The 72,089-nt window shown below is 34.2% G+C and overlaps 1 protein-coding gene and 1 long non-coding RNA gene across 2 annotated transcripts; both read left to right on the top strand.

Annotated features, from left to right (window-relative positions):
* The first annotated feature begins 38,781 nt into the window (after window positions 1–38,781).
* On the top strand, window positions 38,782–40,585 carry LOC105770904 (uncharacterized). The gene is made up of 2 exons (XR_001126340.2): window positions 38,782–39,072; window positions 39,513–40,585. It is a non-coding gene; the product is annotated as an uncharacterized LOC105770904 (long non-coding RNA).
* A 740-nt stretch (window positions 40,586–41,325) lies between these two features.
* On the top strand, window positions 41,326–42,675 carry LOC105770897 (uncharacterized). The gene is made up of 2 exons (XM_012592261.2): window positions 41,326–42,016; window positions 42,297–42,675. Exons 1-2 carry the CDS (start codon window positions 41,803–41,805, stop codon window positions 42,434–42,436), a joined length of 354 nt encoding a protein of 117 aa, XP_012447715.1. The 5' UTR covers window positions 41,326–41,802; the 3' UTR covers window positions 42,437–42,675.
* Window positions 42,676–72,089: the final 29,414 nt, after the last annotated feature.

Below are 72,089 nucleotides of genomic sequence, written 5' to 3' on the forward strand. Positions count from 1 at the left end.
TCCTTTGACTGCACAAGAATGTTCCTTTTTTCTGGACTGATGTGCAATAATCAAGCTTCAAGAAGCTCAAGTTTTTTCTGACTCAGGCTCCTGTTCTGATACAGCCTGAATCTGGTAAGGAGTTTGTAATGTATAGTGACACATCGCATGTCGGGTTGGGATGTGTACTGGTGCAAGATGGTAAGGTTGTGGCTTATGCGCCCCGACAGCTTTAGTCACATGAGAGGATATATCTGATACATAACCTCAAGTTAGCTACCGTGGTGTTTGCGTTAAAGATCTGGATGCACTATCTGTATGGTGAGAGGTGTATTATCTATACTGATCACAAAAGCCTTAAGTACCTTTTTACTCTAAACGAGTTGAATCTTAGGCAGCGTAGATAGATTGAGCTGCTTAAGGACTATAATTGTATGATAGAGTATCGTCTCGGTAAGTCCAATGTGATGGCCGATGCTTTCAGTCGTTGAGCGATGCCTGATTTGAAAGCGATGTTTGCTCGTATCAGTTTGCTCGATGATAGAAGTCTTTTAGCCAAGTTGTAAGTTAAGCCGACTTGGGTTGAGCATATTAGAGAAAAGTAGTTGGGGGATGATTCTCTGGTTCTGCGATCTCGTCAGGTTGAGAGCGGCAGTCCATCTGATTTTATGCTTAATAAATATTGGGTTCTGAGTTTTCGAGGACGGGTTTGTGTACCAAAAGACTCCGATTTGAGATAGTCAATTCTGAGGGAAATGCATAGTAGTCCTTATGATATGCACCATGGTGGGAATAAGATGTGTCGGGATCTCCGTGAACTGTACTTGTGGCTGGGTTTGAAATGTGAGGTAACATATTTTGTTGCTCATTGTTTAACATGCCAGCAAGTTAAGGCTGATCCCTAATTATCCTTAGGTTTGCATCAACTCGTTAAGATTCCCTTATGGAAATAGAAACGTGTAACGATGGACTTCGTTAGTTGGTTACCTTTAACACTTACTAAGAAGGATTCTGTTTGGCTTATCGTGGATCGATTAACCAAGTCCGCCCATTTCATCCCAGTTTGGACTGATTATTAACTGCAGAAGTTAGTGAAACTCTTCATTTCTAAGATTGTAAGACTTCACGTGGTTTCGATTTCGATAATCTCTGATACGTATCCTCGCTTCACCTCTCGATTTTGAAAGAAACTCCATGAAGCACTGGATTCGAGTTTGGACTTCAGTATTATGTTTCATACTTAGACCGATGGTCTATTTGAGAGAGTGATTCAGATACTCGAGGATATGCTTCGAAGTTGTATGATTGATTTTCGAGGTAGTTGGGAAGACTTTCTACCGTTAGCTAAGTTTCCCTACAATAACATTTTTTAGTCTAGCATATAGATGGCACCTTACGAGGCTCTGTATGGTCATAAGTGTCGTACTCCACTGTGTTGGACTGAGTTGGGTGAAAAACGGGTTTTGGGTCCTGAGTTGGTTTTTGAGATTGAAGATAAAGTCAGATTGATACGGGATCGTCTTAAGACAACTTTTGATAGACAGAAGCCCTATGCAGATCTAAAAAAGAGGGATATCGAGTACTCTATGGGTGACTTTGTATTTTTTAAGGTATCTCCGTGGAAGAAAGTTCTGCAGTTCGGTCGTAAGGGCAAGTTGAGCCCTAAGTTCATTGGGCCGTATCAGATTCTAAAGCGTGTGGGACTGGTCGCTTATCACTTAGATTAACCTATGAAGTTAGACCATATCCATGATGTGTTTCAAGTCTCGATGTTGAGGCAGTATCAGTCTGATCCATCTCACGTTGTTTCTGTTGAGGAGGTTGAGGTTGGATCGAATTTGACGTTTGAGGAGGAGTCGGTTCAGATTTTAGACCGAGATGTAAAGGTTCTGAGAAGGAAATCCATTATGTTAGTGAAGGTTCTGTGGCAAAATCATAGCACTGAGGAAGCCACGTGGGAACCTGAGGACTCGATGCGTCAGTAGTATCCTCATCTGTTCGGATCAGGTAAATATCGAGGCAAAAATTTTTGTTAGGGGGTAGAGTTGTAACGCCCCCATTAATTTAATCCTATTTTTGTGAAATCTGTCACAACTGAGTATCTGCTTCAGTGGCTAAGTGTTCTGGGTGTGTTTGAGGTCTTGGGTTCAAATCCAACTTTTGGAAAATTCTATTATTTTGATCTTAGCCTTATCTCTGTTGGGTAGACTTATGTTAGATTTTTGGTAAGCTCATATCAGAATGAGTCTGCTGGGTCAAGTAGTAAGGTGTTAGCTTGTCTAAGGTCATGTTTTTGATTTCTTGTGTGAGCGTGGATGATATTTTTACTTCGGTTATTAGAGAGAGTTTGGGTGGAGTTAGAAGTTTGAGGTAGTTGGATGTGGTAGTGGGGTGGATTTTAGGGGATAAGGTGGTTAGTGGATAGAGTGGGGGAGATTTTTTTAAAATTTTAATTTATTTTTATCTTTTTTTTGTTTACCAAAAATTTCCTCTCCACATTTGACAATTTTTTTTCCAAATTCTTTTTGCAAACGTTTTTTCTTTTTGCCTTGACTGACTCTGCAAGCTTTTGTGGTTTCTTTTTCCTTTAATTTTTGTTCGCTACACCTTTGTTCAATCACTGCTTTTTGGTTTTGTAATCTCTGCTCGGAAGGTGGTAGGAAAGTGTTCTTGAAGTTTTGTACAGGTGTAGGTCGTTTTTGGATGTGTTAATGTTATGAATTCTTGTTGTAGGTGTTAATCAAAGGGATCAAATTTCATCGTCTATCGTGTAGTGTGTTAGGCTGGTTGTAACTGTTTTGGTAAGTGATCAAGCTTTTCATTTGAGTAATACTTTCAAGTATCTCAATTGGGGTTTTGATAAATTGGTGTTTTGATATTTTAGATTGATCATTGAAATGGTGTTTTTAGGTTTCGAAGGTCTCAAGATTACGATAGCGTCAAAGACAAACCAGGTGTGTAACGGAAACATGAGAAATCGAAGTTCGATGAAAGCCAAAAAAGGGGTCTGTCGACGCCACACGAGCGTTTCCCCGGCTGTAACACCTTAAAAATCCATTATATTTATTTTCGTGATTTTGTGACACAAATATATGTCTACTTTAGTAGTTATGTGTTCTGGGAGTGTCTAAAAAGTCTTTGGTTCAAGCCTTGTCTTGGGCTAAATTTTTTATTTTAATTTCATAAAGCCTTGCTTTTTTCGAGTAGGCTTATAGTTAAAAGTTGGTAAAAATATATTAGAATGGGTATGTTGGTCTGGTGGTTAAGTGTAGGGCAAGTGAGCAAGAGGTCTAGAGTTCGAGCACTTGCGCAAACATGAGATTTATTTTTACTGCTTGTGTCGTGTGGGTATTGTGGTTTGACCGAGATTCTAAAGAGTTTGAGTGGGGTTTGAATTTGATGGTTGAGGGGATTTGTGTTGGAGTGATTTGGGGAGAAAAATAAGGGTGGAAGAGGTTGGATAGAACCGAAATTGGTGGTGGCAAATTCGGCCGGCCTTCTTTATTCTCTCAATTTTCTGACCATTCTCTCTTCTTTACTTTTGGGTTCTCTCTGCCGATTTTATGTTTTTCCCCGTTTATTGCTGCCGAATTCCATTGGTTCTTGCTAAAGTTTTGAATGTTCTTCTTATTCTCTCTTCCCTAGCCGAATCGTATTTGATCTTCATCCCAAATTTTGGTTTTTCTTTTTCCCTGCTAGGACACCCCTTCCTGAAGAGGTTTTGTGTTGTTTTAGTGGGTGCCGAGTTGTTCCTTTTGTGTTCTTTATCCTTTCCCCTTTCGAAATTATCTCTCAATCCAACTGCAATTGTGGTTCTTGCCTCTATCTTTGGCGGTTTTGTGCGTGTGGGTTCGATAAGTGAGTTCCTGGTTTTTGGCTAATGGTTTCCGTTAGGGTTTTATTTTTTTATTTTATTTCTTTATCTTCTTGGGAAGTAGCGAATTTTAGAGAAAGAGACAAGACGCGAGGGGAACTTTAGTCGATCATTCGAGAGTCGTGGGTAAGTTTGGATGTTGCATATTATAATGAGTTATTCGTTCCTATTCAGTTTGAATGCGTTTCAGAGAATTAATCTAGTGTTTATCGAACAATGGTTAGGTAGTAGAGTGTTTCGGTATACAAACACATCGAAATCGGTTCAGGTGTGTAAAAACTGTGAAAATGAGAATTGATGAAAAGCCAAAAATGTGATTGTCGAGGTCACACTGGTGTGCGGTCACCCGTGTGGTAGTCCATGTGACTGAACATGGACGTGTGATCGATGAGGCTGGCCATGTGCGATACATGGGCTGGGCCGAATTGGACTGTGTGGGCCACACGAGTGCGTGGGCCTTGCACGAGTGGACCAAACAGGCATGTGAGAATATTGGGCCAAGCCGTGTGATCCACACGGCCAAGGCCATTTTGGGCCGTATGGGCCACACTAGCGTGTGGGCCCACATAGGCATACAACATGGGCCTCTGGACCCATTTTCACTGTTTGACTACTAAGATTGCACGGGTTGCCCGAGTCGACTGTTGACCTACTGTAAGGTCAATAAGTTTACCTGGACCCCTTATTGATTGAAATGACTGAAACACTATTATATGCCTATATGAGATAGATATGTATGTCTGTATGTTGAGCATGTTATTCGCACTGTACTGATTATACATGATAACATGACATGATTGTATGATGCATTGCATTGGGTTGGGGATTGATATTGATTGGAGAAAGCGTACTGAAAGGCCTCGAGCCTAACTTACTGCCAGCTCAGCTGCAGCTACTGCCTAGTGACGCATTAGGTACTTTTTGGAGTGTAGGGATGGATGGGTTGATTATATCCCCACATAGAGTGTAGGGTTGGACGGAGATGGGGTGTAGAGGTTGGTTGGGTTGTGCTGAAATGGGCTAAAGCCCAAACTGATATTGTCTCTGATATTGAAAAGGGCCTAGGCCCAGACCGTGATTGCTTTTTGTCTGTTTGCTTTATATGGGATTACACACTGAGTTTTCGTAAAATCACCCTTGTGATTTGGCTGTACAGGTAATCGCTAGACATAGGCAAATCGGTGCGACGGAGGACTCAACGGTGGTCACACGACCTATTTAACTTGATTTAGTACTTAATTATAATTTTTGTTTTATTTTGGGGGTATTTTACTGTAATAATGGCCTCTCTGGATTTTTATGTTTAATTTGGGGTTTCTATTGTTTTAACTTACAACTGCTAGTAGTAGAGATAATCGAGTTTTCTAAATGACACAAATGTTTTAACAAAATATGCACAAATTGGCAAACTGTTTTAAAAAGCTTCCGCGATAAATAACGTTTTGAAAATTTATAACGTTTTGAAATAGAATAACTTATGAATATGAATCACGTTTGAAATTGATCGACACGTCTTGGTATTAAACAAAAGAGCGTGTAAAGAAGTGATAAAGAAAGAAGGTTTTTAACGACAACTCACTTTAAGAAAAATACTTCCATGTGACACCGCCAGATTCGACCATAATGTTTAGGATGGGTTTGGAGTGTTATATTTAGTGGTATTAGAACGAAGTTATAAAACTTGATTGTGGATTTTGGTTTAAAACTTGGTTTTTAAAGCACTGGTTTCTTAATAATTTGAAACATTTTTACTGAATGTATGACACATCGAGTCTCCGGCGCCGATCCTATAAGTCCTTTGATTTGATATCTGTTTAAAAACTAAAAATGCTATAGATAGTATATATTGAGACTACTATAGATAGATTATACTGAAAACACTCAAGTTAGTGTATACTGAAACTATAGTAAAACCGATAAACACTGGTAGACACTGCGTCGTACAAAAACAAACGTTACACTTTTGATACTGTTTTCATAAAATATTTGTTAATAAACACTGAAACTATAACCTGATGCATATAACTGTTAATACAGATTAATGTAAATAGACAATTAGCATAAGAGGTATTTGCAGACGGGGTACAAGAGGCCATGGTAGAGGCCGTAGAGGTGCTCGAGCTGGGTTTTCGTTATTTGGTAATCTGCCTAATTTGGAAACTAGTGAGACACCGAATTCACCTGTGACTGAAACTGGGTCTCATGATCGAGCGGCTAGGGGCGACGCACTGTCCCAAGCCATGTTAAGGATTCTAAAGAGGGTCGATGGGCCCAATAAGGGAGCTAGAGGCCGTGGGTCGATTACAGAATGACTTCGGTCTAACGGAGCTGAACTTTTCAGGGGTATTGTTGAAGTTGCCCTTAATGTGGCAGAATACTGGATTGAGGCCATAGAGAGGATTATGGACGACCTGGACTGCACTCCTGAGCAGAAGTTAAAGGGTGTTTTATCGCTGCTATGAGATGAGGCTTATCAGTGGTGACTCACTGTTAAGGAGGGCACTTAACCCGATCGACTAACCTGGGAGTTGTTTAAGTCTGCTTTCTAGGGAAAGTATATGGGTGCTAGCTATGTGGATGCCCGTAGGAGGGAGTTCTTGGATTTGGTTCAGGGAGTTAGATCAGTGGCCGAGTACGAGGCCAAGTTTTTATGACTGAGCTGCTATGCGTGTAGTATGGTGGCGATTGAGTATGAGCGATGTGTTCGCTTCGAGGATAGCCTCAAGGATAATCTGAGGGTTCTAATAGCTCTACAGAGGGAGTGAGACTTTGCTGCACTGGTTGATAAGGCGAAGATCACCGAGGAGGTAAAGCGCACTGAGTGCCAGAACCGTGATAGAGAGATGTAGGAATAAGAGGGATTCAGAACCCTCGAGTTCCGTTCAAAGGCCTAAGAAAAAGGCCAGAGTTGATGGACCGATCAGAGTTGGGGCTACCATTACTGCTGCTGGACAGCCATTATGTACTGACTGTGGTAGGCGCCATTAGGGCGAGTGTTGGAAAGGAACTGGGGCATGTTTGAGGTGCGGTTCTCTAGAGTATCGTATTAAAGAGTGTCCACGGAGGTCTGATCAGATGCAAGTTCCGGGTAATAACACTACGCAGCCACCAGGAGTAGTTCATCAGCAACCGTAAGGCCGGGGTTAGAGAGTACCAGGCAGAGGTATTGGACATACTGAGGTGAGGCAGTCGACTCTAGTTTATACTACTCGTTACCGAGAGGATGGAGATACTCTGGACTTCGTTACGGGTTCATTCTTTATTTATAATGAACCATATACTGCGCTGATAGATATAGGATCCACTCACTCCTATATAGCTTGTACTGTATCTGAGAACTTGGGTATACTGGTTGACAACACTACGAGTGAGGTCACTGTACTGAGTCATTTGGGGCAGCCAATAAGGGTTAACAAGCTGTTTAGAGATGTTCCTCTAGAGGTTCAAGGTGCTATCTTTTTAGCTGATCTGATGGAATTACCTTTTGGGGAATTTGATCTGATACTGGGAATGGACTGTTTGGTTACACACTGAGCAAGCTTAGATTGTGCCACGAAAAGGATTGTACTGAGAATTGTGGAAGACAGTGAGGTAATCGTAATTAAGGAGCGTCAGAACTGTTTATCGAATGTGATTTCTGTATTAAGGCTGAAAAGTTGGTTCACAAGGGATGTGAGGCGTATCTGGCTTACATCAGTGTTTTAGATTTTTGGAATTCTTCGGTTAAGAATATCAGGATGGTTAAGGAGTCTCCAGATGTCTTTCTTGAAGAGCTACTTGGGTTACCTCTGAATCGTGAAGTAGAGTTTGGGATTGAGCTCCTTCCTGGTACAGCTCCGGTGCCCATCACTCCTTATACAATGGCACCAAAAGAGTTTTTAGAGCTTAAAGCTCAGATTCAAGAGCTACTGGATCGTGGGCTCATCCGCCTTAGTGTGTCTTCGTGGGAAGCACCGATTCTGTTTGTAAAAAAGAAAGATGGATCCACGCATATGTGTATTGATTACCGGTAATTGAACAAGTTGACCATAAAGAATAAGTATCATCTATCGAGGATAGACGATCTGTTTGATCAGTTTCGAGGTGTTTCAGTTTTCTTTAAGATTAATCTACGGTCAGGGTATCACTAGTTGAGAGTTAAAGAGGCTGACGTGCATAAGACGACATTTAGGACTCGATATGGTCACTGCGAGTTCCTAGTGATGTCATTTGGATTGACAAATGCGCCGGTAGCTTTTATGAATATGATGAACCGAGTGTTCCAGCCCTATCTGGATCGGTTCGTAGTGGTATTTATTGATGATATACTAGTGTATTCAAAAACTGAGAATGAATACGATGAACACCTCATAGTGGTTTTACAGAATTTGCGAGAGAAACAGCTGTACGCCAAGTTCAGTAAATATCAGTTCTGGTTATATGAAGTAACATTTTTGGGCCTTGTGGTTTCTGCTGAGGGGATTAGGGTTGATCCTCGAAAGATTGTGGCGGTGTTGGATTGGAAACAACCTAAGAATATATCTGAGATTCGCAGTTTTCTAGGACTGGCAGGGTATTATCGACGATTTGTAGAGGGTTTTTCACTAATTGCAGCACCCTTGACTAAGCTGCTACGTAAGGGTGTGCCGTTTAACTGGACTGATGTGCAGTAAGAGAGCTTTGAGAAGCTCAAAACTGTATTGATTGAGGCCCCTATTTTGATACAGCTAGAGTCTGGAAAAGAGTTTACTGTCTACAGCGATGCATCACATGTCGGTTTGGGATGTGTGTTGATGCAAGAAGGTAAGGTGGCAGCGTATGCGTCTCATCAGCTTAAGACTCATGAGGTGAACTATCCGACGCATGACTTGGAGTTGGCCGCAGTGGTATTCGCACTAAAAATCTGGAGGCATTACTTGTATGGTGAGAAGTGTATCATTTACACTGATCACAAGAGCCTCAAGTACCTCCTCACTCAGAAAGAGTTAAATTTTAGGCAGCGTAGATGGATTGAGTTGCTTAAAGACTATAATTATGCTATTGAATACAATCCTTGTAAGGCCAATGTAGTGGCCGATGCTCTGATCCGTAGAGTTGTGACTGACCTTAGGGCGACGGTTGCTCTCCTCAATTTATTTGATGATGGTAGTCTGTTGGCCGAGCTTCAAGTTAAACTGACATGGATAGAGTAGATTAAGAGTAAACAGATAGAAGATGAGTCATTGGGTCTTCGCTTTTGACAGGTTGAGAGTGGAAATACTGAGGATTTTGGATTGAATAGTGAATGGGTGCTCTGTTTTCGTAGGAGAATATGTGTACCAAAAGATACTGAATTAAGACAGTTTATACTGAGAGAGGCACATAGTATCCCTTATGCTATGCATCCTGGCGAAAATAAGATGTACCGAGACCTTTGTGAGTTATATTGGTGGCCAGGTCGTAAGCGTGAGGTTACAAATTTTGTGGGTAAGTGTCTGACTTGCCAGCAGCTTAAGGCTAAGCATCAGTTACCTTCAAGTTTGTTGTAGCCAGTCAAGAATTCACTTTGGAAGTGGGAGAAGTGACTGTGGACTTCTTTAGTGGGTTACCCCTCACTCCCACTAAGAAGGATTCTATATGGGTCATTATGGATCGATTGACCAAGTCTGCCTACTTCATACCGGTTTGGACCTACTACTCTTTGCAGAAGCTAGCTAAATTATATGTGTCTGAGATAGTGAGATTGCATAGGGTACCGGTTTCAATAATATCTGCTAGAGATCCTCACTTCATGTCTCGATTCTAGAAGAAGCTACATGATGCTCTGGGTACAAGATTAGACTTCAGTACTGCGTTCCATCCTCAAACTGACGATCAGTCAGAGAGGGTGATTCAAATACTAGAGGATATGTTGAGAAGTTGTGTGATTGACTTCCTAGGCAGTTGGGAGGATTACTTACCACTAGCAGAGTTTGGTTATAACAACAACTATCAATCTAGCATTCAGGTGGCACCTTACAAGGCTTTATATGGTCATATGTGTCGCACACCTTCATGTTGGACTGAGTTGGTCGAGCGGCGTGTTCTGGGTCCCGAGCTAGTTTCTGATACTGAGGATAAAGTTAGGTTGATTCGAGACCGACTGAAAGCGGCATCTGATAGAAATAAGTCCTACGCTAACCTGAAGCGTCGAGAGATTGAGTTTTCAATGGGGGACTTCGTTTTCCTCAAGGTCTCGCCGTGGAAGAAGGTATTGAGATTTGGTCACAATGGCAAGTTGAGCCCTAGATTTATTGGACCTTACCAGTCGCATACCAGTTAGAATTACCTCTGAAATTGAATTGGATTCATGACGTGCTCCACGTCTCTATTTTAAGGCGCTATTGCTCTGATCCACGCATATTGTTCCTATTAAGGAGATCGAGGTAAGGCTAGACCTGACCTTAGAGGAGGAGCCAGTTCAGATATTGGAGCGAGATGCAAAGGTTCTAAGAAGAAAATCCATCCCACTGGTTAAGGTCATTTGGCGTAATCATAGCTCTGAGGAGGCCACATGGGAGCCTGAGGATGCGATGCGACATCAGTATCCTCATATGTTCTGATCAGGTAAAATTTCGAGGCTGAAATTTTCTTTTAGGGGGTAGAGTTGTAATGCCCCAAAAATCTCTTATATTTATTTCTGTGATTTCGTGACACAAATATATGTCTACTTCAGTGGTTATGTGTTCTAGGAGTGTCTGAGAAGTCTTGGGTTCAAGCCTTGTCTTGGGCTAATTTTTTATTTTAATTTAATAAAGCCTTGCTTTTGTCTAGTAGGCTTATAGTTAAAAGTTGGTAAAAATATGTCAGAATGGGCTTGCTAGTCTGGTGGTTAAGTTGAGGGCAAGTGATAAAGAGGTTTGGAGTTCGACTACTTGCGCAAATATGAGATTTATTTTTACTGCTTGTGTCATGTGGGTATTATGGTTTGATCGAAATTCTACAGAGTCTGAGTGGGGTTTGAATTCGGTGGTTGAGGGGATTTGTGTTGGAGTGATTTGGGGAGAAAACTAAGGGTGAAGGAGGTTGGATAGAACCGAAATTGGTGGTGGCAAATTCGGTTGGCCTTCCTCATTCTCTCAGTTTTTTGCCCGTTCTCTCTTATTTAGTTTTGGGTTCTCTCCGCCGATTTTATTTTTTCCCCTTTTGTTGCCGCCGAATTCCATTAGTTCTTGCTAAAGTTTTGAATGTTCTTCTTACTCTCTTTTCCCTAGCCAAATCGTATTTGATCTTCTTCCCAAATTTTGGTTTTTCTTTTTCTCTACTAGGACACCCATTCTTGAAGAGGTTTTGTGTTGTTTTAGTGGGTGCCGAATTGTTCCTTTTTTTCTGTTTATCCTTTCCCCTTTCGAAATTATCTCTTTATCCCACGACAATTGTGGTTCTTGCCTCTATCTTTGGCAGTTCTGTGCGTGTGGGTTCAGTAAGTGAGTTCCTGGTTTTTGGCTAATGGTTGTCGTTAGGGTTGTAATTTTTTATTTTATTTCTTTATCTTCTTAGCCAGTAGCAAATTTTGGATAAAGAGACCCAACGTGATGGGAACTTTAGTCGATCATTCGAGAGTTGTAGGTAAGTTTGGAGGTTGCATATTATAATGAGTTATCCATTCCTATTCAGTTTAAATGCGTTTTAGAGAATTAATCTGGTGTTTATCGATCAATGGTTAGGTAGTAGAGTGCTCCGTTATACAAACGCATTGAAAATGGTTCAGGTGTGTAAAAATAAATTTGAAAATGGGAATCAACGAAAAGCTGAAAATGTGATTGTCGAGGTCACACTGGTGTGTGGTCGCCAGTGTGGTAGGTCGTGTGATCGACAAGGCCGTCTATGTGCGATACATAGGCCGGGCTAAATTAGACCGTGTGGGCCACAAGAGCGCGTGGGCCCAACACGGGTGGACCGAACAAGCATGTGGGAATATTGGGCCGGCCATGTGGTCCACACAGCCAAGGCCATTTTTGAGGAAGAAACCAGACGCGAGGGGAACTTTAGTCGATCATTCAAGAGTCGTGGGTAAGTTTGGAGGTTGCATATTATAATGAGTTATTCTTTCTTACTCAGTTTGAATGCGTTTCAGAGAATTAATCTGGTGTTTATCGATCAATGGTTAGGTAGTAGAGTGCTTCATTATACAAACGCATCAAAAACGGTTCAGGTGTGTAAAAACAAATTTGAAAACAGGAATCAACGAAAAGCCGAAAATGTGATTGTCGACGTCACACCGGTGTGCGGTCGCCCGTGTGGTAGGCCGTGTGACTGAACATGGGCGTGTGATCGATAAGGTCGGCTATGTGCGATACATTTGCCGGGTCGAATTAGACTGTGTGGGCCACACGAGCACGTGAGCCCAACACGAGTGGACCACATAAGTACGTGGGAATATTGGGCCAGGCCGTGTGATCCACACGGCCAAGGCCATTTTGGGCCGTGTAGGCCACACTAGCGTGTGGGCCCACATGGGCATACAACATGGGCCTGTGGGCTCATTTTCACTGTTTGACTGCTAAGGTTGTACGAGTCGCCTGAGTCGACTATGAGCCTACTGTAGGGTCGATAAGTTTACCTGGACCCTTTATTGATTGAAATGACTGAAAGACTGTTATATGCCTATATGAGATAGATATGGATGTCTGTATGTTGAGCATGTTATTCGCACTGTACTGATTAGACATGATACCATGACATGACTGTATGATGCGTTGCATTGTGTTGGGGATTGATATTGATTGGACGAAGTGTACTGAAAGGCCTCGAGCCTAACTTACTGGCAGCTCAGCTGCAACTACTGCCTAGTGACACATTAGGTACTTTTTTGAGTGTAGGGATGGATGGGTTGATTATATCCCCACATAGAGTGTAGGATTGGACGGAGATGGAGTGTAGAGGTGCGTTGGGTAGGACCTGTATACTGTATAATTTGTTACTGTACTGATTATTGTTACTGTAATGGGCCAAGGCCTAAACACATGATTACTTTTATGCTGAAATGGGCTAAAGCCCAAACTGATATTGTCTCTGACACTGAAAAGGGCCTAGGCCCAGACCGTGATTACTTTCTGTCTGTTTGGTTTATATGGGATTACACACTAAGTTTTTGTAAACTCACCCTTCTTATTTGACTGTACAGGTAATCCCTAGACATAGGCGGATCGGTGTGACGGAGGACTTAGCGGTGGCCACACGACTTATTTAATTCGATTTATTACTCAATTATAATTTCGGTTTTATTTTGGGGGTATTTTACTGTAATAATGGCTTCTCTGTAATTTTTATGTTTAATTTGGGGTTTCTATTGTTTTGACTTACATCTACTAGTAGTAGGGGTAGTTGAGTTTTCAAAACAAAACAAACGTTTTAACAAAATACGCACAAATTGGCGAACTGTTTTAAAAAGCTTCCGCGATAAATAACGTTTTGAAAATTTATAACGTTTTGAAAGAGAATAACTTATGAATATGAATCACGTTTGAAATTGATCAACATGTCTTGGTATTAAGTAAAAGAGAGTGTAAAGAAGGGATAAAGAAATGAGGTTTTTAATGACAACTCACTTTACGAAAAACACTTTTATGTGACAATGTCTGGGCCGAGTTTGGGGTGTTACACCAACGTGTGCGACACATGGCCGTGTGACAGTTAAAGGTGTAGCCGTGTGGGCCTCATGGGCAAGGCCAAATCAGGCGTATAGGCTACACGAGCATGTGGGCTATACGGGCATACTGCACAGGCGTGTGATATTTAGGCCAGGCCGTGTGGGCCACACGAGCATGCCACACTGTCATGTGGGCCCAAAATTCTAAAAATTTTCCTAGAGTTGCATGAGTCATTCCAACCGACTGTGGGCTTTCAGCTGGGTCAGTAAGGGCTAACCAAACCTTAATACTTGTGACCTGTTATTCTGATAGACTAATCTGAGTTGGAAAAACTGATATGAATGTTTGATTATTCTGTATAAGCATGTATGATATCTGCACACGAGCATACGAGACATGTTATTCATGTATATCAGTTATTAGATATATGTATCTGTATATGGGGTGAGATTTTTATATGTGGAGGAAGTGTTCTGTACAGCGACCTTTAACCTATTTTCTGGCAACTTGGCTTCATACTATTCGGTTATGTGTCGTATAGACACTATATGGTGTGTAGGGATGGGTGGGTGTTTTATACCCCACATGGTGTGATGAGATTGTCGGAGATGGTGTGCAGAGGATGGGGGTAGGATTCGGTATATCTGTTCTAATTATCTGATTTTGACATCTATTTCTGTTAAGGAAACAAGTCCATATCTGTATCTGTTCTGCATATGAGAATTCTGTGTATATTTGCATGACTATCTCTGTTAGGTTACACACTGAGTTTACAAAAACTCACATTCATTTGTCTGTTCTGTTCAAGTAATCCTCAAACATAGGCGGGTCGGTACGACGGAGGCTCAGCGGTGACCACTAGTTCGCAAACGATTTCAATTAATGGTTTTATTTAGTTTCTTGAGTTTTTTGGGAGAGTTTTGTAAATCTTGGACTCTTGGGATTATTGATTTTAATTTTGGTTTTGATTGCGCTTTGACTTTTAATTTGTGACGTTTGACAAATACAACGGTTTTATGCCAACAAATGGTTTTTGAAAACACAAGTTTGGGTTTTGACAAAAACGATTTTCATACTTTCGCTGCAAATTTTACAAATACTTTAAAGGATAACTTATAATCGTTTTAAATAAGATCATAAAAACAAGTTTTTAAAAAAATGTGGACTCTGTTTGGTAACAAATAATACAATACGTTTTACATAAAAGAGGAGATTTAGAAACCCTTCATCGTGACACTTCCAGATTCGGCCATAGCGTCTAGGCCAGGTTTGGGGTGTTATAATTCAAGTATTATAACATATTACCTGTCATAATAATATCACATTCCACAATTCAACACATACATACTTACCAAAATTCTGCTCGCTTTTGCTGCATATTTGCATTATTAACATATCATTATCACTATCATTTGGCATGTATATCATGCCCACAACACAACACAATTCACAATAGTCATCATGCATGTCTCACATAACAATATTGTATCATAATAATCAATCCATAATTATTCACATAATCACATAATTTCCGAAACAAAGCAAGAGAAATAGAAAACTTACACTCAAAACTTAGGATAGGGGTTTAGGCTATTTCTAAGCTTCCAATTAACACTATGAATCGTGTCTACAAGTAGCGATTCCAAACACTCACCAATCACGCTTTTGCCTAATTGCCGAAAGCTTAAACTAGTTTTTCCTTACCTTTCGCCTTGCTTATAGAAGGATCCAGTGGTTTCGATGCTACACGCATAATAACCATAGAATATACACAATCAACAATCAACCAAAGACTCACTTCAAACAATAAAAACACAAGCTTAAGCTAAATTCTCTTGTAATCGAAACCTTCGACATGGCAAACTTGAATGTCAATTATCTCGGTCTATACTTAATATTTTTTCCTAAAAACTAATTCTGTTTATCTAATTATTCACCTACGACTGATTCTCAACCTTTAAACTACTCAAAACTACCCAATTAATAATATCAAAATTTTCAACATGTTTATGGTAATTTTCACGAAAATTCATTAAAATATTGAAAATCTTCAACGAAACTTTAAAGTAAGTTTAGAAATATTCTAATCATGTAAAAATAATTGAAAAACACTTTGAAACCACATTTTTATTCAAAACCCTAAAATCCACCATTCACCTAATTTTCGGCTTTTATTTGAAACATACGATTTAATGGTTAAAAATTTAGTTTAAAGGATCAAATAACATAAAAAAACCAATAAGGAATCAAATCGTTATCTTAATTGACAAAAAATTGAACTTTTGATTGAAAACCCGAAAACCCAAAAAATCAACAATGGAGAAATCTATGGTGTGCTTGAATGTTTTTCTTTAAATACTATGGAATTAAGTTTGGGAATCAAAATTGAATTAGAGGAGCTTTTGAAAACCAAGGGATGACAACAAAAAACAAAGAAGAAGAAGTTAACGTGACTTTAATATAGATGGAAGAGGGAAAATAGGGTATTTTAAAACTTTGGTATAATTGCTTTATAACTACTCCTAATTTGAATCCTTTTACAAAACAGTTTTTATTTTAAAATTGAAAGTCTTTTCAACCTTATTTTCAAAAATTGACTTGATTTTCAAAAAGTTGTAGTAGAAAACATTTCTAGTTACCATGCTTACAAAATTCCCGAGCACACTAAAGCTAAAATTCCTAAATTACCCTCAAAATTTCTAGGCCCAATTTTAGGGTATTACATTATTTCCTTGAATTTTATCTTTTATACAATTTAGTCTCTAAAACTGGAACTTACACATTTTTCGATTAAGCCCAAAACATTTTAATCGAATTCTCTTTTACTCCATTACCACCCACGATTTATGAAATTTTACAAGAATTTCATGCTAAATTCATTATACTATCATTTTAGTCCCTAAACTTTAAACTATCTAAATTCACTTTACAAATTAGACCGATTACAACACCAATCTTATTAATCTATCATTAAACTTTAAAAACATCTAAAAACCATTAATAACAAGTTTTAAAACCTTCAACAATTTTAAGAAATAGTCCCTAATCTAGCTAGATTAAGCTACAACGATCTCAAAAATATAAAAATTGCTAAAAACGAGCTAAAAACACCTACCATTTAAGAAGAATGAAGCTTGGTCGATTCTTTCTACCCACAAGAATAGTGTTGTCGATTTGTAAGGCTAAAAGAAGATGATGATAGCCTTGGCTTATTTTGTTTATGTTTTAATTATTTAATTACTAATTTACCCTTAAAAATAATTTAAAATTTCTATACAATACATGCATGAACTGTCCATGTTCTTTAAAATATGGATATTTTCCATATAAAACCATCCAATTATATTAATATACTCAAATAGTATATATAAACTAATAACGATTAACTTTTGTAGCTTTTACGATTTAATTCTTTTTCCTTAATTAATTATTCAAACGTCAAAATTATCAGACCAAACTTTACTACGACACTCTAATAACCTTGTAAATATTAAATAAATAATATTTATTGACTCATTAGTTAGAATTTTGGTCCTGAAACCGCTGTCTCTGACATCATTGAAAATGGGATGTTAAAAGGAATTCTTGTAATTGTATGCATGTTTAAGGGAATGTATGCGAATGAATGTATGATATTATTTTATTATGTATAGTAAAGTAATTTTATCAAAGTTTTGATTCCTAGAAAATTAAATGTAATTTATTATGTAGCATCTCGAATTTTTAATTATTGATTTGTAGAATTGTTTCAAGAATGAGCTGGTGGCTCAATGGTTAGAGAAAATAAGTAGAGTGCAGTAGTCTTTGAGACTCGAGTTTGAATCTTTCCCCTTGCAAGTTGACGAAAGTTATGCTATTTTTCCCATCCTCCTATTTTTTGTGCCGCCCCACCTAGTTAACCTAGGTTTTAATTTTTTTTACCTTATGTGAAGCCTTTGTTCATCTTTTCTTTTGTTGTAGTCGTCCAACCCTTTTTCCTCTCCCATTTTTCCTTCACTGTGCCGCCCATTCTCTTCATTGTGTAGGTGTCGATTTCCCTATTCTTTTTCTTATTTTTGCTATCGATTGTATGCTCTATTTTCCTTAGTTTTCATGTTCTTTGTGCTGTTCAAATCATTCTCTTTCAGCCCCCAAACATCCCTTTTAAATTGCCTAAAATAGCCCTTAGATCTATCGTCGTTACGGGTGTTTGTCGCCCTTTAGAACCTATTGGTTGGCTATTGTTTTGAGCCATTTAATTACTATTTTGTGCTGCTACTTTCCAACCTTCTTCTCTTTTATTTTCAAGCCTAAAAATAGTCCCTAAACAACCCTTAAATCCCTATTGGTGTCACATAAAATCAACATTCTTTTTGTACCGATAGTGGTGGTGTGTCGTCCCTTTGATCACTATTAGTGGGTTGTTGTTTTTCTTTCTTTTTCTGCCCCTTTACAACAATGTTATTGCCTTCATTCCTTTGTTATAATCAACATGTAATCTTGTCAATTATAGGTGTGTTCAATACCATGCGTTAGACAACTTGAAGTTAATTAAACAGAAAGCGTAACTGCGGTTTGTTGTGAGTAATTGCATAGTGTTGTTTTTCGTTAAGAGAGGATGTCATCACTAATTGTTCTAGGGTTCTGAATTGATTTTAATGTGTTCACCTCTAATAATATTTTAGTTTTAGGTGCTGACCAGAACGTCCTGGATTAGCAGTAAAGTTAGATTTCGTTCACATTCTCGTTTTACAACGAATCAGTGTAGGTTCGCTTGATGCAAGTCTCAAGGCCCAATTCTCGTTTTACAACGAATCATCAGACTTGCAATGATTTTTTGGATGGGATCCTGACATTTCTAGGTTGAGATGTCTCATAGAGTTCGAAGATATATCTCTTAGCTTTGAAACGCATTTTGAATCACTCATTTTTTAGTTCGAGAGTTCAGGTTATGACTATTTTAGTGAAGATTGTGCGAGCAGAATTTTTGAATTTGATTATGAAGGGAATTACGAGTTTCAGGATTTTAATTCGAGTTTAAATCATATTGGGTTTAGGTTTTGGGCTTAATTTTTATTATATATGAGTCCAATATTGTATTTATCAGCTCTTATTATTTTATTATTATGAATTTTTAATAATTATTAAATAGTTTAAGTTATTTAGGAGTTTTATGTCAATAAGAAAGTTTAGTTTAAAACTACTTCTTGTTTAGATTAATTAGACTTCTAGTATACTTAAGAGTTTAATTAAGATTTATTTAGCTAGCCTATATATAGGCCTTTGCATTGTACACAAATCATTCAATTCATTATTATTCAACTTCTCTTTTGAGATAATAAATTCTCTTTGAGTTTTCTTTTCAAGAACTTCTCTTGAGTTTTTTTAGAAGAGTTTTAATAGTCTTTTCAGATTGTGGGGATCATCTTCAAACTTTTTCTTACCAATTTTTCTTTCTTGGAGGGGAAATTAGAGCCGCTTGAAGGGGGTTATGGATTCTTCGTGTTTTCAAGGCTTCTTAGGACTTCTACATACCCCTTTCTATCTTTCCATCTATCTTCTTTATTTTCTTTCTTATTGTTCTAATTGTAGATTTATTATTTTATTTTAATTATCTTAGTTGTTTATTTTAATTGTTTTATCTGACTTGGATTTGATTGTGTTTTAGGTTGTGTCAAAATCCAAGTTTTTTTCCCAACGTCTAGAGCCCTAAGTCAAATCTACGACTTAGACAAGCTACGATCTTGTTCCGCACGCATTCTTTATCATCTCTCGATGTTTTCAAATTTGAAAATCCGTGCTTGCATTGCTTTGGCTGAACCCTTAGTGGTATTTCAAGGCTGGTCATTAAACATATATTATTGTACTAGTGTTATTTTTTAGATCTAGGCTCTGTTGGAAAAATCCTGATATAAAAACGGTTTTTTTGCACAGTAAAAAATTAAAATTTTGAAAATCGACCCAGTTTGTGATATTTATACCAATAAAACTTAACTAAATTCGTACTTGTGTTTTCGGCTTAGAGGATATTTGCTGTTCTCAGATTTCAATCGAACGACCTTCTATGCTATTCTCGTACCATGAACTGCTTCGAGTGTGGGCTCGAACTAATTAAATCGAAACACAAAACTAGAAAAGATTTCTCTCCTTTTGGGGTAAAAATGAAAATTCTCTCTTCTTAATATAAACTGGTAGAATTGTTATTCTGAAAAAATATTGTAATAGTTGAGAATAATTTCTCTCTATTTTTTAGCAGAATAACAACCTCTCAAAGTTTTTTTTAATAGCTCTATCGGTGTCATCTATTTATAGGAAGAGAAGGTAGAACCCTTGTTGAGTTGTAGTGATTTATTTCAAATAGAAAAATAACATCCTACTTAGAACAGGACTAGGGTGGACAACACACCCTAGTATTCCTACTAGGGTTGTTGCCCCTTTCATTTTCATGAGAGGTTTTTGGGCCTCTCTTACATCGGATCCAATTACGAGTACTTCTTAGGCCTTTTTGACCCAATACTCTGTAATGTGATCCAACCCAATTAAGATTTTCTATTCCCAAAATAAAATTTAATATTTATATATAAAATAATTTTATTATCCCTACTTTACCCTCAACAAAATTTTGACGATTTTACCCTTGGTAGAATTTCAAGAAAATATGTTCAATATTTCACAACTCAACATGTTTATCATGACCGAGTGATTTATTTTCACTTTTAGGCTTCAAAACAGTCTAAAAATATATACCCATTCTTCCAATCATTTTTTAAGTCATCCATATAGGATTGCAAATGGATCATTTCCATTTTCATTTCATTTCCATTTCCATTTTTGGAAACTTACATTAATTTCAAAATGATTACGTTTCTCCATTTCGGAGAAAGTCATAATCATTCCTGAATATTTCCCATTTCTCTTTTCCTATTCATTCTGTTCATTTCTATTCAAACACGTAATTCATTTTTGGTTTCAACGAGCTAGCAGAGAGACCAATTGGACATATGTAGTTGAGGCTTAAAAAAATTTATAATTAAGTTCAGGCTTTTCACCTATTAATTATAAACTCATTTAGTCACGAAGTCATTCCACTATAGTATCATTACTAAGCTCTCCCCAACGACATACCATTACGAAAACAACTATTTAGTGCTTGTCCAATGACCTTGTTATAAGTGTGTTACCCTCATAGGATATCTTTGATCTCTTTGAGATAATATCCGTTCTATCAATATGATTCTATTTTATCTCACGGTAACCATTACATCTTCCTTCAAGAAAACTCAATCACTATCAAATAGTAATCAAGTTATCCATCACAAACGCGGACGACCCATGACCACGTTTACTTTTCATCAACCATGTAATGTCAATGAAAGAATATCATTTACCCATGTTTTGGGTTATGAATTCCACTGTTGTGAATGACACTACATACTACAGAAGTCATACACCCAACACACCAACTTTCAGTTCTCTATCTATTTGAACTCAAGCTTTTACTTACATCAAAGTGTACGAGGCACGCATATATAGTTCGCCATCCACTCAAGATTTAGGTATGCCACACTATGAATATCATAAGTAAATAAATCCATAAAATGATTAAGGATCTATTCTGTTTGGGTCCTGTCCAATGTACTATCAGTCCAGTCAATCACATTTCTGTCTCTATCTTCTCTGGGAGTCATCCACTCCGATGCCTAAGACAAGACATTTCCCAATTGGGCTTGATAGACAACATATTATTCTTTTAACCGATTTGATCATTTCTAATTAGACTAAGGACATGCTTAGGTTCCGTCTACTAATACAAGTTGTCTTTCTGTACTACGATACGACCACATAATATCGCTTAGTATTAGTTAAAAAATTAGACAACTAATGAGCAACATTTGCTTCTATTTTGCTTTGTGTGCAAAAACCATGTGAGGAAAATTATACAAAGTATATTAATGTAATCAATGAATTTGTTTTATTAACCAATCTGTTCGGAAAAATTACAAGTTTACAAATGAATATACTATACCCAGGGCACCAGATCCAACAGGCTTATCTAAGGTTTAAGTTGTGGAAGTGTGCATTTTTATGACTTAGGCTTAGTTTGGATTGGAGGTGTGTTTACCTCCGGTGAGGTTGAAAATAACGATGGCGGTGAGATTAGTTACTGTAGTGGTGGGATTAGAAACAATGGTGGGGTGTGTGTTTGGATTTAAACGCAGCTTTAGTGGTGAGGTGAGAATATAAAATGACTATTAAGGACATTAGATTAGAAATGACAATGTATTTATAATACAACAAATAATTAAATTTATATTTATATTAAATAATATAACATAAATTAAAATTATATTTTTTATGAAAATGATAATTAAAATATTAAAATCATATACAATAAAATTTAAATATTTTAAATTATATTCATAATAAAATATCAAAATATTTTACAAATTATATTTAAATCAAATAATACAATATAAATTAAATTGTATTTATACTAAATTCATTAAAAAATTATAAAACTATTAATTTTATTGAAAATCTAATTATATTAAATAATGACATATTAAACTTATGCTATGTGTATTAAATAAAATAAATCTGTCCATTGGAGCTTTTAACTCCAGTAAAATAATAATTACCATTGTTTTTGGACTTCCAAATCTGTCCATTGGAGCTTTTAACTCCAGCGAATATTTTGGGTTACAGTGAGGTGAGAAATGCTCACCGGTGTGCTTGCCAAACACCTCAACTAGAGCTGCGTTTCAGTTCAAATTTTTTTACTCTTTAAATCTTACCACACTTGAGCTTGCTGGTGATCCAAAGGGGCCCTTAGTTTTACAAGTTGCGAGTTAAGGTGTGGGTCCTAACTTTGCATAATCGTTTGTAAATACATAATATAATTTATAATTTTTTTTATAAAATTCTTGTTGGTTAGGAATGGTCGAATGGCCTAGTAAGCAAATTAAAAGTTGTCGAACAAAGTATGTGACTTTAAAATTATTGATTAAATGATTAAGATCTTACCAGGATTGTCTGTATGCGTAATTATTGTATTTGATTGTCTGATTGATTGCCAATGTTATGGGTTGATGTATGTTGGTTGTGACATGATTTTAAACGATGTTAAATCGTGTTCATTGATTATTGCGATGCAAGGTAATGTTCAACATGTAATGCCATTGTTCCAAATTGCTTACTAGGTATGGCTAGATCGTATCATATGTTACATACATTTGATTAACTGAATGTATGCAAACCTAAAATCGTACATGTACTGAAAGCATGATTGAATGCCAATGATATGGATAAATGAAAAGTATGCAAGGTATACATCGACCTTGGTTATTGATACGCATGTTAGGCATGCCATTGTACCGAGACTAATATTAATAGCATGATTTGCTCATTGATTGTATGCCATTTTGAATTTGTATGAGGTGGGTTATTGTGGTTGATAGAGGAGTTTCATAGAGTACTAGCAACAGTTAAAGTGTGCATTATTGTTGTCAATGCACTACACTGGAAGTACCGAGGACATTGGTGATTTGATCGAGACGACTCAAAATTGACCTAACAAAACTGACGTGAGATCGACGGTGGTTTAGAAGCAGAAGGCTATTGGTGGTTCGACAGTGATGATGATACAAAATTGATGGCGGAAAGACGACGACAGAAACATGAGCCGGTACTGCAACATAAGTCTGTGATGGCAAAATTAAAGTTCCAAAGTATGCTTTGGGATGAATTTTATAATTTTTATTTTTTTCTAATATGAAATCATGGAAAATTTGGATGGTTAGAGTCATTTAAATTTTTATACTTTCATTTATGAGATAAGCATGATGATATTTATATGACTGCGAATGTATGTTCATACATATATATGATAAGAATGCCATGTAGTTTAAGGAAGAATGTCACATGTACTTGTCATGCATATATTGACCATTCATGATTGATAATGGACATTAAAAATAGTGTGGGAACTTGTAGACTTATTGGAGGGGGTAAAAACCATAGAGTGTAAGTGGATATACAAGAAGGAAAGAAATGTAGATGGAAAAGTTGAAATTTATAAGGCTAGACTTTTAGCAAAAGGGTGTACTAAAAAAGAAGGTATCGAGTACGAGGAAACCTTCTCTCCTGTTGCTATGCTCAATTTAATATGTATATTATTTTATATTGTGGTGGATCTCGATTAAAAGATCTGGCAAATGGATGTTAAGACAGTGTTTTAGAATATCTATATTGAAGTAATCAGTTACATGATGCAACCTATTGATTATATAGCTAAAGGAAATGATCATAAAATTTTCAAAACTACTTACATCCATATATGGACTTAAGTAAGCATCCCGCTCATGGAATCAAAGATTTGATCAATCAATTAAAGTTTTTGTATTTGAGCAAAATGTTGATGAACCTTGTGCTTAAACGTATTAAGGATGGAAAGGTGGTTTAGGGACATTTTTATTGGGAATGATTTAAGGTTTAGGGTTAAATTATGGTTAACACAATAGTTTAGCATGAAGGACTTGGGAGAAGTTAGCTATGTTTTAGGTATTCAAATCCCGAGGGATCAAAAGAACAAAGTGATTTTTCTATCACAAACTTCATACATAGATAAGACATTGAAACGTTTTATAATGATTGATTCAAATAAGGGAACTCAACCCTTAGTATCGGGCTTTCATCTTTTTTTAGAGGTCTATCCTAAGCAGAAAAAGGAAAAAATATATGACAATCGTTCATTATCAGTGGCAGGGGCCCTGGCCCCCCTAAAATGAAATTTTTTTCATATGGCCCCTTTAAATTTTTTAAAATTTCAAATTAGTAAAGGTAAAATTGTATTTTGCCCCTCTAAAAATATAAAAATTTGATTTAGTTCTTTAAAAATTATAGAGATGTAGTCTATTAAAATGGTGAAATTATTTTTTTTCTATCGTAAAAATTACAATTTAATTTCGTCCCCCTTAAAAAAAATTTGGTTTCGCCCCTGTTCATTATGCTTCGGTAGTAAGAATTCTATTGTATGCTACGTTCCAGATATTTTTTCACACTGGGATTGGTTAGTTGATATCAGATGAATCTTGATCCAAAAGACTATCAAATAGTTAACCATGTACTCAAATATTTACGAAGAACAAGAGATTATATGCTTGTGTATTCCAGATTGGTGTATTGATATTAGGTGACTTCCAAACGTCTCAGGATTTGAGTAAATCGACATGGGACTATGCTTTTGTCTTAGGCGACAGGTCCATAGTGTGGAGAAGTGACAAGTAGGGTTGCATTGCTGACTCCACTATGGAGGTTGAATATGTGTCTACTTCTAAGGAAACAAAATAAGCAACATGGCTTTAGAAGTTCTTACAGATCTTGAAGTTCCTAGCATAAAATTTTTTATTACATTGTCTTGTGGTAACAGTGCAGCAATAGCTAACACCAAAGAAACCAGAAACCACAAGAGAAAAAAAACACATTGATAGAAAGTATCATATCATAAGGGAGGTAGTAAGGGATGAGATAATGGATATAATCAAAGTCGCATAAGAGGACAACTTTATGGATCCATTTACAAAGACTCTAGTGGCTAAGAGTTTTGAAAAACATGTAAAGGGTATGAGAATGCAAAATATGACTCATCTACTTCACTAGGGCAAGTGGGAGATTATTGGGATCTAGTGCCTTTATTGTAGTGATTTTGTCTATATGTACTTCTATTTTTTGAACAAATTGGATTAATAAAGTATTCATCGGTTTCACTAATATTTTCGTATATTATCCTTAATGGTTTTTGCATGTAAGGCAAAATGAAAGAAAATATTGGCTCACTGATTATCTAACATTTAACTAATACTAAGCGGCATTATGTGATTGGGTCTTAATAGAAAAAGACAATTTGTATTAGTAGATAATGTAAACAAGTCCTTAGTCTAATTAGATTGAGCAAATCGATTGAAAGGCTAATATGTCGTCTATCAAGTCCAATTAGAGAGATACCTTGTCTAGGGTATCAGAGTAGATAACTCCCAAAAGATAGAGACATAGATGTGACTAATTGGACTAGCAATACATTGGGCATGACCCAAGTAGAATAGATCCTAGATCCTAGATCCTAGATCTTAGATCCATTCATGGATTTATTCACTTATGATGTTCATAGTATAACATACTTTAATCTTGAATGGATGATGAACTATGTATGCGTGACTCGAATACTTTTATATAAATGAAAATTTGAGTTCAAATAGATAAGGAACTGAAAGCTAGTATGTTGGCTATATGATTTCTGTAGTATGTAGCATCATTTTACACCAGTGGAATTCATAGTCCAATGCAGGGTACATGATATTTTATTATCGAAATTACATGATAGATGGAAAATAACTTATCCCAGGTCATTTGTCTTTATGATAAACGATTTAATTATTATTTGGTAGTAATTGACTTTTCATGAAGGATAATGTAATGGTTATCGTAAGTTAAGATAGGATCATATTGAGAGAACAGATTTATCCGAAAGAGATTAAGAATATTCTATGAGGGTAACACACTTATGACAATGTCATTGGACTAACACTTGATAAGTAATTAATAAGCGAAGAGCCTAAAATTAATTACAAATTATTTAATCCCTAATTATATATGTACAATCAATCCCTCCGCTACTTTGAGAAATAGATTGCATGTATTAGTATTCGCAGTGAATGCGTTTTCTCACTAAGTATAAAAGATAACTTGAGAATTTATTTAAGTTCTTTGAATTATTATTTAGTTAATTATAATTAAATATTTGAAGTACGAAGTGAGTATTAAATTAATTAGTCATTAGGGATTTTTTGAATAAGGCAATTAAATATAATTTCCTCAAAAATTCAATTACGGTTGAAGTGTAGGTTTTAATTAAGGCAGTGTCTCAACACTGAGTGACGAGTTGAAATTTTAATTAAGGGTATTTTAGTCCACACAATGTACCTTAATAATTTTTTTAGGCTGTTTAACAACCCTAATTAGGTATGAGCATAAACTCTATAAATAGACATGTTAAGTCTCATTTGAGAGAGGTTTGGTCAAGTGAGCCGTTTTAGTATTTTTAAGGTTTTTAGTTTAGTTTTTATTTTATTTTCAATTTCGCCATTTTTGTACTTTTCTTCTTGTTTTAACTTGGATTCGATTTCGAACCAAGGCTTTAATTTAATAGTTTTTAATTAGTTTGTGGTTGATTCCAATCGCTACCGAAGTGATCTTCGCATCTGTTAAAGGAGATTTCGCTTCAAAGATCAAATTGATATAAAAAACAAATTTATTTCTCTACTCTTACTTTTATTTAATTTTCTACTTTGCATGCTAAGTATGAGTTTAGGAATTATTGTATTTAGATCCATGAGTAGCTAATTTCTTTAAGGAGATTAACGAACTGGTGTGTGAATAATTAACGAATGAACGCAGGTTGAAATCCAGATTAGTTGGTTTAAATTATGTACAATTAAACCCTAAGAAATGACGCCCCTAGGAAGTAATTTAGGATAAATGAGATCAAGAGATAAGTTTGCCAAGTAAATCATAATTTATTCCGGTCAAGAAAGTAAGGCTGAAAGGTAAGCGTATATTGGTCGATTAGTTAATTAGTTAGAGGTCGAGAGGTAATAACTGGTTAATTAATAGCTAACTCAATAAAACCCGAGTTCTGAAGTTAATTAGGATCACTGAAGTGAGTTGATCTCCTGATTGTTCTATTTGATTATTTTCGATTGTTAAATTTGTTGATTTTTAGTTTAAATAATTCTTTGGTCAATTTGATTTTTTGTAATATAATTTTAAATCGATGCTATTTAGATTTATTAGTGTAGAGAATTAATTTAGGTTTAATTCAACCTCCCTTGGGTATGATCCTCGGAATGCTTCCCGAAGTGTCTCGTTGTAACACTAATATATATTACAATTTGATCCATATACTTGCGGACACCACTGCTTAATTTTATATCTTTTTGTTGCAGTATTTCTAGTTCAGACGTTCACGCATCTGGAGGTGGTCAATGTCTCTTAAGGTTTTGGTTAAAAAACCCTTAAGGGGAAGTGGTGTTATTTTACCAAATCAAAAGATAAAGTCTTGTAAAAGTTATACCTCATTCTTGAAAAGTACAAATTATTGGATTCGGGAAAATCTTTAGTTATGGATATCTAAGGTAATGAAAGTAGGCAATTTAAGCCGAACTACTCTAAAATTATTGTGCAAATTTTTTAGCATTATTTTCTTTGATTTTTTAAACACCAATTCACTCTATCTTGATGTATATTGAGGATAACACCTATGTTGCAAAGCCATTTTTAGCCTAAACAACTCTATTTCATCCCTCTCAATGTCTCCAAATGGCTAGATCTCACTTCCTTGATATAAATACAAGTCAACAACACTTCAAGAGATAAAACACGCATATCCAAGCAATTAAAACAAGTGAAAAACCCTTAGTTCTTCATTCCTTCATTTTTTTCCATGTACATAGTCTTTGTATTTACTATAATATCTTTTCTTAATCTCATATCATTTGTTTGAGTGAGCTGATTTTGTAAACACATACATTCTAGAGGTTTGTTTTTATTTACTTTCTTCTTACCAATCTGTATATTGAAGGGTTACTAGTTGAGCAAAGGAAAAAAAAGTAAAGGGTTTTAATTAAGCCATAAAAACTAAGGTAAAGTTCTATTTTATCCTTGACAAAAAGATAAGAACTGTAAAGGTTAAGGAGGTAGTGGAGATAGACTGGGTGTAACACCCTATATCCGGCCTGACCGCCAAACCCGAATATTAGGATGCCACACCATCGTCTCATGTCATACTCACAGTAAATTGTCATATTATTAAGAAATCACCCTCTTTATCAGTGATCTTATAAATTTTTAGTAAAATATAAATAAACCATTATTAAAACATGCCAAACATACTTTAAATAAACTTATTATAATAATTAAACATGCATTAGGACCACTTAGCAAAATTTCCAAGAGAATCACATAGGTATTGATACTAGAACATGGGTATCGATATTTTTCTTGCACGGTATCGATACCGTATGTAAAACCGGTAACAAATCAGCATTTTATTTCTCACCTAAAATCAAAACATAAGAAAATATCGGTACAATTAAAAAAGAATCGATAAAATTACCCAAGTATCGATACTCGTGATAAGGTATAGATACCAATTTATGATTTTGACTTCCTGCACATTTCAAAATCACAAAGGTATCGTTTTTACAACACGAATATCGATACCTCTGCTTTAGACCAGAAAAATACAAAATTTTAAACATATAAGTCATTCCCACTTATACCAATTCATCATGCTATCATATCATCATCAAATAAGCATCAAAACGACCATAATAGTAGTCTCAACATCTAAAATAATTTCAAATGGTAATCGGCATATTACGATTCAATTCTCAAAATCCTAAGAGCAATTAAGCTATGGAACTTCCAAAACATCATGGCAAATATCATTAAAATTCTACCACAATGCCTTATTCCCAAAACGTAAACAATTAACAATAACACCTACGAAATAAAGCTAACGTCTTGCTTGGATCACCCCTCGGAAACCACACCGCTAACACTGGCACACTACTAATTTACAATAGTTTAAGAAGCGAGTGGGTGAGCTTAACCAGCTCAGTAATTGCTCAGAATAACCACAATGTACACACAATATCAAAGGTTAAACAAGAGCATACTACAACACGTTCACAACCATATTCTAATTAAGTCAAAATAACATATTCACGTTTCATTAAATCATAAAACCAACAGATACTCCTACATGCAATTACACTCAACTCACTTATATATAATTCGTTTAACAAGAATTCATCAAGACTAAATGATGTATACATGCTTTAATAACCCACAAGTCTAGCTGATATATTCACATGCATTCACAAGTTAAATCGAAACGATCCAAACCATAATTACATACGCAATTTACTATGAGAACATACTAACATTTTCATGAAGCTTAAATAAACTCATTTAGCATATTATTCACACATTTAAGCGTCCATCTCACATTATATTACCACAACAATTAAGATTATATTTAAACGATAATTTGCATAGCAACCACATACTCATTTAGACATACATCACTTTACACATATGTACATTTTAAGATAATTTGGCACTTGAGGCTATGAAACACAAAAGTGAGCTCTATCATCACTCATCGGATACACGGATCTCTAACACACCAAATAGACTCATAAAGTTAAACATCTCTCATAAGTGAAGCATAAAGCTAACACTCTCCAACACACCCAACATGTCCTATTGAATAAAGGTTAGATCATATTCTCTTATCTCTCCAACATGTCCCAGGGCCTCAACGCCCACATCACAAAACACATATAGGTGAGTGCTCACAATCCTATGGCATGCCAACTATATCCAATGGTCTCATAAGGTCACAAGGCCAAAATATCCACAATTACACATTTTGATTACTGATTTAATGCACAACATCTCTTTTCATATTCATCAATTTACATCACAACTTGTACACAGTGCATGCTTATCGAATTCACATTTAATAAGTGCCACAATAATGCTCATTGAGCCATCACATATCCGCCACATATATGTGCATTAAAATCAGTACATCATATATCACATACAAGTATTCTCACATATTACCTGTCATAATAATATCACATTCTATAATTCAACACATATATACTTATCGAAATTCTGCTCGCTTTCGCTACATATTTGCATCATTAGCATATCGTTATTATTATCATTTGGCATGTATATCATGCCCACAACACAATTCACAATAGTCATCACACATGTCTTATAACACTATATCCCATCATAATAATCAATCTACAATTATTCACATAATCACATAATTTGCCAAAATAAGATAAGAGAAATAGAAAGCTTACACTTGGAACTTAGAGTAGGGTTTTAGGCTACTACTAAATTCCTAAATAACGTATTGAATCATGTCCACAAGCAATTATTCCAAACACTCACCAATTACACTGTCGCCAAGAAGCCAAAAGCTCAAACTTGCTTTTCCTTGCCTTTATATTTACTCGTAGAAGGTCCTGTCGATTCCAGCGCTTCAATAAAATAAATCACACAACAACACAATCGACATTCAGCCAAAGACTAATATCAAACAATCCAAAAACACAAGCCTAAGCTAGGTTCTCTTTTGACCGAAACCTTTAACATAACAACTTTTAAATCCGAATATCTCGGTCTATACTCAGTCTTTTCGCCTAAAACCAATTTCGTTCATCTTATAATTCACCTATGACTAATTCTCAACCTTTAAACTACACAAAACTACTTAATTCATGGTATCAAATTTTTCGACATGTTTTTTACTATTTTTCAAAAATTCATTAAAACTCAAGAAATCTTTAAAGAAATTTCAAAGTAAGTTTAGAAACCTCTTAATCATGTCAAAAATAATTGAAAACACTTTGAAACCACATTTTTACTCAAAATCCCAATATCCACCATTAACGAGCTAATTTTCAGCTTTTATTCAAAACATGCGTTTTAATGGCTAAAAACTTAATTTTAAAGATTAAATAACATTTAAAACTAATGGGAAGATGAATCGTTACCTTAGTTGATGAAAAATTGAGCATTTGATCCAAAACCCGAAAAGTCCACAAGCTTGACAATAGATGAATCTATGGTGTTTTGGGGTGTTTTTCTTAACTTCTACGGAGATATTTGGCTTGGCGATGATAGAAATCAAGAGAATTAAGGTTGAAAAATAAAAAGTGGAAGGGAGGAGCTTTGGGAGCAAGGGATGATATTAGGGTGATTTTTAAAATTTGGTTTAATTGCCTCTTAAAAACTCACAATTTCGACTATTTTACAAATTAGTCCAATTTTCAAAATTGAAGGTTTTTAAAACTCTTTTTCAGAAATTGATTTAATTTTCTAAAAACCATAGTAAAAAAAATTACCGATAAACCATGTCGCAAAATTCCAAACACTCTAGGGCTAAAATTCCTAAAATACCCCTAAAACTCCTAGGCCCTATTTTGGGGTGTTACACCAAGGAAGAACCACTATAAATTAAATTGTTCAAGCTTTTTTTCCTTCTCTTTTATTTGGGTAGACTACAAGAGAGGTCATTTAATTATGGTTTCTTTTTTGGTTACTCAACTATGAAAAATTACAAAATAGTACCCAACTATTAGTAAATTTCTTTTTTGATCACCCAAATATGAAAAATTACAAAATAATCACCCAATTATTCGATTTTGTCTTTTTTGGTCACCAGTTGGCTAACATAAAAATGAAAATACCCAAAAATCCAAGATAGTTGGGTGACCAAAAAAGGTAAATTTGAAGAGTTAAGTGACCAAAAAGAAATTTATTAATAACTGAGTGACCATTTTATAAATTTTCATAATTTAGTGATTAAAAAAAAGAAAAAGAACATAATTGTATGACTACTAATGTAATTTTCACTTTTATTTTTAGAAAAAATTTAAAATCTCAATTCATCACCTTTTGATATTTTTGGCCTAATAATATAAAATGTAATATACAAATAAGCAAACAATCATGGATCTGAAAATAATATAAATATATAAAAGTGGTTCTTTCCCTACTATTATTATAATTATAATTATAATTATTTTATTTTATTTAGCGGAATTGAAATGAATGGGGAGAAAAAAGATTGAGCTAGAACATGTAATAAATGAGCATGAAATTAAGGCCTAAAGAGGGACCACGAGAAACCAAGGGACACCAACACAAGTCTCATATGCGTTCCAATATTCATATTTTATAGATAAAGGTAATCAAAACTTTGCTACACATGATAAGGAAAGAGCTAAAAGGATTTTATCCATGTTACCAAAGAGGAAAAAAAAACCAAACGATTTTATCCAGCCTTTTTTGAGCTTTGCATTGGATAATTTAACCCATCATATAGGCCCCACTTCTCCACATCTCCTTCACCCCAGCTCCTACTAGTAGCTCCTAATCTACAGACCAAGTTCCCACTCTAATGCTATACTGGTACCAGGTTCTGGGGTGGAGCAACCGTATCATTTTCATGCAAAGTCATAAAGAAAAGTCGACAAATCCCATAAATAATTAAATAAAAAAACCATTCCAAATTCCAATGTAAGGTTTTCAAAGTTCTATCGCTGGTTTTCCTTTCACTTTGCTGCAGGCCTATGGCCCAAAGTGCATGCATGAGCATGACAAAACATACCCTTACAACATCCAACACAGAAGTCAGGCCTGGAACAACTGGCTAGCTATTATAACGCAAATATCCCCAGCCAGTAAATTTTAGCAAAGTATTTTTTTATTTAGGAGAAGTAAATAAATAGTCATGAAATATGTTTCTTTAAATAAGGATCGAATTTTAAATACAATATAACACTCTACACTTGATCTGAACATTATGGCCAAATTTTGAGGAGTTACATAAACTCATTTGAAAATTTAGAATTTGAAATTGAAATCGTGTAGTAAATTAATGTTTATCTTGATAAATCATCTTCCATTTTAGCAAAATCCTTGTTAAAATCATTACTTTATTACAAGAAACCATTTAAATAATCATCTCGTTTAGTAGTTGAATGTACTAAACTATAAGATTTTGAAAACCATGGTTTATTTTGTAACAGATCGTTTTGCAAATGGAAATATAGTACCTTTTAGTCCGGAAAAAACATGGCAAAAATAAACAAAAAGAAAAGTCCAAAACGATTTACAGTCCAAATTAAATCATAAACTTCGTTTAAACCGTTTATCGAATGAATCCAAACCCGAGTTCCCGTACGCCGACTGGTTATATATTTGCTAATTACCTGAGAGGAAAAAAACAAAGGGAGAGCTTACGAGCCTTGTGTGAAACTCAACCCAACAAGTAAATCAAAAACATATAAAGTAACAGATAAGTATGTAGTTGCAGTTTAGTTACAGAATCAGATGCATATTCAGATACAGAATTAGATGCATAATCAGATACATAATCAAATCCTACCCCTATCTGCTACACACCATCTCTGCCCATCCTTACACACCAATTAAGGTAATAAATACCCATCCAACCCCACAGACCTATAAGTGAGCGTATGCCACTTTTAAGAACAGTACAGTCAAGCTACCAAAAATAGACAAGTGTGGCAATGCCACCTGAACAGATATGTGGTCTTAGACACCAAATAAGGCAGATTATCAAACGGCAAACACTTCCTCCGTCTTATTAATATCTCACCCAATGCTCATGCAATACTAATAAGATATCAGATACATACATGTCATACATGCTAACATATCAGATTATAAAATCATGCTTTCATAAATCATATAAACAGAGATAGATTATCAGAATTCATATTCATAATACACACATATCACATTTTAGAACCTACAAAGTGTCTAATTTTGCATTGCACTTTAAGTACAACTCTAATCAAATTTTACAAAAAAATGGCCCACATGCTCGTGTGACCCACACGACCAACGTAACCCAACCCGTGTGAGGTCAATAGTGGGCTTTTCGGCATCGTGTCGTTCGCTATTTTTTAGGGTTTTTGTTACACACTTGGTCGATTTTCATTGCAATCTCAACAGTGAGGATTTCAGTACCTAAATTGACAATTATGAACGTGAGAAATAATAGAAATAATCCAAATTTTAAGTCCCTAACTCAGCCACAAACACTTTCTGATCAATTCAAACACCAAGATTCGACCTAAAAACACTTTGATCACTTGCCCTTGAGAAGACAACGACTTACAACAGTGCCTAGATCGTCGGAGGAACGTCGTACGCCTCATGTTCTTCTCCTATCAAAAAACCAAAACGATCAATCAATGAAGTTCGTAGTGCACCAAAACGTAAATTGAGTATAAGGAAAAACTAAAACCTGGCCACAAAAATAATGATACTTACATGAGATTTACTTACAATCAACTCTACCGACACCAAGCAAAGATCGCCCAAAAGATGGCAACTCAAAAAGGCAAAAAAAAAAACAATAATAGTCGGAAGTGAAAAAAATGGAAGAACAAAAAGAAAGAAACAAGAAATGAGAACAACTGTATGTGGGAGAGGAAAAGAAATTTGGAACTTAAGGAAGAGAAGGGGAATGAGAAAGTGGACAACAGTTGTTGGGAGGATTTTGGAGAAAATTTGGGATAATTTTCAAAAAGGAATTTTAAAAAAAAACTACCCATTTCCCCACTAAATCCGATTAGTGATCCTTATCAATTATTCATCATGATTCAAAATCCACACAACTTATATGCCCTTGGGCGACACAGAAAGAAGAAGTAAAAAATATTTTCACTTTGCACACACACATAAGATTCGAGTACGAAACTTTTAGGTAAGTTAAAATCTTACCACTGAACCAGCAAACTCATTCTAACATTAGTTGAGTAGAAATTAAATATAAGCTATAAGTTTAAAGATATGGGTTGGAACAAAAATAACAAAAATTCTAGGAAAAAGATTCAAACCTAAAACCCCACACACTTAAGCAATACACTTAACCGCAAAACCAAATTAACTCACTTAATAAGTTATAACAATTCAAAAACTAAATTTTTGAGGCGTTACACATAGTTAAGAGATAAGATAAGCAATCACCACCAAGCTAAGCCTTGATTTGATTTGATTCTCTTACCTCTCGTATGTTACGACTTACGAAAGTCATACTTAGTCTTATGTATTCGCACATGATCATGACTGTGATCTTGAGAATTTCTTGTTCTCTATAAATAATAATTGAAAATCAAAATACCTAAAAAATAAAATAAAAAATTTTAAATTGTTTTAATCCCAATGTTAAGATTTTATGAATTTTAACACCTCAAGTTTAAATTTAACTTTGTGTAAATAATATGTGGATTTTTAATCTATATTTATTCGATTTATATCCCATGAATCTTATATAGATTTATTTTAGTATAAATTTAGATTATAATAATTAATTCTAGTTATAGTTACTTATATTATAATTATTTGAATGGATTCATTATAATTACAAATATAATTTCAAAAACAAACTTAAATGAAAAAATATTGCGTTTAACATATATTATAAGCATAAGAGACATGAAATCAATTTTATTATTATAACTTTATTTCGTATATATGTTGTATTATAAATTATGGCACTCATTTTGGGGTAAAATTATTAAAACACTCTTTTCTTAGGTGAGTTTTTAAAGGGTAAATTACATAGATAGTTATTTAATTATAAAAAAATTATTTTAGGCATAAAAATTGTAATTTAAAATTTATATTATATAGTTTAGTCATTTTGGTCACTCTTATTAAAATCATAAATAGTAAGTGACGTGACAATTAAAAGCGTAGAATAACAAATTTAGCACTAAACTTTTACATATTATGTCAATTTAATCATAATTTTTAAAATTATCCTCAAAATTTACAAATGGCCTAAAATGATATTTTTTAGCTGGATGACTATCTATGTAGTTTACCCCTTTTTAAATAAGTAGAATAAAAAATATGATAAATTACAAAATAGTCACCCAACTATGCCTTTAGTTCTATTTTGGTCACCCAACTATTAATTTTTTTATTTAGTCACTCAAATTTTCAAAACCATATATTTTAGTCACTTTCCCTTTAGATGACGTTAGATGAGTAACAGATTACTGACGTGGGCCTTTTTTTACTGGTCTAATAACAAATTTAACTTTTCAATGTTTATACATTCTATCTAAAAAATTCAACAAATTTATCCTCAATATTTACAAGATTTGTCATTTTAGTTTGAATTCTAAAATTCAATAAATTTAGCCCTCAACATTTACAAAATTTGTCAATGTAGTTCAAATTATAAAAATTTCAAAGTCAATTGAAAATACAAGCTGAACTGAATCAATGGAGATAATTTTGTCTATTTCATGTCCTATGGAAATGTCCAACTTCATACGTCTATAATGCTCATCAATTTATTTTGTTTTCATTACTTTTTGAATCATTTGATTTTTAATACATATGTTTTGGTTTTATACTTATAATTTATTTATTCTTTTTATTTTTAATCATTTTATTTTTTATCAAAATATGATTTTTAAATATTTTTTAACTTTTAGAATTAGAACTAAAATGACGAATTTTGTAAATATTAAGGGTTAAATTTATTAAATTTTAAAATTAGAACTAAAACAAAAAATTGTAATCATTGAGGGATAATTTTGTCTTACTCAAGTTTCTGCTTGTCGACTTTTTTTTATCTGATAACTTTTGCGTTTCAAAAAAGAGAAATTCTATTTTATGAAAACAATAGGTTGATTTGTTTCTTTGAATAAATTTGGTAAAAGTTTGGGCTTATTTTCGTGAAAATTTGGATTTCTAAGTGTTTTTCATTGAAAAATTAATCATTATCATGAAAGTTTTTAAAATTTATTTATATGTTTACTGTTGAAAGAAAGTTAATTTATTGTTGGGAAATTTTTTGGGTTTATTGTTTTTTTTTTCTTTGTAAGTTTTTGGGAAGAAGAAGAGGAGGAGAAGAGAAGCCAATTTCTTGATATGAAAGGCCGTTCGATTATTCCAAGGTGTAAAAAAGAAAAAAATAGTATTAACTACTAACCATTAGAGATTGAAAAACAAAGAGGAACGTTTTACATCCATATCACCAGTAAGGTCGTCGTTTTGTCATCTAAAAGAATTTACTAAAAAACATGTAAGAGAAGTCAAGATGCATAAACAGAGAGCAAATAAAAAAAAACACAGAGGCAATTAATTGAAACCCAAGAAAGGAAAATGAAAAGCTTATAGAGATGAGATAAAGCAAAAGAAAAGCTAAAGAATTGAGGAGCCACTATTAAGGCACAAGAAAGAAGAGAAAGTAAAACGAAAGAGAGAAGTTTAGGCCTTCTTCTCCTGTAATAACCAATGTTTGTCCACATGAAAACAAGGGTCCCTGCCTCTTCATCTCCACCCTTTTTCAACTGATTGTAACGACTCAACCCTAAAACAGATAGATGATATCTATAAAAGCCCCAATTCCTAATTTCCAATAGAACCTAACTCTAGATCTACAAATCTTTAAGAAAATCTATAAAATTGAGGTTGATTCACAGAAGAAACATCGTTAAGGAAATCTATAAAATTGTTAAGGAAATTTACAAATCGATTGGAATCTCTTCTTCACCGGGTTAAGCGATCGGAACTTGGGAGGGGGTGAATAAATAGTCAAGAAGGAAAATTTTGGATCTCTAATGGTTTTTCTTGTTTCGTTATCTCCATTTCTTCTCTTCTTCTTCTTTTTCTTATTTATCTCTTCTTCTTCTTCTTCTTCTTTTACTGTTTTGTTTGGTTCTTAAATGGGTTTCTATCGTGGCAAGTTAACTAGCCACGTTAGCTAGTTAACTAGCCACATCACCTTTCCCGTTAGACCAGTAACGAAAAATGCTAGTAAGTGACTGATTTATCACTTTTCAATAACGTTCATGATTGATTTGTTATTTTTTCAATGTTAAGTGATTGAGTTGAAAGTTGAGTGATTGTTTTGTTATTAAGATCAAAGTTGATTGACTGTTGGTGTACTTTACTTTAAAATTTTTTGAATCTCCATTTTGAGGTTTAAGGCTTTTTAATACAAAAAAACAAATAAAGCATTGGCTAACAAAAAAAAAAACAGTGAAGGGTCTGAAACAAATAAACATTAAAAATATTGATAGTGAAGTTCTTCTATGATTTTTGCAACCAAAAATTAAAAATCTTGATGGTGAAGCGCTTAATATGACTGGAAAACCATAGTAACAAACAAGAATTCATTGGGTACCTCTATTTCTTCATTCTTTCTTCCCTCTCTTCTTCCTTCTTTTCTTTCTTTGAGCATCCCGTCACTTCTCTTGTTGACTGTCTTTGCGTCAAAACAAGGGGAAGGGGCCAACACTTAAAATCAAATTTTAAGTTAAGAAACATAAAAACGATATAGTTTTATTTAATTGGTTTTTCTACATTTATATAAATGTCTTTTTTTTCCAACATGGATATTAGGTGGCTTTTTCAATTTCCTTAAGTGAAACTTGTGGTTTTTTATAATTCTGTGTAATGTTTCCTTTAAATCTCATCGTAATTAACAAAAAAGATAAAAAAACCTGAATAGTTAAGTGATTAAATTGAAACATTTAATAGCTAGGTCCCAAATAGAAAAATAAATAATAATTCAGTGACTTATAGTATAGTTTACCAATTTTAACTACCATAGTTATGAGAAAGAGAGCAAGCAATACCCAATAGACCAAGTATCAACTTTTTGAATTAAATATCATTTTTCTAATCAGTCTTATTATTAAATGACCTAATTATTATTGTAACAACCTACTTTTTCACTTAGCGTTTAGTCATTTTTTTTCAACCCTAGCTGCTCCTCTCCTATTTCTCATCTTTCTCTTAAAGTTTCTTCCTTTCTCTCGAATTTCACCATTATTGTGCTGCCCCATTTTGCAAAGCCTTTACCTTTATTTTTCCAGCCACTTTGCTGGTTATTTTTACCCGTTAAACCAACCCTTTTTACTTCCCTAAATCCATCCCTAAGTCACTCATATCAGCCCCAAATTGTTCACTATCGCCCCCACTCCCTTGTTCAAATTGGTGTCGGTAAGTCTTATTTTTCTTTCTCTGTTGTTGTGCTTTCTGTGCTGATTTTTTGGTTTCTTTATTTACAACCAATAAATCATCATTCCAGCCCTTAAAATTTTTCTTTTTGGCTGTCCAAAGATCCCTCCTTGTGCCGCCCCAGATCTGTCATTTCTGTCATCTCAAGTGGTGTTGCCACCTTAGAACACCATTGTTTTGGGACTGGTGTTTCTCTTTAGTTTTCGCCCCTACTATTGTAAATTTTTGGATTTTTTCCTCTGTTTGGATCTGATTTAGACGTTCCTAATTGAGTAATTAACCAAGACATTCATCAGACAACTCTAATCTGGGTAATGGGTAATGCAAAGTGTAGATTTGTACGATATCCTACATTGTTTCGCTTTGATAATAATTGGTTGATTGCTTTTAGTTACTGATTTTTGGATATTAATTATGTTTAGGTGCTGATTTAAACGTCCTAGATCAACAGTGATTACGGATCTCGTTCACACTCGCGTTTCATATCAATACAGTGTAAGTCTATTTGATAATTCAAATAGGATTATGTGGTGTACAACGATGCTTCACATGTTGGGCTTCGGTCTGTTTTGATGCAGGATTGTAAGTTGGTAGTTATGCCTTGAGACAGTTTAGGCCACATGAGTGTAATTATCCGACTCATGATTTGGAGTTGACAGCTACCGTTTTCGCTCTTAAAATTTAGAGAGATTATTTATATGGTGAGAAGTGTATTCTTTACACGAATCACCGAAGTCTCAAATATCTCATCACCCTTGTCGAAACCACTTTTTTGAAAACAAAAGTTAGTTGTTCACTTTAAAAACGAAAATTGGAGTCGCCACCGATCCTTTTTGAGGTGTGATCGGCTCACTTTTTAACGATTTTGGTCTGCAAAATTTGAGAAAATAGGTTCAGGATTCGGTTACGCACGAGGAAGGGATAAATTGATTGATTGTTTAATGTCTTGGTGTCGAAAATTTGAAAAGATTTTAAAATACGATCCTTTTAACTTGAATAAATTGAATTAAATGATAAGACACTCTTATTTCAAAGAAATAAAGTGTCAGTGTCACACCCAGTGAGTTAGTGCGCAACATTTTTAATCTTCAAAATTAAATTTATCTTTTGACTTTTAAAACTCATGCATTTTGAGAAGGATATTTGGTTATTTGGGTCAAATGAAAAATCAAAACCCAGTAAATTAGGGTTTAATTTCCCAAAATTCCTAAATATCGAATATTACCTTTATTTTTAAAAATCCTTAATTCGAGGTAGCAAAATGTCATATCCAGTGAGTTAGGATCCAACAATTTGAGCTCTCGAGAATAAGCTTTATTTGAAATTTGTACGATTTTATTGAAAAAAGATACTCAGCCACCTAAATTCAACGAAGAAAATTGAATCCCAGTAAGTTAGGGCACAATTTTCTCGAGAATCTTTGGATACCAGGTATTTTGGAAACTTATAAATAAAATTATTTTGATATTTTAATAAAATGTAATCTTTTAAACAATGTAATGTGATTGAATATATATGTACAATGCAAAAGGATAATTCGAAAATAAAATGTACACCAATGAATAACAAACAATTAACAAACAAATACAAACAAGCATAACAACAATAATTTTAATCATATATTATGTAGATGCCAATATCAACATACACAAATTAAATGAATTATCAATCTACTTTAAAAGACACACTAAATATATAAAAAAAATAACAAGGAAAAAATAAATAATATACATATAATAATGCATATAAAGGCTGAAATAAATAAAATATAATAAAATAGGGTTTTAAAATATAAATTATATGTACATACCAAAATAAAAAAATCTTTTACAAATATATAAACACATTTAAAATGAATTCAAAGTTAATATAATGATGTAAAAACAATACCATACGTATAAAAATAAAATAATTTATTATATGTTAATGAGAAAATATAAAATAATATTATATGAGAGTTTTATTTTATAAAGAACAATTAAAAAAAACATAGCAAAATGTAAAGAAGAATTTTAATAATAAAATGAGAACATTAAGATATGTAAAAATAATAATTAAAACAATAAAATAAATATGAGATAACTTTAAATAATAATACATAGTAACTTTAAAATAATAATACACAAGAATTTTAAAACAACAATACACAATAGATTTAAAAGAACATACATAATGAATTTAAAATAATAAAACACGTACATAATGAATTTAAAATAATAAAACACAAATTCTATAACAATGCCTGATAAATTTATAATAATAATATACTATAAATTAAGATTAATAATATTTCTTAAATAACGTTATGTTTTAACATCAAACTATTATTAGAATTAAAATTAAATATATCAAGAATAATGGAATAGAAAATAATTAAATAAAATAGAAAACAAACAAACTCAAACAAATTAAAGGATTAAATTAAAATCAAAACAGAACCGGAAGGAGAAAAACGAAAATAAATCGAAATGGAGGGCAAATATACAAAGTGCGTGTAACATAGGGGGCCAATTCAGAAATATTCCCAACCCTCTAAAACGCAGCGTTGCATTGGATTAGAATGAAATCCGATCAAACTACAAGGCCCAATTTCAAATTAAAGAAAAAAACAGAATTGAAATAATAAAGGAAATCAGAGGGGCTAATGGTGCCAATGCCCCATTAGACCCAAAACACGCGGGTCTCAGCCGCCTTTGGGTCGGGTCATCAGGTATGGCTCAATACTGTGTCGTTTTGGAGCCATTGAAAACTGGCTTAAAACGACGTCGTTGCCGAGGTTATATAGGGGTCACTTTAAACCCTAAGTCAGAATCCCCTTTGCCATTTCGAAATTGCGCCGCAGCCCTCTTTCTCTCTTCTGTCGTTCAGACCCCTATCCATTCCGATTACAACGAAAGGAAGAGTTATTCTGACAGCGCTCACGATGGTAAGTCCTTCTTTACTTTTTTTTCTTTTCGTTTTATGCGTAAAAAAAACAATGAATCAAAGAAATAAAAGAAAGGAAAAAAATTGATAGCCGAAGAATCACCTTGAAAATAAAACAAAACTCTTCGATATTTTCTTTCTATTCTCTTTTTTTTCATCCCCCTCTTACAGATTTGAAACGACCTTTTTATAGTCGAAAATAAAATAAAATAAAAATTACAAAAATATATTTCGCTCTTTTTTCTGTTATTTGCTGTTGTTTTTGTTTGTGTTCACTGCAGGTACGGGAGTACGGAGGAGGAGCACACGCGCGCGGAGGCGTAGCACACGCGGGGAGGCCCTGGGCTTGACTACGGTGCTACTGGATACTGTTGCTGCTAGGGTTTTTGCTTTTATTTTTTGGAGTTGGGCCACATCGTAATTGGGCTAGGGTTAGGTGATTTGGACCGAGTTAGGTTTTAATTTTATTGGGCTACAATTTTGGGTTAATGTAATTGGGTCAGGGTCTTGGGGATTGTTTAATTTTTTTGTTTTTATATTGGTTTTATTTATTTACACGGGCCCGGGAAAATTGGGCTATTACAACCCTAAAAGAGCTCAACTTGAGGCAGCACAAGTGGATTGAACTTGTAATAGCACAAGTGGGACCACAAATTTGAGGCCGAAAGAAAATTTATTTTAATATTATTTTATAGCCTATAGTATGATAGAAATATTGCATGAAAAGTTCGATAAGAAATATTACATGTTTAATTTGATGAAAAGGACCAAATTGCATAAAATGCAAAAGTTGAATTCTAATAGCTAAAGGTACCAAATAGCTATGGAATTCAAATTTGGAGGTCCTTATATGAAAAGTAGACCATTTAGAGGAGTTAGTAGATAAGGATGATTATTCATCATTGGAATTTAGTAAATTAGTAAGGTTAATTTTGGAAGGTTAATAAAATAAAGATGATAAATGAATTAAATAGTCTATTTTCATCATCTTTTCATCAAAAATACATGGAAACCCTAGTTATGAAGCTTGAAGATAGACAAACTTATTTTTCTTAATTAGGTGAGTAATGATTTTTATGTTTCGATATCGTAATAGCTTAATCCAACTATCTCGGGATTAATTTGTAAAACTATTGAAGTATTAGGGTTTTCCTTGGATGAATATAGTTGAATTAAGAAGCTTTATGGTATAAAATGAAAGGTTGTTGATAGATAAACAACTTTTGTAAAGTGAATTTTAATGAAATTATGATTTAGGACCTGAATTGAAAAGATGGAAAATTAATGGAAAAATTATAAATTTTATGAAATACATGGGATGCTATTGTTGTACATGAAAATCGGCTAGGCTTGGAATAAGGATTAAATTGTATGAATTTCATTTTTCAAGTCTAGGGACAATCATAATTAATTAAAAGTATAGGGGTAAAATAGTAATTTTTCAAAATATGTGTATTGGACTGAATTGAATGTGAATTGTATTAAATGGAGCTAATTTCATTCATATAGATTCAGATAAACCTGGTACGGAATTGGATAGAGGAAAAGAAAAAGTATCAGATTAGTAGCTTACAAATCTACAACACTTGTTGAGGTAAGTTCATGTAACTAAATTGTATGTTTTTATGTTTAAATTGAATGTCATGTTTGTGAAATGTATAATTGCCATGTATAAGTATTGATCACATATCGAAAGATATCTGACAAGTACTAAGTCTCTTTTGAACTTAAGAAATTCGATGAATACAAATGAAATTGTCATTAAGGGTTCCCGAAATGGTTGTGGTCCTGCATGTGTTGCTGACACACCACAAGTCGTAAGAGCATCTCGTTATTTAGCTCTTATGAGCATCTCGATATATGGTTTTCTTGAGCTTTCTGTTATTTGGCTCTTATGAGCTTCCCGATAATTAGCTCTTATGAGCTGCCTGATTAATGGCTCTCTAGAGCTTCCCGATATTGGCTCACATAAGCTTCCTGATTACGGCTCTTATGAGCTTCCCCTTACATGGCTCACATGAGCTTCTCGTTATATGACACAAAATAGCTTCCTGATTACATGCTCGCACGGGCATACTTGTATATGAATTGACGGATTACAGATTTGTACACTTCGTGTGTATTACCCGTGTATCCAACGATATTTAAATGGTTCAACGGGAAAAGTTTTGATATGAGACAATCTAAATTCGAGATGGATTATTACGAAAATATATTTGAAATACATGGATATGATTTGTACATGTTATATGAACACATGATGTGGAAAGTATATGTATATGGAAATTTGATTATTGTTGAGCTCATACATGTTTCTTGATATTCATATGAAATACATGACTAACATAGTTGATGAAGATATGTGTTAGGGCTTTTGGCCAATTTGATTTGAATATTCTTAGAATGCTTACCTTTAATGTGATTAAATGGTAAGTTAAATTTCATGTTATACGAACTTACTAAGCTTTAAATGCTTACTCTGTTTTATTTTCCTTGTTTTATAGTAACTCGGAAGCTCGTTAAGTTTGGAAGCTGGTTGGAGCCACATCACATTATCCATCATCCCATTTCGGTATATATAGTAAATTATTTTGGTTATAATGACATGTATAGACTAAATTGGCTAATGTTGACATATAAATATTTTGTTAAGATTAGCCATTTGTTTGGCTTTTATATGGTATATATATTTATATGACCTTGTTATGGATGATATGTTTTGATTAGGACATGATTATGGCTTGTTTGATTGTTTTGTTGTGGTTTTTTGTTGTGTTAAAGTGTTAATGTAGGTGGAAGACAAATTGGGTGAGAAATATGGCTAGAAAAATTGCCTATTTTGTCTACACGGGCAGAGACACATACGTGTGTCTCAGCAGTGTGTGACACATGGCCAGGTAACACGGCTGTGTGTCCCCTGTATCTTAAAAATTTGCATAAGTTAGTATACTTAAAATTGCTCACACGGCCTAGCACATGGGCGTGTGGTTTGGACGTGTGTCCCCTGTATCTTATAAATTGCAAAACAGAATGCTCAAATTATTCACATGGCCTAACACACGGGCGTGTGGCTTGGCTGTGTGAACCAAGTTAGTAAGCTCACAAGTTTTGACACGGGCTGGGACACGACCGTGTGTCCCTATTTCAAATGCCCACACGGCATGGCCACACGGGTGTGTGTCCCCTGCACATTTGAAAAAAAATTTATATTTTCTGAAAAAATTTCTGAGTACCCGATTTAGTCCCGACTTATTTCAGACATGTATTTTGAGCTTCGAGGGCTCACATAAAAGACAATATGATGAATTTGGATTAAGTTCTGATATGAATGCTAAATGATATGAAATGTCTGTTATTTGATTTGTAAATTTTGATAATGCTCCGTAACCCTATTCCGGTGACGAATTTGGTTTAGGGGTGTTACATTTATTGGTATCAGAGCTACAATTTAGTCAATTCTTGGACTAACGTAGCATATACGAGTCTAGCTATATATGTCATTATATAACCTATGATAGTGTGACATCTCTTAACCATTTTAAAACATATTTTTCATATAGCAATGTCATCTAACCAAGCTGATTCCGATGAAGCTGAAAGTAATGCTCAAGCTTCTGTGCAAAGAGTAGCCTCGAGTAGTAGAAGACCCATATGTTAGGGCTGAGGAGGAGAGGCTAAAGAAGCCTTTTTCCAAATGATGAATGAATGATTTACTGAATATGTAAGAATAAATCTAGCTGTGCAACAACCTCCACCCCTCATGTTCCTCAATTGGTTCCTGAAATGCCTCAAAGTACATAAATTATTAGAGCTGGTAAGCCTCCTGTTTATAAAATTCATAAGTATGGGGCAGAAGAATTCAGAGCTACAGCTGAAGATGATCCCAAAAGAGCTGAGCTCTGGTTAGAAAATACTATCTGAGTTCTTGATGAACTATCTTGTACACCGGCTAAATGTCTTAAATATGCGGTGTCTCTATTAAAAGATTCTGCTTATCAATGGTGGAATACACTAATTTCTGTTGTACCAAAAGAAAGGGTCACTAAGGAATTCTTTCAAACTGAATTCCGAAAGAAATACATCAGCCAGAGATTCATTGATCAGAAACGTAAATAATTCTTAGAGCTTAAACAGTGGCATATAACAGTATCTGAATATGAACGGAAATTTGTTCGACTGAGTAAATATGCTAGAGAATGTATCCCGACTGAAATCTTAATGTGTAAGCAATTTGAAGAGGGTTTAAATGAAGACATAAAAATGTTAGTCGGGATTCTTAAATTAAAAGAATTCGTTGTATTGGTTGATTAAGCTTATAAAGCTGAAGAGCTGAGCAATGAGAAAAGACAAGCTGAGATTGAAGCCAGAACTTCAAGTAAAAGATTTACGGAAAAGTCACACCAGTCGGCATCCAAGAAATTAAAGAAATATCATGACCGTTCTACTACCTCTGCGGGATATTCAGGTAGAGATAGAGGTACTCGACGCTCCAGTCTAAGATATCAGGCTACATATGTAGCAAGTGTGGGTAGTGTTAGGAACACTAAACCCAAGTGCAAACATTGTAACAAGCTACATTTTGGTGAGTGTCATATGAAGAGTGGAGCTTGTTTCAGATGTGGTTCATTTGACCACTATCTTAGAGACTACCCAGAGAAACTTGAAAAAGATATTCTTCAAGGCCGAGAAACACAGCTACGAGAGGTAGATCACTCCGTAATTCTAAAAATATGAGTGGTAGTCGTGGTGAGACGAAAGATTCAACTGTAAGATCTGAAGCACGAGCACCAGCTAGGACTTATGTTATTCGTACACGTGAAGATACCTCTGTGCCATATGTTATTACTGGTACTTTCTCTCTTATTGATACTGATGTAACTACTTTAACTAATCCCAGTTCAACTCAGTTATATATTTGTACGAATTTAGTGTTTAGTAAAAATTTACCTATTGAGTCAACTGAATTCGCGGTTAAAGTATCAAATGCTCTAGGCCAGTATGTGTTGGTTGATAAAATTTGCAAGAACTGTCCGTGAATGATACGAAGTTACTATTTCCCGACTGATTTGATGGTATTACCATTTGATGAATTTGATGTGATTCTGTGTATGGATTGGTTAACTCAGCATGATGCCGTGGTAAATTGTAAACAAAAGCATATTGTGTTGAAATGTCAGGATGGTGAAATGCTCTGTATTGAATTAGATAAAATGGATGGGTTGTCTAATGTAATATCAGCTATGTCAGCACAGAGATATGTGAGAAAATGTTGTAATGCTTATCTTGCTTATGTGTTGGATGCTAAAGAGTCTGAGTCAAAGATTAAATCAGTGCCAGTGATTTGTGAGTATCTTGATGTGTTTCCAAAGGATTTACCTGGATTACCGCTAGTTAGAGAAGTTGAATTTGCTACAGATCTTGTTCCGGGGACAACACCAATATCGATAGCACCGTATAGAATGGCTCCTACAGGATTAAAAGAATTGAAAACACAATTGCAAGAATTGAATGATAGGGGTTTTTCTTGACCTAATTCTTCACCTTAGGGTACACCGATTTTGTTTGTTAAGAAGAAGGATAGATCGTTGAGATTATGTATTGATTATCGACAGCTCAATAGAGTTACAATCAATAATAAGTATCCACTGCCCCGTATTGATGATTTGTTTGATCAGTTGAAAGGTGCCACAATGTTTTCAAAGATTGATCTTCGTTTTGGTTATTATCAGATACAAGTGAAAGAATCAGATGTGTTGAAAACAACATTCAAAACCAGGTACGGACATTATGAAATCGTTGTGATGCCATTTGGTTTAACTAATGCACCTGCGGTATTTATACATTTAATGAATAGAATTTTCAGACCGTATTTGGATAAAGTTGTTGTGGTATTCATTGATGATATTCTGGTATATTCTTAATATGAGACTAAGCATGCCGAACATCTAACAATTGTTCTACAAACTCTGAGAGATAAATAATTGTTTGCTAAATTTAGTAAATGTGAATTTTGGCTTCGGGAAGTTGGTGTTTTGGGACACATAGTATCAGCAGAAGGCATCAAAGTTTATCCAAATAAAATTTCAGCAATTTTTAACTGGAAACCACTGAAAAATGCATCTGAAGTCAAGAGTTTTCTGGGATTAGCTGGTTATTATCGGTGATTTGTAAAAGGGTTTTCGATGATAGCTTCACCGATGACACAGCTGTTACAGAAAGATATGAAATTTGAATGGTATGATAAATGTCAGCAAAGTTTTGACCAATTGAAAGCCTTGTTGACTGAAGCACTAGTTTTGGTTCAGCCTAAATAGAGTAAAGAATTTTTAATTTTCAGTGATGCGTCATTGAATGGTTTAGACTGTGTGTTGATGCAAAAAGGTAAAGTAATAGCCTATGCTTTCAGACAGCGAAAGCCACATGAAAAGAACTACCCGATACATGACTTAGAATTGGCAGCTATTGTATTGCTCTGAAAATTTGGCGACACTATTTGTTCGGTGAAAGTGTCAAATATTCACTGATCATAAGAGCTTAAAATATCTAATATCACAAAAAGATTTGAATTTGAGACAACACAGATGGCTTGAACTATTGAAAGATTATAATTTAATTATTGATTATCATCCGGGAAAAGCAAATCTGGTTGCAGATCTTTGAGTAGAAAGTCTCTGTTTTCTTTACTAGCAATGAATACCCGAATGTCATTGTATGATGATGGCTCAATTTTAGCTGAGTTAAAAGCTAAACCAACATTTCTACAGCAGATCTGTGAAGCTCAGAAAAGTGATAATGAGTCACAAGCTAAATGGGTACAATGTTAGTCGACTTCTAATTCAGAATTTCAGATAGGACCCAATGATTGTCTGTTATGTTGAGGCAGAGTTTGTATACCGAAGAATCCAGAGCTTATACAAAAAATTTTGCACGAAGCTCATAATGGTACCATGTATATTCATCCGGGAAGTAATAAAATGTACCATGATTAGAAACAAATGTACTAGTGGCTGGGAATGAAACATGATATTTTTAACTTTGTATCTAGATGTTTGATATGTCAGTAAGTTAAAGCTGAACATCAGGTACCTTCAAGACTGTTACAGCCAGTGACAGTATTGAAATGGAAATGGGATAGAGTTACAATGGATTTTGTATTGGGGTTACACCTATCTCCGAAAAAGAAAGATGTCATTTCGGTTATCGTCGATCATTTAACGAAGTCTGCACATTTTATTCCGGTACATAAGGATTTCTCTCTGGACAGATTAGTAGAGTTATATGTTTACGATATTTTCAGGTTACATGGAGTACCAATCTCCATTATTTCTGATAGAGATCCGCTTTTCATATCCCGATTTTGGAACAAGTTACAAGAAGCTCTGGGTACGCAATTACATTTTAGTACCGCATTTTATCCTCAGACTGATAGTCAATCTGAATGTGTGATTCAGATTTTGGAAGATATGCTTCAGTGTTGTGTTTTAGAATTTGAAGCCAATTGGGAAAAATATTTGCCGTTAGTTGAATTTGCATATAATAATAGTTAGCAGACAAGCATAAAGATGGCACCGTACGAGGCTCTTTATGGTCGCAAATGTCGAACTCCGTTGTATTGGATTGAGCTCAGTGAGAAAAATATACATGGGGTTGATTTAATTTACGAGACTGAAGAAAAAATGAAAGTAATACGTGATAGCTTAAAAGCAGCTTCTGATCATTAAAAATCTCATGCGGATCTTAAGCGTAAAGAGATAGATTTTCAAGTTGGTGACAAAGTATTTTTGAAAGTTTCACCTCGGAAGAAAGTTCTTCGGTTTGGTCGTAAAGGTAAATTGAGTCCATGATTTATCAGGCCGTATGAGATTACTGAAAGAATCGGACCTGTTGCGTACCGATTAGCTTTATCGTTAGAATTAGGAAAGATTCACAATGTTTTTTATGTGTCTATGTTACGAAAGTACCGGTTAGATCCTTCACATGTTATCTCTCCTACGAATGTTAAAATTGAGTTTGACATGACTTACAGTGACGAACCGATCATAATTCTGGCACGAGAGGTGAAAGAATTGAGAAATAAAAAGGTAGCTTTAGTAAAAGTTCTCTGGCAACGACACGGAATAGAATAAGCTACCTAAGAACCTGAAGAAACTATGAGAAAACAATATCCGAACCTTTTTACTGGTAACAATTTTAAGGACGAAAATTTCTTAAAGGGAGAGTTGTAACAACTCGTTTTTATTGAAATCGGAACAGTCGTTTTGCGACCACAAATCTGGGGCTGGAAGAAAATTTATTTTAATATTATTTTATAACCTATAGTATGATAGAAATATCGTATGAAATTTTTGATAAGAAAATGTACCAATTACCTGTTTAATTTGATGAAAATGACCAAATTGCATAAAATGCAAAAGTTGAATTTTAATAGCTAAAGGTACCAAATAGCTATGAAATTCAAATTTGGAGGTCCTTATATGAAAAATAGACATTTAGAGGAGTTATTAGACCAGGATGATTATTCATCATTGGAATTTAGTAAATTAGTAAGGTTAATTTTGGAAAGTTAATAAAATAAAGATGATAAATGAATTAAAAAATCTATTTTCATCAACTTTTCATAAAAAAACATGGAAACCCTAGTTATGAAGCTTGAAGATAGACAAGCTTATTTTGCATAATTAGGTGAGTATTCTTGTCCGCTTTTTAATGATTTTTATGTTTAGATATTGTAATAGCTTAATCTAGCTATTTCAGGGATTAATTTGTAAAACTATTGAAGTATTAGGGTTTTCCATGGATGAATATAGTTGAATTATGAAGTTTTATGGTAGAAAATGAAAGGTTGTTGATAGATAAACAAATTTTGTAAAGTGAATTTTTATGAAATTGTGATTTAGGGACTAAATTGAAAAGATGGAAAATTCATGCAAAAATTCTAATTTTATGAAATATATGGGCTACTATTGTTATACATGAAAATCGGCTAAGCTTGGAATAAGGATTAAATTGTATGAATTTCATTTTTCGAGCCTAGGGAGAATCGTAATTAATTAAAAGTTTGCCAAAGATGTGTATTGGACTGAATTGAATGTGAATTGTATTAAATTGAGCTAAATTCATTCGTATAGACCAGGATAGACCTGGTACAAAATTGGATAGAGGAAAAGAAAAAGTATCGGATTAGTAGCTTACAAATCTGCGAACACTTGTCGAGGTAAGTTCGTGTAACTAAATTGTGTTTATATGTTTAAATTGAATGTTATGTTTGTGAAATGTATAATTTCCATGTATAAGTATTGATCACATATCCGAAGACATCTGACAAGTACTAAGTCCCATTTGAACCTAAGAAATTCAATGGATACAAATGACATTGTCATTAAGGGTTCCCGAATTGGTTATGGTCCTGCATGTGTTGCGGATACACCACAACTTACAAGAGCGTCCCGTTATTTAGCTCTTATTAGCATCCTGACATGCGGCTCTCTTGAGCTTCCGGTTATTTAGCTCTCACGAGTTTCCCGATAATTGGCTCTCATGAGCTTCCTGATTAATGACTCTCTGGAGCTTCCTGATATTGGTTCGCTTGAGCTTCCTGATTACGGCTCTTATGAGCTTCCCGTTATATGGCTTACATGAGCTTCCCATTATATGACTCGAAAGAGCTTCCCAATTACATGCTCGCATGAGCATACCTGTATATGAATTGACGAATTATAGATTTGTACACTTCGTGGGTACTACCCGTGTATCCAACGATATTTAAATGGTTCAACGAGAAAAGTTCTGATATGAGAAAATCTGAATTCGAGACGGATTATTACAGAAATATATTTGAAATACATGGATATGATTCGTACACGTTATATGGACACATGATGTGGAAAGTATATTTATATGAAAATTTATTATTGTTGAGCTCATACATGTTTCTTGATATTCATGTGAAATACATGACTAACATGGTTAATGATGATATGTGTTAGTGCTTTTAGCCAATTTGATTTGAATATACTTAGAATGCTTACCTTTAATGTGATTAAATGGAAAGTTAAATTCTATGTTATACGAACTTGCTAAGCATTAAATGCTTACTATGTTTTATTTTTCTTGTTTTATAGTTACTCGAAAGCTCGTTAAGGTTGGAAGCTGGTCGGAGCCACATCACACTATCTATCGTCCCATTTCAATATATATAGTAATTTATTTTGGTTATAATGGCATGTATAGGCTAAATGTGCCAATGTTGGCATATAAATATTTTGTTAAGATTAGTCATTTGTTTGGCTTTTATATGGTATATATATTTATATAACCTTGTTATGGATTATATGTTTTGATTAGGACATGATTATGGCTTTTTTGATTGCTTTTTTGTGGTTTTTTGTTGCGTTAAAGTGTTAATGTAGGTGGAAGACAAATTGGGTGAGAAATATGACTAGAAAAATGGTTTATTTCGTCCACACAGGTAGAGGCACGGGCGTGTGTCTCAGCCGTGTGTGACACACGGCCAGGTAACACGGCTGTGTGTCCCCTGTATCTTAAGATTTTGCATAAGTTAATATACTCAAAATTGTTCACATGGCCTACCACACGGGCGTTTGGCTTGGCCGTGTGACCCAAGTCAGTAAGCTCACAAGTTTGGACACGGGCTGGGACACAAACGTGTGTCCCTATTTCTAATGTCGACACGGCCTAGCCACATGGGCGTGTCTCTTGACCGTGTGAGACACACGGCCTGGCCACACGGGCGTATGTCCTCTACACCTTTGAAAATTTTTTATATTTTTCGAAAAATTTTCTGAGTACCCGGTTTAGTCCTGACTTATTTCAAACATGTATTTTGAGCTTCGAGGGCTCACATAAGGGGCAATATGATGAATTTGGATTAAGTTCTGATATGAATGGTAGATGATATGAAATTTCTGTTATTTGATCTTAAATTCTGGTAATGCTCTATAACCCTATTCCTATGACGAATTCATTTTAGGGGTGTTACAAAATTGCTAAAAGACTACAATTGCATGATCTAGTATCACCATAGGAAAGCTGATGTAGTGGTCAATGCTAGAGTAGAAGGGTAGAAGGGTAATGTTTGACTTGAGGGCTATGTTTGGACGTTTGAGTCTATTCAATGATAGGGGTATTTTGGCTGAGTTGGAAGTAAAGCCTGTTTGGGTTCAGGAAATCAGAGATAAACACAATCTGGATGAGTCTTTAGCACCTCGGTTTAAGCAAGTTAAGGATGGATTGACTGAAGACTTTGGGATTAATTATGACAGTATCTTGTGTTTCAAAGACAAATACTGTGTACCGAACGATCAAAGTTTGAGGCAGTCTATACTACAGGAAGCGCATAACAGCCCTTACGCTATGCATCCTAATGGTACTAAAATGTATCGTGACTTAAGGGAAGTTATTAGTGCCTGAGTCTTAAGCGTGAGGTAACTGAATTAGTATCGAAATTTTTGACTTGCCAATAGGTTAAGGCTGAGTATCAATTTCCATCTGGATTACTACAGTCGATTCATATTCCGTAGTGGAAATGGGAGAGAGTGACCATAAATTTTGTCAGTGGGTTACCCTTAACATCTACTAAGAAAGATTTTGTTTGGGTCATAGTGGATAGATTGACCAAATCTACTTATTTTGTTCCACTTCATTGTAACACCCCAAACTTGGCCTAGACGATATGGTTGAATCTGGAGGAGTTCCACCGACTCGTTCAAAAAAAATTTAAAAATCCCGGTTTAGAAGTCGTGTGAACCAAAAATAATAATCGTTGGCAAAACTCTTACATTGTTCTTTAGAAAAACTTGTGCGCAGAACTTATTCATTTACAAAAAAGACTTTAGTTTCATACTAAATTTTGCAACGTATATTTCAGAGTCTTAATTTTGAAAGCCAAGTTCTAATTTGGTAAATGATTTTGCTGATTTATAGTAAAAATACCAAAAACTGACGGACAAAACAAAAACCAAAACCAAGTCCAAAAACAACCTTACAGTCCAAAAATCAAAAGTTCGGAAATCTTAATTCATTAACCAAACTATACCATTTTATGTGAACACCAATCTGATCTCCGCACGCCATCTGGTCCTAAATCAGACGATCACCTAAAACGTATTAAACAAATGAGTGAGCTAGAAGCCCAGTGTGTGACTTGACCCACAAACAGAAATTTTACTTATATCATATACAAATGTAAATATCAATGCAAAATTTTACTTATAACGAACAAATATACAAATATCATATCAGAATGTCACATTACCAGATACATATATCAAATCAGATTGTAATATTTCTAGAAACATATATCATATCAGAACAAATCCTACCCCCACCCACTACACACCAACTCTGCCCAACCAATCCACCAAATAAGACTACAAGAGTCCATACATCCAATCACACCAAGCCGTCGTGGTATGCCACTCATAATAGTGTAGTTGAAATGGCAGACAAACATTGCGGATTAACCGCCAGAATTGCAGTTACAGTGCCAGAAAACATTACCTCCATCATATCAAGATCCACCCCAATGCACATGCATAATCATAGTAACATACGTACATATCACGTGAATGGTATGACATGCATACCTAAATATATTTTTATAGATCATAACAGAACATATTGCTTATACTAACCATTATTCCACATACAAATGTCATACATTTTGTTACATACAATTATGCTTTCAAAGTTATCAGAACACATAGATCATACCTACGTTTTTCACATACCTTAACCATATCACATACTGACACATTAAAAGATGTCATGTTTCGAGGTTTATTCAAGCCAAACGGACCCCATGGAGGGTTTTATTATGAATTTTTGACTCAAATGGGACTAAGTGAAAATTTCTAAAAAATGGGCTCACATGGGCCAAATAGCCAGCCCGTGTGGCCCACATGTCCTACCTAAACTGCCAATGTGATCACACACGGCTGACCACACGCCTATGTGGTGCACATAGCCAACTACACGGTCATGTGATGCAGAGCAGTTTTGAAAATAGCTTCTTTTTTTGAGTTTTTGACACATCTGATGTTATTTATAATAAACTAGACAACAGCACACTCCGAATCCTACATACAACATTAAATTGGATCGATTAACAACCAAGTATTAATACCAAACCTTGAATTCGATAATATAACCTAGTAAAAATCATTCTCCAAATCTAACATTTGGTCACATACCTCGTAAAAATCAACAGCCAAACAACAACTAGTCCGCCAACAAATTACCCACCTCACGATAATCACCTACACAATTGACACTTGCCTTAAGTCAAACGACCTTCAATAACTAACAAGATATAAACACAAGATACCACAACCAAAACTACACTATTGTACTAAAATTTTAAATCCCTCACAACCAAAAAAGGACTACAAAAAATTACCAGCGTTACCTTAAGAAAATGAGGTCTGAACAACACCAAAGTAACCAAATCAAAAAATCAACACGAAAAGAAAGGACAAAACAAAAAGAACCAAAAGGGAAAGAAAAGGGGGGAGAAATGACAGAGGAAGCCAGATCCAATAGCCAAAAGAAAAAATAATTGAAAATGGGAAAAAAATAATGGGGTGAGTGGAGGGTAGTTGGACGATAACATGTGAGAAATTTTAGGGGATTTTATTATTATTATTATTATTTTTCAACAAGATAAATAATAAAAAAATATAAAAAATCAATATTACATCTAGCAATTATTATCCTAACAGGTAGCTAGGAATCAGAATTCCACTCAAACTCTTTTGCTTAAACAACAAAACCAAATGGGACCAAAATTAATTTCGTTTTAGCACAACGAGATTCAAACTTGGTACTCCTAGGTAAGCTGAAGTCTTACCACTGAACCAACAGCTCATTCTAGTCACTAATTGAAAAAAATAATATATAACATTAATATCCCAAAGTCAGAGGCTGGGCAAAAATTAACAAAATTCAAATGGAAGGATTTGCATCCAGAACCTCACACACACAAACAACAGATTAAATAACTTTAAAAAATTTTCACAATCCCAACTTAAAATCATGATGTAACCACTCTTGGTTTCACTAACTCAATTTCTTCTAACCCGATTTTCAAGATGTGACATTCGCACTGGTTATTCTTTTTAGAAGCTAGCCAAGTGTTACATTTCTGAGATAGTGAGACTACATGAAGTGATCGTGTCAATTATTTCAGATCTAGACCCCCGGTTTACGTCTCGATTCTGGAAGAAATTGCACGAGGCTTTGGGTACACAGTTAGACTTTAGTACAACTTTTCATTCGTAGTTAGTCAAAAGGGTCATTGAGATTTTAGAGGCTATGTTGAGGAGTTGTGAGATTGATTTTCAAGGTAGATGGGAGGAGCATCTATTGATGGCAAAGTTCACCTATAATAATATTTTTCAGCCTAGTATCCAGATGGCACCTTACGAGGCTCTTTACAGTCATAAGTATTGCTCGCCTTTTGGTTGAGAGGAAGATGTTAGGTTCGTAATTGGTTACGAAAACAGAGGATAAAGTTCAGTTAATTTGGGAAAGTTAAAGGCGACTTCAGACAGATAGAATTTGTATGCCGACTTAAAGCACAAAGACATCGAGTTTAGTGTGGGGGATCAAGCTTTTCTTAAGGTCTCTCCATGGAAAAAAGTTTTGAGATTTGGTCGGAAGGGCAAGTTGAGACCTAGATTTATTAGACCTTATCAGATACTAAAAAGGATTGGTCTAGTGGCATATAATCTTGAGTTGTCTCTTGATTTGGTTGGAGGAATCAAGACATTGAAGAGGCTACTTGGGAGCCGGAAGACTCAATTCAACTTCAATATCCTCATCTCTTTGAATCAGGTAAATTTTGATGCTGAATTTTTTTTATGGGGGGAGAGTTGTAACATCCAAATTTTTGGATTAAAGGTTGTAAATTTTTTTCAAGGATGAGTAATTGGCTTATTGGTTAAAGGAAAATAAGGAGACAGTGCAATTAGATCAAGGACTCGATTTGATTCCCTTTCCGTTCAAAATTGTTTAATTTTGCTAACTTTTCTCCTTCCCCCTATTTTTGTATCATCCAAGCCTAGTAACCTAGGTATAAATACCACTTTTCACTTATTTTTCAGCCTTTAACCATTTTTTCAGCCCTAGCTACTCCTGTCCTCTCTCTTATTTTCTCTCAAAGTTTCTTCCTTTCTCTTGGATTTCACCAATATTGTGCCGCCCCTTTTTGGAAAAACCTTTAACCTTATTTTTCTCAAAAATTTTTTGGTTATTTTTAACCCTAAACCAACCATTTTTACTACCTTAAATCCATACCTAAGTTGCCAATGTAAGCCCCCTAATTATTCACCGTCGGCCCCACTCCCTTGTTCGATTCAATACTGGTAAGTCCTATTTTTTTCTCTATTGTTGTGCTTTGTGTGCCGATTTTTTGCTGCATTTTTTAATTCAAATAAATCATCATTCCAACCCTTAAAATTTTTATTTTTGGCTGTCCAAAGATCCTTTTTTGTGCCGCTCCAGATCTGCCTTTTCTATCGTCTCGAGTGGTGTTGCCACCCCTTTAGAACACCATTATTTTGGGACCGTCGTTCTCTTCAGTTGCTGCCCCTACTATTGTAAGCTTTTGGATTTTTCCCTCTATTTGGATCTAATTTAGACGTTCCTAATTGAGTAATTAACCAAGATGTTCATCAGACAACTCTGATATGGGTAATGGGTAGTGCAAAATGCAGATTTGTGCGAGATTCTGCATTGTTTCGCTTTGATAATAATTGGTCGATTTGTTTAAAATCTGAATGGATGATTTTTGGGTATTAATTATGTTTAGGTGCTGATTTAAACGTCCTGGATCAACAGTGATTATGGATCTCGTTCGCACTCGCGTTTCATATCAATATAGTGTAAGTCCGCTTGATAATTCGAATTTGAAACTTTGTGCTTGTAACATTACTTAGGTTGAACCCCTTTGGGTGTTTTAAGACTGTTCATTAATCATATATTATCATATTAAGTGCTGATTTTGGATATAGGCTCATCTAAGGCTTAGGAGCGGAAGTGCGGATTTTACGGTTTAGTGCTGCATTTTTTGATAAATAAATGATAAATGATAAATATGTATTTTTAGTATTTAATGTGGTAATTAAGCTTGTTGGATGAGCTTGATAATTACTAAGTAACTTAAAGGTGGCCGAACCATGTATGTTTCGAGCCCAAACAAATTGTGTGAATGCAAAACTGATTGTTTCGAAATGATATGATATAACATGATTGGTTGATTATTAAATTGTGTTATTATGGAATGAAATTCTGAAATTTCAAATTGAATGTTTGAGTGAGGTGCCATGGAATGAACTAACTAAAATTTGCTATAATTTGCACTGAAAATTTTCTTTCATAGCATGTTAAATTGCTTAGGAAATGATTATGAAACTAAGGCATGTGAGAATGTCATCAAATTGATTATGAAATCGAAAGCTTGATAAGTGTTACCACTGAATGGAAATGAATGGTATAATGAAGGCGTGTACAGCATGCCACTAAAATTTGATTGTAATGGAATGTACTAGATTGTATCTTGTATGGCATAATGCATGTGCATGGGGTGGGATATTGTAGATGATAGAGGAGTTCCATGGAGTAGCAACGATAGATTAAGTCCGCATTAATGTTATCAATGCACTACACCAGGATTAATGAGGAGAATGGAGATTATATCACATAATGATTGGCAATACAACTGCATTGTTTATAATGGCGGTTTAACCGAATCAAACACAACTCACAATGTTTGGAGTTCGGTAGACGAGTTTTGGGGAACTCCAGGAGTGTAACAGATGGTTGGGTGGGAATGTAACACCCCTAACCCGTATCTCTCGCCGAATTAGGGTTATGAGGCATTACTTGACATAACAGGATAAAACATAATCATGAAACACTCTTAATCACTTAAGCATTAAGTTACTTTTACGACTTTGTCAGACTTAACTAATCACAAATAGATTTAATTACAAAACATAAATTAAAAATCAGCACTATTAAAAATTTATCATTTATTCCATACTTAATAGTCAATTTTACTGACATATACTAAACCATCAAAACAATTAACAATGCAAGTATTACCATCACAATCAATTCTAATATTCATGGCATATGCGGATTTATATACCTTTCATATCAATTTACATTTTAACTTATTACCAAATTCATATAAAGATGTGCAATTCATTTGAGTCAAATAAATAAATAAATAAAATCAAAACATCCACATATAATATGTTATGTCAAATAAATATATTTATTCACAAAATCCAAAGACTTATCAATTAACAACCCCACCATTACATATTTATGCTATTATAACAAATAATTTGTCATAACATTTAAATTTCTCAAATATATGAGTCATAACAGAATGCATGTAGTATTAAAAGAATAAACATGTCATGCTTAATTCGCTAACAAATTTCATTTAATTTATACACATATAATCAAAATCATTTAAACATATTCAAACCTAATATATATATTTATAACATTATTTAACCATTTAATACATATCATGTCGAAAATATAATATAACAACCTATAAGGCCGAACATGTATAGGTGTTTAATCATCCATTAACTAAGAAATAATATTCAATTCATGAACCTATTTCTAAGCCATATAAGCTTAACCAAAGCATCATCTAATTCCAATATGTCAAAAGCAATAATACTAAAATTTATCTATCAAACATATTTACTTTAGCCAAATATATATGGATTACCTAAACTTAACTAACCATGCGCATGATAACATAAGCATATACTCCATGTTATCCCATAAACTAAATGCATCAAAACCAAATTCAAACAAAAAGGAATAAGCCATTTTCGTATGGCTTTTAATTTCACATACACATTAGGTCCAAAATCAACATTTTAACTATGCTATACATGTCATATACTTGAAAACAACTTAGCAAAGATAAGTTGTTAGAATTTTGTTGGATGAAATGACGCACAATATGTTTTTCTAAAACCTCGCTATCTCTAAGAAAATGACTTGAGAACAGTTGACTCAAATAACGAACGTTTTCCAAATTGACTCAAGAGCAAACCGCGAGTTTTCTTAAAAGAGAGTATCTAAGTTTTTCAAAGTATGATAGGGTCATTTAGTCACACTGGTGGCTTATGTGGTCTTCACAATTCGGCCATAACGTCTAGGCTAGGTTGGGGAGGTTACAATTATGGTCCACTTGAATAATTGGCCTAATCTTGATACTCATGAGTATTGTTTAAGATATTTTTTGTTGAATCTAATTTCCACTATTGAGTCAATAACATGATCTTACACTAATTTTAACAACTTTTTTTTAAAGATTTAATCAAAAATTTTGTAAATTTATTCATTTTTGTTAATGACATGATATTATCTGGAGCTCGTCACCCATAGATGGTAATGTCAAGTTTAGGTTCCTTTATCCCTCTTTCCACCCCACTCCCCAAAACTTTAAAGTCATTCAAATTTCAACCATTTCGATTTTACTATCAAAATTTACAACTTCAAACTCTTTCCTTTCAAATTTACAATTCCAAAATGTTACTACATATTTCACATCATTGTTATCATGTAAATATTTGTTTTCATTTTTCATTATTTGTAATATTTTAAAATTTTCATATGTTCTTTAAAAATTTTTTGAATTTTATAAGCTTAGAAAGAATTAGTAAGCAACTTGTTGTATCTTAATGATATTGATTTAACTACACATGCAATTAAGTTGAAAGGGAAAATATATGAATTAATTTAAAATGTTGCCTTTGAATTAAAACTAAATATGTTAAATATTATACTTAATAGATCCACTTACAATATATGAGAAATTTTTCAAATTTTTATGACTTAAGTGAGAAAATATGATGTATGGTACTCTAATTAAAATTTTAGAAAAACTATAGTATAGATATGCGCTAAGAGAATGGAGACCCTCTAAGTTAGCTAAATAAATGTGCACTAAAAATAATAGTTGTTTAGTTATTTTGTGGTTCTATTATTTTGATATTGAGTTAGATGACTAATTTTTTACTCTACTCCTATAACTATATTGGTTTATTGGTCGAATGTTGATGATGTGCTTTGTTATTTGTAAAATGTTATGTGATGTAATTTAAATGTTATTCAACTCTCTTTAGTTTGTTAGTATTTTCTTAATGTTTATATAACATTCAATCAAATACAAAACTGAATTATCAATAAAATACATAAATTTTAATTAAATAAAGATGCATTCTTCGCATAACGATGAGGTTCCACAAGGTTATGTGCTAAATTCCACCCCTAAAAGTGTTGCACTAGAGCTTCAGCCTCACCTTTATTTTATCCTGCAACAAAAATCTAGATTGACTTACTTCAAATGCTAGTGGGACAAAAGCAAACTAATCGTTGAAGGGTTTCTCGCTAAATAATGAAGTAATGAATGAAGCTAATAAGGTGTGGACAAGCTCCTCAAGTTACTCAATATTTGTAGAAAGGGAGGTCTGATACCTAAAATATCAACAAGGTTACATCCTCATCAAAGAATGAGATCAGTAAGAAGGATTATCATCATCACCAAGCTAATATAATGATGCAATTGGACATTCAAGTTCGAAAACACTAAAAGACATCCTACTTGTGTCATAGACAGCGCAAAGGAGCTCGTAACTGATGCACACATTTTAGACCTTTTGTGTTCACTTGGGGTCATACGGCCCGACAGGACTGGCCCATTGCTTGGAAGAGACTCAAGGCCTATCTACTTAAATCCTGGTTAAAATGTAAACACTCCAATAACTTGAATTTTTACCAGGATAATTATTGTAAATTCTAAAGGATAAGAATGTATAGGTTTTAAATCCCTAAGGACTCTCATCTTGTAGATAGACACTAATATCAACCATTGATGTAATTCAATATGTACCGTTGAATTTGGGGAAACTTAACTATAAATAGAGCCCTCCCCTTTCATTTGTAATAACTTCGTTCCATTCATAATTTTTTAATATATTTGAGAGCATTTACTCCCTTGTGTGCATTGCTTTCTTGTGGCTTTTCAGTTCTTTTGTTGCTTCTTCATTTTGATTTTGCTTTTGCTTTGTTTTGGTGCCTTGGAGAATTTTGTTTGTGAATTCTCACTTTCAAAATTAAGTTAGACTTAGGCAGATTTAAAGTTAAGGAATCGCCTAAGGCCATACGATTTGTGAAACTAAAATTCTAGCCCTATGACACTTGGGCGTGCATGTATTTATGCAAGTCTTTGTTGACAACTCAATGGTATGTGTCACTACGTAGTAGGCTCTTCTTGACTACATACAATTGTTCATTGATCACATAACTGTGGAAGTATTCCATTGGTGGTGTGAAATTACCATCCATTACTAGAACACCTACCACGATATTTTCAAAACAACCGTTTCGATATTTGGATCTACTTTTGGCATATATTGAGCCAAGAACCAGTGTTCCTCCTATGCAAATAAAGTCTAAGAAGATTATTGATGTCCATCGGCTCCTTTAGATTCTCTTTGTGCATACTGAATTACCATAAAACTCGATCAACGTATTGTCACTCTACAATATGGTCTCTGTTAGAGTTGTGTAACCCAAATTCTAAGAGATTGCTTGCAAGTCAAGTTAAACAAAAATATATTTTCTTTCTAGAAGATTTAGTATTTATTAGTATAATATATTTAGCATTTATTAGTATAGTTTATTTGACTTACTAATTTAGCCTATAAATAGGCTCTTTTACAATCTTAGAAAAATACACTCATTAGATTAGAACTCATAACACATTCAGAGAATTTTGTGTTTACGTTTTGAGGGTTCTTTGTTTTTCGGGTTTTCGGGGTTTAGTTTTATCTCCATCTTTTGTACTCTTCATTCTTTTTCCATTATAGTAAAATTATCTTTGCCCGTGGTTTTTTATCCTCTTTGGAGGGGTTTTTTCACGTTAAATTTGTGTGTTCATCTTCTCAATTGCTTCTGCTATTTTTACTTGTTTGTTGCTTAATCGGGACGATCCTAACAAGTGGTATCAGAGCTAGTTCAATTTTCATAGATTAGCCCGTTCAGAGATGGCAGCAACAAGGTTTGAAATTGAAAAGTTCGATGGTGAGACAAATTTCAATCTGTGGTAAGTTCGAATGATGGCAATTCTAGTTCAAAACGGCTTGAAAAAGGTTGTTATAGGGAAAAAGGCTGAAAATCAAAATCAAACAGAATGGGAAGAGCTTGATGAAAAGGCCTTGTCTGCAATCCAGTTGTGCCTCACGAATATAGTATTGCAGGAGGTATTGATGGAAGACCTCATTCGCCTTGTGGAAAAGGTTAGAAACTCTATATGCGACTAAGTCTCTGGCTAACCGTTTAGTGTTGAAACAACGTCTATTTACGTTTTGCATGAACGAAGGTGAGCTTCTTAGAGATCACATCAGTCAATTCATTACTATTTTAAATGATTTAAAGAACGTTGAGTTTCATATTGACGATGAAGATCAAGCTATGCTATTATTGTGCTCTGTACCCTCTTCATACAAGTCTTTCAGGGAGACCTTGATTTATGGCAGAGACAAACTCTAGTTCGAAGATGTGAAGGGTCATTTGTTGAGTAGAGACAAACTTGACAATGAGTTTGGTTTGAATAGCAAAGCATATAGGCAAGCTTCTGTTTTGGTAGCATCAAAAAAACGAGACAAAAGGTGTCACTATTGTAAAAAGTTAGGTCACGTCAAAGCAGATTGTTATCAACTACGAAATAAAAGAGCTGCTGAGAGCAACGAGGAAGATGTAGTTGGTGCTAATTTGGTCGATGAAGGTGGTGATGATTTCTTGTTAGTGTCAACGAGCGATAACTCCAAGCTTACGTCTGAGTGGATCCTAGATTCAGGATGTTCTTTCCACATGTGTCCCAATAGAGAATGGTTCTCCACATACAGTTCAGTTGAAGGTGGAGTTGTGCACATGGGAAACGATCCATCTAGTAAGATAATCGGTATTGGTACTGTTAAAATTAGGATACACGATGGGACGATTAGGACACTCTCAGATGTCAGGTATGTACCTGATTTACAAAAGAATCTCATCTCCTTGAGTATTTTAGACTTGAAAGGATGTAGAATCAACATCGAGTCGAGTGACATTAAAGTATCTCATGGAGCTCTCGTTTTGTTAAAAGGTAAAAAAACTGGCAGTCTTTATATTCTGGAAGGTTCTACAGTGACCGGTGAAATCGGACGTCCCTCGTCCGTTACGGAGTCAAAGTCAACTCATTTGGAGCGGAGGCAACTTGGTCATAGGAGGGAAAAAGGTATGACTGTTTCGTTGAAGAGAGGTTCTCTTTTGGATGCAGGTTTTAAAAAGTTAGGGCACTGTGTTCGTGAAAATTAAACCCGGGTTAGTTTTGATTTGGCAGTGCACAAGTCAAAGGCTAGAAGTCTTCCAGCTTCTAAGCATAGATTCGACTCAGTTAATTCCCTGCATAGTTCAAGATAGGCCCGTGGTGGGTTTTGCCAAAGATGGCATTGAAAGAATTCGTGTCAAGGTGGAGATTTTTAGAGTTGTGCGATCCAAATTCTAAGAGATTGCTTGCAAGTCAAGTTAAACAAAAATATATTTTCTTTCTAGAAGATTTAGTATTTATTAGTATAATATATTTAACATTTATTTGTATAGTTTATTTGACTTACTAATTTAGCCTATAAATAGGCTCTTTTACAATCTTAGAAATATACATCCATTAGATTAGAACTCATAACACATTCAGAGAATTTTGTGTTTACGTTTTGAGGGTTCTTTGTTTTTCGGGTTTTCAGGGTTTAGTTTTATCTCCATCTTTTGTACTCTTCATTCTTTTGCCATTATAGTAAAATTATCTTTGCCTGTGGGTTTTTATCCTCTTTGGAGGGGTTTTTCCACGTTAAATTTGTGTGTTTTTCTTCTCAATTTCTTCTACTATTTTTACTTGTTGCTTAATCGGGACAATCCTAACAGTATCATATAAGCGTCTTTTATGCACTAAACAAATTAGTGCGCATGCATGTTTCGGCTAGTATTATTGCAAGTATTTGTGGTGTCAATATGGCACCCACAAAATTGCAAACAATTAAAATAACTACATTCACATATGTTTACCATACTTATAGCTAATTATATCGATTAAATGAAAACATGTAAACAATCACCTTTCTAAATGCAAGTTGATTGATTTTTTATTGAATCTTTGCAGCGCCATTCACATAATTTGCATTATCAAATGCAAGTATCATTTTAAAAAATTGTAATATTTTAATACATTTTTATTTAGTTGGATTATATTTTTACTTCAATGTAAGAGTAAAAATGTACATAGCTATAGTTAGGTGCGTTAGAAATGACAATTGATACCAAACTCAAACTTATATCCATAGGCAACCACAAATTTGACCATTCTTGATGACCGACTCTTTACAAAACACTCTATATAGGTAGGCCAATGTTAGAAAAAAGTTTTAGAAAACATGGAATAATTGCACAATAGAATTCTCAATTTTTTTCCTAATTTGAATCTAGTCAATAAATCTAAAGAAATAAATTAGATCAACTGAAGTGCCTTTGTATAAAATGTCAAATGATGCAAAGACGCTAGAGATGTCACATAGATCCTTTAAGGAGATTTCCAGACTTTTCGCTCAAGCCCAATTAAAGTATGACCAATTCAAACTTCTTACTGAATGATATTTTTTGTTATTCTTAGTGTGAGTTTGGATGGGCGGTGCGGTGTGTTTAACTTACGTTTTGTCTCACGCTACATTAGATACTCTCATCACAACCGTTGTTTTTACACTAATTGCAGGTAAATGCACCACCCATCCAAACCCACCCTTAAACTCACAATTCTTAGAGAGTAGACTCTAAACCAAAACTTCAAATAGAATATAAACCTAAAATGCCCTAATTAGGGTTTTTTAAAATTCTCTCTCTTAGTCGACCACACATTAAATTTACTAGATCCAAAGTTATAATTAATTATATAATTAGAAATTAAAATTACTTAATTTAGAATCAAGAACTCAAGAAATTAGAATTTATTCATGCACAAAAAAATTGCACTAATAAACCTTTCTAAACTTTGGCATAGTTTTCTGAAGATTTCTTAAAACTTTATGTGACAAGCTAGTGTGAATATTTATGGAAGGAGAATATGCAATTTTTTAATCTTATTTCAAACTTTGAAACACAATCAAAACAGAAGAGTCTATGTTTTATAAGGACTTATGGTTAATTACTTAAGGAGTAAAAAAAAATCCCCGCGCCTAGAGAGCCTTACTAGTACCTCAAGTAGCAAGGTTATGTGCCTTAGGCTTCCCTATCTTGAATCGGATAAAAGACACAAGCCCATCCACTAAATAGAATATCATATTAATTTTAGTAATTAAATATTTTATACAACCCAATTCTAATTATGTTAAAACCAAATCAACTTTACCATATTAGAATTTATATGTAAACTAATTTAATTATTAATTATTTAATTCCAAATTAAATTAACTATGATGACCTCTTAATTTAATTACACTTTGAACTCAATTATTTAATTTATTTATCTAATTAAATAATAATCCAAAAATTAAATTAATCTTAGGTCATCTCTTTCTTTTTCAAGAAAATGCAATTACTATTGTAATAATTTATGTAATCTATTTCTCTAATTCATTTTTAATTGGTTCATGGCTTAACAAGCATTTCATGAAGAGTTACAATAAGCTAAAATAGCATGTAACTAGGGGTGTTCAAATAGTCGGTTCGGTTAATACCTAAACAGAATTACTATCACTCGAATTACATGAAATGTAAAAATATTTAACCGTTAATCAAACCAAAGTTTTTTTCAAATACATTAACCGAACCAAAATATTTCGATTAATTCAATCGATTAACCGAATTAACCAAAATTTATATGTTTTTGTCTTTTGGTTAAAATAAGTATAAAACATATAAAAAAACACATTGCTAATGTTCATTTTATTTTATTTAATAGTTCAAAAAACTTTAAATGGAGGTGAAAACAACAAATAAGATATTAGAAACAGTCTTGAAAACAACAAATATTTTTCTTAATTGGTTAATTCAGTTAATTACCCGATTTCGAACCGAATTAACCGATAACCGAAATTCCAAAAATTCATTAACTGTCCAACCGAACTAAATTCGGCCACCAACCGGTTAACCAAATTAGATTGGTTCTATCCAATCATTTGATTTTAACTGAACTGTGAACACCCCAACATATAACTAACTTTTGACTCTCTGTCAATTAATTATATTTATATTTACTCCTTGAGTCAAACCACTAAAAGTACCATGACTAACTCTCAATTATAGATCATTATGAAAACTATAAAATCCTTTATAACACCCTTCACCCGTTCCGGCGATTGGTACAGGTAGGAAATACTACTGGAGCATGAATAAACAAAATCCATGGAATAATTTAAGAATTTAAACTTAAAAATACTTTTATAAATTCAAAAATCCAATTTTAGAATAATTTAAAGGCTTTAGAATCAATTTAAAATCATTTTGAAGTAGTTCAGAGGTAATCGGAGGTGCTTGTGACCCAAAACGTACCAGAAAAGTAGAAACGACTAGAAACAGTGCAATGGCCTAGGTCATGCACTGTGGTTGCATCACAAGTTCCAATTGTTCTCATACAAGTCCTTAACAATGTAGAAATTCGCTCACTTTCAGGGTTTTTGCAATACCCCAAGGCCTTATATCACCACAAAGGCCCTGTGATGTTAATTTTCAACCTATAACTCACTTATATCGACACTAGTGAGCTTGGTATCGAAACTTTGAAATGGGGAGACTCAAAAATCAAGTTTAAAACACCTTAAACAACCACCAAAACACCTGCAAACATAGGAATTATAAAGCAAGACTAAACAACGACCATATACATGCAAAATTCTTTCATAAAACATGCTCAAACTATATCGTCATCCATCAAATCATTTATAAATCATGGAAAGCATAATAAAATTTCATAATATCATTCAAATAAAGTTTAATATTCAATTAATCAAAGATCATAACAAAGGAGATCTTTGTGCATGCATGCAAAGGAAATATTCAAACTTCACCATATTTAAAAATATCAAATAGCCTCGAAACTCAATGAAACATAAACATATTTTTAAAAAACTAAATGACATATGAAACTAACATATTTATACATGCAGACACCCTAAGTAAATGCCACAAGTTACAAATACACTATTTTCATACTCTTGATAGTCTTGTTGATAGTGTGATGCCCCAAGGTTGAACAAGGCTTCAAGAATCCGAAAGTTGATAATTGATGCACAAAGACAACCATACATAAGCATAAAAATGCTTAGTAAGCTCAAATGGAAGTAACTATGCTTACCTTGCCCTAGAGTGAGCATACCAAATACCATAAGAACATTAACATTAACAACCACAAAAGTAACACATATACCTGAAAAGTTGAAAATGCACCTTTCGGGGCGCATTTTCTCCCTAACCATTTCAAACCTATCCCTAACCCTAACTGTGTAAGTTAAAATCGAGAATCTCAGGCAGCATGTGTTAAACATGATATCGTTTCATAACTGAAAATGCCATCTATGGGGAGCATTTTCTTCCCCACCATTTTCGACCCTAACCTTGTAAGTCAAAACCTGGGAATCTCGGGATAATTTTTAGACTTTGGAGCCTAGAAATCCCGGGTAGCATATGTTAAACATGAAACTGTTTCATAGTTGAATAAGCCCTTTGCGGGGAAGGTTCTCTCCCCCACCATTTTCAACCCTAACCATCTACCTCAGACCTCGGGATAATTTTCAGACATTGTAACCCGAGAATTTTGGGTAGCATGGGTTAAACATGAAATTGTTTAATGTAAGGGGGTATTGTTCCCTATAAAATAAACTCAATACATTTCGTTGAGGTTCCATACCGAAATTTCTAGAAAATTGTTTCCACAAGGAGACTTGGCATTAGGAGAATAATGTTATCGTTAAAAACCTAAATTTTGACCTAGTTGTCCAAAAAGGTAACTCATTAAATTACGTGAAGGTCCTTTAAGTTGAGTGACGCGAACTATTTTTTTTACTATTTTCACAGTTTTAAACATGTGGAACAGGCTACTTGGTTTAAGATGAGCAAACAAGTTAGAGCCATTATCCATTATGATAGTCAAATTTGTGAGACTGAAATTGGGCCCATTTTTGTATCAGCCAAATCTGAAGATTTGGCTTTCAACCAGAGCATCACATTAAAAGAGCTTCGATAAAAAAATAAATAGAAAGTGGGGATTCAGAGAATAATTTTGAGCTTGAAAAGTAGATATCTAACGTCACTGAACCCCATTAGATATGACATATTTGAGATTGTAAGGGACATCGAGCTCGAGACGATGATCAAATCCCATTGCTCTACTGGAAATGTTGTACTAGAGTTGTATGCCCACTTTGTCAATGTTGACGAAGGTGGCCTGAGCTCGAGAAAATTTTTTCCAAATTCCACTCCGGATCAAGAAGTAGAAAGTCCGGCCACACGGTTATGTAGTGGATTCACATCGTTACTGCAAAGCTCCTACCAGGACACCTCAGAATCATCATCAATGGCGAGGCATTCATCGGTTTCACCCATCTAGTACAACTTTGGAGGACATTCGAGCTTATTTGGTAACTAGGCCTACGACACACCCATATAACATTTTGTGGGTGCCTTTGATTTCAACTTTGGCACGTCGATGTTTAATTTTGGTAACACTTACACGGGTATGCCATCAAGTTAATTGTTGGGCTAAACAAAAGTGATTTTTAGTTTGACGTAGGTTTGCAAAAAAGGATAATATACTCCCAGAAACTTGGCCCGACAAAGCAACATACAACCCTAGACATGCAATCAGGGTTGATAATGAAGGGTTGTAAATCGATAATGACCCAATATAGGAGTTCAGGTCGGATGGTACGAAAATTGCATTAATTTAAGAACTAGAGCCCATTCATACTAAACCAGAAGACAATGGTTCTGACTGTGAAGCTCCATACAATGTTAGATGGGATGATCCGAGTTTCACTAAACTAAGGAACCCCACCCTGCTAGAAAAACAAGTTTAGAAATCGAAGTGAAAAATAAATTTTAAGGGAAAAAACAGATAGAGTTTTAATTTTTTTTCCAAAAACAAGAACTTGATTGTAATATCTAAAGACTTAAACATTTAATTAAAATTGTAACTTTTTTATTTAACTAGGATGAATGCTTCAATCGAGTAGTCTTTTCCACTATCTTCAACCTCACGTCTGATGAGTGTGGGATCACTTCAAATCAGAAAATTTTTCACAAAAATTACTAGTGGGGTAATTTTGCAATTTTTATAAACTTTAAAGCCAAATTGTAAATAAGGAAAATATCTCTAGAAATCTTTTGAAATAATTTCTTCAGAGAATTTTCTCTCTACAACTTTATCTTGAATTCAAGTTTTTGAAAAATAATGACCAAAGGCTCTCTTTATATAAGAAGAGTTTAGAGAGTTCAACTAATATGAAACTTAATCACTTTAATATTAAATTAATATAATATTTATCAAAATAAGTATTAGATTTAATATTAAATATATTATATTAATAGAATATTTATTTATAAGATAAGTATTAAATTTAATTTAATAATAAATTTATTTTTGGAATAGTTAATCTGAAATCAAATTATCCGGTAGAGACTCAATAGGAGTGTAATTCTTTCATTGCTCAACCACCCAAGAACTATAGCCGTCGACCATTCGTCGGCCACTAGAATATCGTCATCGTTCTCGCCAGCACCACCATGCCTGGTGATGTCATCACAAGCACAATACCCTCACGGCACCCCGAGCCGATTCGAGTGCTGCCCGTTTCATTAAGGCCAGTTACGATTTGACCGGTCTAGTCCAGCCACCGACTGGATCGTCAGTCTAGTTTTACATGCCATTCCTGGTTCGACCAATTTTAGGTATTGGTCTCAGTTTTTAGTTCTCAGTTCCAATTTTCGATCTCAAGCCTATTTTTCAAATTCAACTACCCATTGGGTCAATTGTCTGACTTGAAAATTAATTTCCAAGAATGTCATATTTATTTTAATTAATTTGATTAATTTAATTTTGATTGATAATTTAATTTTGATTGATCAAAATTAATTTTTTCAAAAATCACTGAGATTTTCCAAAATTAATTTTTCAAGAAAATTCTTTAATCAAATTCTCTAGTTGATCAATTCTCACGACTGCCCAATTTAATTTCACATCAAATAAATTGACTCAATTAAATTATTTCCAAAGTCGTAGAATTTCCTTCTAATTCATATACAGTCCAATCGAGCTTTTGTTGAACTAGCGGAGGGATCAATCAGACATATACAATTAGTCTCTAGTAATTGCAATTATGTCCAGAAGCATCATTCTGATAATTTGCAATTTACTTGATCATAGAGTTATTCTACAAGAAATACCATGATTGAAAACTCCTTATTGTATACTATTTATGAAAGCAATTCATCCAAGTGTTTTGTGCAATAACCTTGTCATATGTGTGTCACTCTCATATGATATCCAGTTAACTCCGTTTACTCAATACAATCCTATTTTATCTCTTTATCACCATTGTGTCTGCTTAATTATTAATATGATCGCTGTCAACAAACGGCTGTGATAAATTACTCGTTTGAGAACAAGCAACTGGTGGTCACGTTCCATATTTATCAATCCGCACAATGCCAATGAAATGATATCATTAACTCTTTAATCGAGCTATGAATTTCATTTTTGCTAGTAAAACTATGTCATACACAAGTCATGTACCCAATATACCGTCTATGGGCTCGATCATCTTTAAAGCATAAGCCTCCACTTATATCAAAGCACATGAGTTGCAAACACATTATTAGTGACTAACTCAAGATTTATGTAAATCACACCATGAATGTCAGAAGTGAATTAATTCACCAACGGATTCAAAATTAATTAAACTTGAGTCCAATCCAATGTATCATTTTTCCAATGA

This window comes from Gossypium raimondii, chromosome 7, assembly GCF_025698545.1.
Source record: "Gossypium raimondii isolate GPD5lz chromosome 7, ASM2569854v1, whole genome shotgun sequence".
NCBI lineage: Eukaryota > Viridiplantae > Streptophyta > Magnoliopsida > Malvales > Malvaceae > Gossypium > Gossypium raimondii.

Bases quoted from the DNA above. Each gene is read 5' to 3' on its own strand.
- LOC105770897 (XM_012592261.2), top strand. From the start codon at position 41,803: ATGGCTCAATACTGTGTCGTTTTGGAGCCATTGAAAACTGGCTTAAAA. The intron at 42,017-42,296 runs GTAAGTCCTTCT...TGTTCACTGCAG, and splicing joins TTCTGACAGCGCTCACGATG to GTACGGGAGTACGGAGGAGG.